The following is a 72,089-nucleotide window of genomic DNA, read 5'->3' as shown; positions in this document are numbered from 1 at the left end:
TGATCCGGAGTTGAACGCCCAAAACACGTCATAACTCAGAGTTCAACGCCAAGATATGCCTTAGCACGTGAATTCATCAAGCTCAGCCCAAGCACACACCAAGTGGGCCCCGGAAGTGGATTTATGCATCAATTACTTACTCATGTAAACCCTAGTAGCTAGTCTAGTATATATAGGACATTTATCTATTGTATTAGACATCTTTGATCTCATCTTTGGTCTCAGTTTTGTTTTATTCTTCATCTTAGGGGATCATTGATCACGTTAGAGAGGGGCTGGCCATTCGGCCATGCCTGAACTCTTTGCTTATGTATTTTCAACGGTGGAGTTTCTGCACACCATAGATTAAGGGTGTGGAGCTCTGCTGTACCTCAAGTATTAATGAAATTCTATCTTCTTTTATTCAAATCTCTCTTATTCTTATTCCAAGATATTCATTCGTACCCAAGAACATGATGAATGTTATGAGTCAGATTACCCTCATTATCATTCTCACTTATGAACGCGCGTGATTGACAACCATGTCCGTTCTACATGCAACAGAGTTTGAATGTATATCTCTTAGATTCCCCAACAGAATCTTCGTGGTATAAGTTAGATAGTTGGCGGCATTCATCTGGATCCGGAAAGTCCAACCTTGTCTGTGGTGTTCCGAGTAGGATCCTGGGAGTCCGGAAAGTCCAACCTTGTCTGTGGTGTTCCGAGTAGGATTCCGATCATGAGTGACCGTGACGTGCTTCAAACTTTAACCTGCTGGGCGTTGGTGACAGACGCAAAAGAGGGATTCTATTCCAGTAGGAGCGGGAACCAACCGGTGATTAGCCGTACTGTGACAGAGTGCGTTAGCATAGTTTTCACTGCGAGGATGGGATGTAGCCATCAGCCATGGGTGATGCCTCCAGACTGGTTAGCTGTGCGAGTGACAGCCGCACAGGTTATTTCCCCGTGAGGAATGAAAGTAGCCACAGTTGATGGTGAACCCCTATACAAAGCTTGCCATGGAAAGGAGTAAGAAGGATTGAGTAGAAGGAGTAGGAGAGCAGGCGTCCAAGAGCTCTACAGCATCTCCATTCGCTTATCTGAAATTCCCACCAATGAATCTGCATAAGTGTTCTATCCCTTTTATTATTTATTTCTTTTTATTATTCCTATCCTCAAACCCATAAATAATGTTTAATTTGCCTGACTGAGATTTACAAGGTGACCATAGCTTGCTTCATACCAACAATCTCTGTGGATTCGACCCTTACTCACGTAAGGTTATTACTTGGACGACCCAGTACACTTGCTGGTTAGTTGAACGAGATTGTGAAGACAATAAACAATGCCTTCAGAGTATACATCCTTTATAAATACATAACAAGTGATCACAATTTCGTCCACCAGAAACCCATAAACCAATTTAATCTGCCTGACTGAGATTTACAAGGTGACCATAGCTTGCTTCATACCAGCAATCTCTGTGGGATCGACCCTTACTCACGTAAGGTTTATTACTTGGACGACCCAGTACACTTGCTGGTTAGTTGAATGGAGTTGTGAATTCAACCAGTGCCATAATAAAGCTTTCATCTCAAAATAGTTAGAACATGGATCACAATTTCGTCCACCACCTCCTAATACAAAAGAATCCTTCCTCTAGCTCCTCAACCCTCAGGGATGAACCCAAAGAGCTGAGGGGAGTCTTCTCAAAAATATCAAGAAACTTGGTGCACACCCCTGCCGCCCAGATACTCTCCTGAGCCAGAATAGTAAGGTGGTTTCGAAGAGAAACATCATCCATACTTATAGGAGTATAAGGATAGATATGCCCCCGGATAAATTGAGGTGCATCCACCTTGGCCTCACCTTCAAAAGGAGAGCCAGATTCTAAAGCCTTACGCTTCTTCTTTTCTGGCTCAGGAGAAGGTCGGGAAGAAGGGGGCGAAAGAGAAGAGGCCGATGAAGAAATAACAATAGGTCGAGCAGGCTTCCCAAGCTATGAGAAGAAGGGGGAGGGGAAGGACCAGCTGCCCTTGCACCACCGACCCTGGCGCGGGATCTCGCTTTGGCCTCCTGAACCCTCTGGTAAGACTCCCTCGAATTCTTCTTCACCATCTCTGCAAAAGCCATTAGGTAAAAAAGTCAACAAAACAAATCAGAGAAAACAACTCGGAAAGTCGAAAAACCCAACAAATCTATATGACACTACCTAATTGGGCCTGCACAAAGGTCGGAGACTCCTGGAGGAACTTCTTGGTATCCAGATAAGGGGCTCTCCCCCAAACTTCTCGGAGGAACCCAACGATGGCCGCCTCCACCTCGTCCAAATCATCCAAACTATATTTCTCACAAGGAGAGGCCTCTAACCAGTACAGGGGAAAGCGAGGAGAAGAATTTTGATCCAGAAAAAAGGGGTGGTGACCCCTCTACAGCTTGCACTTTGAAAAAGAAGTTTTTAAAATCATGAAAGGATTCATCAAAAAGGGTAAAAACTCTCCGGCCTTGTATGGCCCGGAAAGAAACCCATTGTTGCTTGTTATTTTGCCTACTAAAGGGCTTGATCATGTGAAAAAGAAAAAAGAAAATCCTCAAAGAAGTCGAGAAATCCAGGGCATGGCTGATAAATTGATAAATTTTCAAAAAATCCCAAGAGTTGGGGTGAAGCTGGGTAGGAGCTTTCTGGCAATGAGATAAAATGGCTATCTCAAAGTCAGAAAAAGGAAGAAGAACACCCAAACGGGTGAAAAAACTCTCATACATAAAAATAAAATGAGGGTCTTCCTCAGAAGCTCTTCCAAAACAAACCCGGTCTTTTGGACCCGGGGCTATCAGTTCATATCTCGACTCATCCCCATCAGAAGCACAAATTCTATGGTGCGTACGAAGGTTGGTAACGTAATCTGTATCTATAAGGGGTTCTTCCCCAAGAATTGTAACATCTACCCACCGAGCGAGGGATTCTATAGAAGACATCTTTTTTCTAAAACAGAAAAGGATCTCGAAACCTACAAAGGAAAAAAAAAAGAAAAAAAGATAAAAAAATAGGGTCTCTAAGGGGCCTGGGGTTAGATCCTTGACAAAACAGAATCACTAAAGTCTACGACCAACACTCCTCTCAAAATAAAATACATGCAAAAGAGAAGGAGAAGAAAGAAAACTGACCTTTACCTTTGAAGGTCGAAGGTGCTACAGTAGTTGATCAAAGAAAAAGGAAGCTTTCTTTTCAGAACAGAGTGTGTAAGTGAGAAAGTTTTCAGAAACGAAACAAGGAAAGAGAGGGAAAAGTATTTATAAGCACGTTAGCGGCATAAAGGTAAAACGACGCAACCATTTAAGAAGTTGCACCGTTACCAAGGTAACCGCCCCCGCGTATGAATGCTCAAACCTCTAAGAGACGCGACGTTTGATTTGACGCGACTGTTGAAAGCTTTCAAAAACACGTTGGTTCTTAAAAATCACGTCGGTTCCCTATCAGGTCAGCTACAGTCCCGAGATATAATACTCGACCCCAACTCTTAAAAGAAATTGGGTTCAAGTAGGGGCACTGTTCATACCCTGGCCCAACGCTAAGGCCCAGGTCCAAACGACAGATCCAACCCACAAGGTTGGGCACCTCAGTACACCGACCTTCTCTTAAGAATTCGGTGCTCCCCACGACTTGATCCAACGAAGTCGGAAGCAGAGATTAGTTGGAAGATAATAACTACCCCTAAAATCTCTCAATCCACTTCCAGGATCCATATCGTAACCTCCCTAAGATAAAGGGACAGTTATCCACCCTAAAAGGTGGAACTACTCCAACGGTGGTTATTGGTTCACCACTATAAATACACTGACACCCTTCAGGTATTTCTAAGTCCCAATACTCTCTAGACCTGCTCACATCCTTGCTGACTTAGGCATCGGAGTGTCTTTGCAGGTACTACCCCCCATTCTCTCACACATACAAGTCGGACGGAGGCGCTAAAGGCGCAAACCCGCTCGAAGGCTTCATTCCCCAGACGATTGGGTCAACCCAATGAGTCCAGCCCATTAATCTCCGGTTATCCAACGTTTACATATATATATACATATATATATATATATATATATATATATATATATATATATATATATGTATTGTACAATTTCATCAATAATGCAACTTTATGTTCCATCATATACATGATATAGATTGCACAAATATATGAAATCTAATTACAGTTATATTACAAAACTCTGATATAGAGAGAAAGCTCTGATACCATATAGGTATCAGGCCAGAGAGAGAGAAAGAGAGAGAATAGGAAAAGAGTAAAATTCTGAAAGTATGTTAGAAATGAATTACTAATAAATTGAATTGGAGTAATTATATGTGTATATCATATTATATAGTTATAGGGAATGCTGACTAGTACAGTAACAAATAAATTTTTTAAATAATATTTTTATTTTTGTAAAAAAAAAATTATCGGCCTTTTAACAGGCTTCAGGCCAGGCCAGGCTGAATAACCAGCCAGTGTTAGTACTTTAAAAAAAGTCTATAGCCGGCTGCAGGCCAGGCTCAGGCCAATTGATTACGTGACAGGCTAGTCTTATTGACCTGGCCTGACCTGTTTCCACCCCTAAACCATGCATTCTCACTGTTCCTAAATTTAAGAATATTTTCGGACGTTACTAAACAATGTGTATATTATTGTGTACCTTACTTGGCAACAAATAATTGATTGAGAAGGGAAAAAAATTTCACGTACAATAATTGATTGTAACACTTCTTGTTACCCTTTAATTATTAGCATGCTGATATTCAGTGATGAAGAATTCTCCACGTTGCCCAAGAATGAGAGGGAAAAAAATTCCACGTCGTTGGGATGAGATTGAATGTAGATGTAGGTCATCCCTTAATAAATTAGTAGACAAGTTCAAACGCCACAGATTAATTTCTAGCCACTACGTATCAGATTTAATTAATAACTATCTTAACTGCGGGACTGACATATCTATGATCGATCTATGATCGATAGATCCTGTTCCATACAAAGGATTTACCATGTCTGTGCTCTCCTTGAAATATGCACACACCGAGCCGAATAATTTGACATTTCCAAACCTTTATTATTGTTAGAATTTAGCTTAAAAGTACGCTTTAATAAAATAATAATAAAACAGAAATAAGTTTTTTTAATGCTTTTTGTTAATATTTTTAATAAAATTTTATTCAAATCTATTTTTACAATTTTTAAAAAGACAAATCTAACAGACTAACACTCTATTATTATATATATATACGTTACAAAAAAATATTTTAAATTAAATTAAATATTTATATTTAAAATACTAAATATAATTTTGGACTATTGATATTATGATTTTTTTAATTAAATTAATAAATTAAAATATAAATCTTTAAAAAAATTATTAAAACAATTATACAAATTATATAAAAAACATTCTAACTCGTAAAATTTGAATGATTCTATACAAGTGTTACTAATAACATACGTTTTCACATTATTTTGATAAAAACATTAATTATTTAAAAAAAATTTAATTTTAATATGTACGGTAAGTGTCAAGCAATTTTACATGTATATCTAATTACGTAACGCCACATTATTAAAAGTAATTATTGTTTTCATTGACGGCGATACTGTGTGAATGATCATTCAAAGGATATATGTAATTGTACGACAGTGTAAAATTTTATATACTGTCAATGTAAAACCGTTTTACATGTGCATCCAATCACATAATATTAAATTAGCAAAAATAACTATCAAATTGACTGCGTGAATAGTCATCCAAAAAAATGAATGTGATGATAGAACTGTGTAAAACACCTTACACCGTGCATCAAAATTAAATTCAAAATTTAAAATAAAAAAATCCACCTGACCCAAAGAAAAAAAAATCTCTCAAACGCCCAGAGTAAACCACACAGGCACACTACAATAACTCTCAGGTTTGACTAAAGTTTCATACACTCATTGAATACATTGACCATTCCATAAGTATCATATGACTATTGGACGGTCAAATATAAGCCATCCTTAGCCATCTATCTCCATGCCACCACACACACACACACAAACACACATATTGTACAATTTTAACAATAATGCAACTTTATGTTCCATCATATACATGATATAGATTGCACAAATATATATAATCTAATTACAGTTACATTACAAAGTTCTGATATAGAGAGAAAGCTCTGATACCATATAGGTATCAGGCCGGAGAGAGAGAAAGAGAGAGAATAGAAAAAGAGTAAAGTTCTCAAAGTTTGTTAGAAATGAATTAATAACAAATTGAATTGGAGTAATTACATGTGTATCTCATATTATATAGTTATAGGGAATGCTGACTAGTACAGTAACAAATAATTTTTTTAAATAATATTTTTATTTTTATAAAAAAAATTATCGACCTTTTAACAGGCTTCAGGTCAGGCAAGGCTGAATAACAGGCCAGGATTAGTACTATAAAAAAAGCCTATAGCAGGCTGTAGGTCAGACTCAGGCCAATTGATTACGTGACAGGCTAGTCCTATTGACTTGGCCTGGCCTGTTTTCACCCCTAAACCATACATTCACACTGTTCCTAAATTTAAGAATATTTTCAGACGTTACTAAACAATGTGTACATTATTGTGTACCTTACTTGGCAACAAATAGTTGATTGAGAGGAAAAAAAAATCCCACGTACAATAATTGATTGTAACACTTGTTACCCGTTAATTATTAGCATGCTGATATTCAGGGTCGTACATGGACAATACATTATTAACATGCTGTTCAGTGATGAAGAATTTTCCACGTTGCCCAAGAATGAGAGGGAAAAAAATCCCACGTCGTTGGGATGAGATTGAATGTAGATGTAGGTCATCACTTAATAAATTAGTTGATAAGTTCAAACGCCACAAATTAATTTTTAACCACTACGTATCAGATTTAATTAATAACTATCTTAATTACGGAACTGACATATCTATGATCGATAGATCCTGTTCCCTGCAAAGAATTTATCATGTCTGTGGTCTCCTTGAAATATGCACACACCAAACTGAATAATTTGATATTTCCAAACATTTATTATTATTAGGATTTAGCTTAAAAGTACGCTTTAATAAAATAATAATAAAACTGAAATAAGTTTTTTTTAATGCTTTTTATTAATATTTTTAATAAATTTTTATTCAAATATATTTTTATAATTTTTAAAAAGAGAAATCTAACAGATTAACACTCTATTATTATATATATACACACACGCTACAAAAATTATTTTAAATTAAATTAAATATTTATATTTAAAATACTAAATATAATTTTGGACTATTGATATTATGATCTTCTTAACTAAAACATTTAGAATATGCATTTTCGTTATATTATAAAATTAAACAATTAATTATTTAAAATTGTGGGAACGTACACACTCAACTATTTTGAAAAAAAAAAGCTCACCAACTGGCTTATTATTTCAAGACGTTATTTATCACTGCATTGTAAAGGGGTCAACTATCCCGTCTTTAGATGCTAATTAATTACGTATGTTTAGGTTGTTCTATAATAAAAGAGAATTGGGTCACAAAGGTCGGTGAGTTGAAGCTTGATATTAGGTGCAGTGGTGCACTGAGTAGGTTTCACATAATGCTAATTAATTAGGTCTAATGAAAAAAGGTTGATGTTAACTAAGAGAAAAAAAAAGGAAAATCCATTGTTAAAATGGTGTTTTTTTTTTCGTTTGTTGACCAAGAAAAAAAAAATTGCTTCAGTTTGATAGGACAATGAAGTTGGAATGCCGTTATTACAAATGGAGTATTTATATATTGCCAATTCAATATAGAGCATCTAAAATCGTAAGACTGTTAAATTAGCGCTAAGAATGCAAGATTATTAGATTACAGATGTAGTGTTTGAATCACATAAGTTAAAAACATTTTCAAAATACACTACACTCCACTTGTAGTGTTATACTGGAAAAAGTATATTAATTAAATACATCATTATATTAAAAGAAAGACATTAAAGATATTAAATTTCTTGTATAAATAATTCTTATTTATTGTATTTTTATGTTATTTTTTAATGTATAATTCTTTAATCAACTTTTATAAATAAAATATCTCGTTTTTAATATATTTTTGCATAAAAGGACATTCTATATTGATCATTAAAATCCTTTTTGATAATAATAATATAATATATAATGGTTGGATATATTTATCATAATTTAAAATATTTAATAATATTTTTAATTTTCACAAATTAAAAAAAAAACTTTTCTCAAAGATTTAATAGTTTAGAATAATTTTGATAATTTAGCCTCTTTAATTGTGGAGAAAATATTAAATATTAATATATTATTTTTAAATGATCACAAAGAATTGTGTTCTGCCCATTTTTTTTTTGTATAAAATAGGGGCCTATCAAAAGTTCAACTAGTCCAATCCAAAAGTCATGGCCCAATGACAAAACAACTGTGTCCTGCCCAACCTAATCTTTAATATAAAGACTTTATTAATCCTAATTAATAAACATGCAACAAAGCAAACGGAGCAATCCAACCCTCCGTAATAGACTAAATAGTCACCCTACAAAGTACAAACACAGTCCCTTTGACAAATACATACATGCACGCGTCACATTCCAACGGCACCACATACTGTCCGCATGACATGATGATTATAGCAGTCAGCACCATAGACTTACCATATTCAAGATTGCTATATAAGACTAAGACTAAGTGACTTATGTGTGTTTCTTCCTTTCTCTTTCAACTTCTTCTTCCTTCTTCATTCCTAAGGTTTCTGATACCTTCACACCCCCACTACAACCGTTTGATTCATAATAATGGCATCAAGCTTGATTATTATTCCACCACCCCTTCAAGGCCACATAACACCTATGCTTCAATTAGCCACCATCGTTCACTCCAATGACTTCTCTATTATCGTGGTACACACCAAATTTAATTTTCCTGACCCAAACCACCTTAATTTTACTTTTGTACCTTTTCATGACGGTTTATCCAATACATATACCGTTTCTTCTAAAAACTTTATTTACATTACTTCACACCTCAACACATATTGTGTCACACCACTTAAGGAGGTTTTGAATAGGATCATCAAAGAAAAAAAAATTTCGTGTATTATCTACGATGGTTTAATGCATGTTGTTGATTCTCTGGCTAGAGAACTCAATCTTCGTACAATGCTCTTTAGAACCACATGTTGCACAACTTTTCTGTCATACCATTGGTTTCCTACCTTACAAAGAAAGGGATATCTTTCCTTACAAGGTATTCAATTTATATATTATGTGCATGCATGCTTCAATCATGATTAAATTAAAGCTAGGGTTCATTTATGTGTGTTCTAATTAATTGTGTTAAGAGTATATATATTTCAGAAAATGTTTGATAACCAAATAAAAGTTAGCCAAAAAAACCAAAAGAACACAGAACAACAGAAAGAACACAGAACAACAGAAAGAACAAAAACAGGACTAAAATAAATCAACTAATCAGTAATCATTCAATCCCCACAGCTTTATACATTGCTATGTTGCAAACCCTGTTTTATTGCTCAACTGTGCAAAGCAACACATTCATCACCCATTGCATTTTCATCTTCGCTTCCTTCACATTTATATCTATAATTCCTCTTAAGAACCCACTGTTTCCAGAAACTTATGCCCCGTTGTTCAATCTTTGTTTATATTTTCCCAACAAAGAAAAGGACTTTATTTTCATACTATATTCTCCAACAAAAATACCCAGGTCCCAACAACCAATCAAGCCCTAACTAAGCAACAGCAAATCAGATAAGAAAAACACTTGCCACATATGACAACCCACAAACCGCCGATGCAGTGAAGCAGCGAAGCACAACCCAGTGAAGCAGAAGCAGCGAAGCAGAACAGGGGAGAAGCAGCGAAGCAGAAGACGCAAGGACGCCGCGGAGAATGGAGAAGCACTGAAGCCGCGGAGAGGGGATAAGCAGCGACGCCGCCGAGAGAAGAGACTCAGCGACGCCGGGAAGGAGGAGGCAGCGACGATTTCGGGAAGGACACAGCGACGATGATGTGCGACGATGGTGAGTTGCGATTTAGGGCTTCCTGGTGACTTGCGATGATGGTGCCAATTTGGGCTTCCTGGTGAGCTGCGGTTCGATAACGTCTCGGATTCTGAAGGCGTGGGTTAGGGTTGATGGTACGGTGGAGGGAAGAAGAGCGTTCTTCGCCCTTTGGTTTTGAAGAGAAGAGTTTTTTTTTTTGTAACTTTCATAAATCTTTTGGTGACTTTCGAAGAGAAGAGTTGCTATGCTATTAGTGACAAATAATTAATAAACAATAGATAATTAGATATATGATATATTTATTCTAAAATTGTTTTAATTTTATTTTTTTATATTAATATTTGTTATATATTTATAATAAAAATAAATAATATTTATTATAAATTTATTTTAACTTTATGTTTTTAGAATATAATATTTTTTATATATTTATAATAATAATATATAATATTTATTATAAGTTTATTTTAATTTTATTTTTTTTAAATAATATTTGTTATTTATTTATAACAATAGGTTTTGAGCATTTTATAAATTCAGTATTTATAAAAAAAATAGTTTAAATTTATATAATTATCTGAAATTATTTCTATTGGTATTGTTTAATTTGTATAATTATTTAAATAATATTAGATAATAGTTATTTCATAAATAATTGTTGTAATGGTTGTAAAATCGTTCTTTAAAATAGTTAAAGAAAACAGTTTTATTTTGTTACTATAGCGTAATGAAAAAATGAACTTCAACAGCAACACTGTAAAAACCGTTATTTGAGACAATCTAATAGAACGGTTTTAAAGTGTAGCATTTTGGCAGTGGTTTTAATGCGTTTCTTTTGTACAATACTTTAACCAACAAAAAAAACCGTTGACTAAAAATAAATTATTGTAACGATTATAAAATCATTCTTTAAAATAGTCATATGACAAAGTTAATATTATACAACCGAAAGTAGAAAGTATCAGGCTACAGCTATTCACACGAAGTGCTAGTTACCGAAAAGGAAAACAAAATAGAAATATGTATCTATTTTTAGAGTGATAATATATGCATAATTTTAAAAATATATATAATATAATTACTTTTTTAATGTAGTTTTTAAATAATAAAATATAATCACTTGTAAATATTTTTGAAATATTTATTAGCAATGAAATTATAAGCAACTAGTAATAAGTGTATATTTATGAATTAAACATGTTTATATAAATGTGTTGATTTCAAGTGGAACAAAAATTTTTAACTGGCTGAAAATTTTGTTGGCAGATTCTAGTAGTGTGTATGGAGATAGTAGAAGAACTTGAACCTCTTCGATATAAAGATCTACCATTTTTTAATTTGAGAGAATCTGCAATTGAGCTCATGGTACAACAAACAGCTGAATCACTCTCAGTGAAGCCATCATTAGGCATCATCTTTAATACCATTAAATTTATGAAGTCTTCGTCACTCCAAAAACTCCGAAATCTCTACAAAATTGGTGTATTTTTCATAGAACCCTTACACATGTACATGACGTCTTCAGAAACGCAAGCAACAAGTCTCATGAAAGAAGACTATAATTGCATAACATGGCTGAACGAACAAGAGCCGTGTTCAGTCGTGTACGTCAGTTTAGGAAGCATAGCAAGCTGAAAAGAGAAAGAACTAATCGAAGTGGCGTACGGCTTAGCAAACAGCGAACAGAAGTTTCTATGGGTGATAAGACCAGAAACTATCAATTCAATTCCGGAAGAAGTAAAGAGTGCGGTGAGAGAAGGGTAGAATAGTACAATGGGCACCGTAGAGGGAAGTTCTGGCGCATAGAGCGGTGGGAGGGTGCCCATTTTATTATTCTACCTTTCTCTCTCGTCGCACTTTTCACTTCTTCCGAAATTGACTTTATTGTTTCTATTCTTATCGCCCATTGTTAAGCCGTATACCACTTCAATTAGTTTCTTCTCTTCTCAGCTTGTTATGCTTCCTTCTCTTCCTCAGCTTGAGAAAATTTGGAGGGTTAAGTTGGATTGGGGTCACTGGAAAGCTTCCTATGAAACACATAGAAGGAGACGGCGCACCATGGTGGAGGAGATGGAGTGATTGAACTCCAAAACCTTAATCAGAATTTTTCGATTCCAATGGAAGAGAAATAAACTTAAAGATTTCTACAAGTTATTGAACAATATCAAAGTAAGAATACAGTATACTCGATTTATTTTTTATTGTTTAAACTAGTGCGATAGTGTTTTCTTATTCCATATTTTACTTTTTAGGAAAAAAATTTAGTTGAAGGTATTATGATAGACTTGTCTAAAATTGGAGTCACCGTGATGATTAGCTTTATGATATAGCATAACCTTGTCTAACATTTAGTGATTTGATTTGGATAATGGTCATAGGACCACAATTTCAATAATTGTGAATGAATATCACAACATCTGTGGTATTGAAGCCAAACTCCAATGTTGATCTTTTGTATTGTATATTGACACTGCTGCTCCTCTCGTGACTTTCTTTTTTATAGGGAGTATCTCAACTTGATACCACACAGTAAAGAGAAAAAACTCTGATACTATATAGGTATTAGGCCAGAGAGAGAGAGAAAGAGAGAGAATAGAAAAAGAGTAAAATTTTGAAAGTATGTTAGAAATGAATTAATAACAAACTGAATTGAAGTAATTATATGTGTATCTCATATTATATAGTTATAGGGAATGTTAACAAGTACAGTAATAAATAAATTTTTTTAAATAATATTTTTATTTTTGTAAAAAAAAATTATCAAGCCTTTTAATAGGTTTCAGGCCAGGCCAGGATTAGTACTTTAAAAAAAGCCTATAGCAGACTGCAGGCCAGGCTCAGGCCAATTGATTACGTGACAGGCTAGTCCTGTTGGCCTGGCCTGGCCTGTTTCCACTCCTAAACCATGCATTCACACTGTTCTTAAATTTAAGAACATTTTCAGACATTAATAAACAAAGTGTACATTATTGTGTACCTTACTTGGCAACAAATTAAATAATTAAAAGGCCTTATATATATATATATATATATATATATATATAGTAAAATTTTATCAATAATGCAACTTTATATTCCATCATATACATGATACAGATTGCATAAATATATGTAATCTAATTACAGTTACATTATAAAGCTCTGATATAGAGAGAAAGTTCTGATATCATATAGGTATCAGGCCAGAGAGAGAGAGAGAGAAAGAGGGAGAATAGAAAAAGAGTAAAGTTCTGAAAGTATGTTAGAAATGAATTAATAACAAACTGAATTGGAGTAATTATATGTGTATCTCATATTATATAGTTATAGGGAATGCTGACTAGTACAGTAACAAATAATTTTTTTAAATAATATTTTTATTTTTGTAAAAAAAATTATCAAGCCTTTTAACAAGTTTCAAGCCAGGCCAGACTGAATAACAGGCCAGGGTTAGTACTTTAAAAAAAGCTTATAGCAGGCCACAGGTCAGGCTCAGGCCAATTGATTACGTGACAGTGATTGAACTCTAAAACCCTAATCAAAATTTTTTGATTCCAATGGAGGAGAAATAAACTTGAAGATTTCTACAAGTTATTGAACAATATCAAAGTAAGAATACAGTATACTCGATTTATTTTTTATTGTTTAAACTAGTGCGATAGTGTTTTCTTATTCCATATTTTGCTTTTTAGGGAAAAAATTTAGTTGAAGGTATTATGATAGATTAAATTGGAGTCACCGTGATAATTAGCTTTATGATATAGCGTAACCTTGCCTAACATTTAGTGATTTGATTTAGATAATGGTCATAGGACTGCAATTTCAATAATTGTGAATGAATATCACAACATCTGTGGTATTGAAGCTAAACTCCAATGTTGATCTTTTGTATTGTATATTGACACTGCTATTCCTCTCGTGACTTTCTTTCTTATAGGGAGTATCTCAACTTGATACCACATAGTAAAGAGAGAAAACTCTGATACCATATAGGTATTAGGCCAAAGAGAGAAAGAGAATAGAAAAAGAGTAAAGTTTTGAAAGTATGTTAGAAATGAATTAATAACAAACTGAATTGAAGTAATTATATGTGTATCTCATATTATATAGTTATAGGAAATGTTGACTAGTACAGTAACAAATAATTTTTTTAAATAATATTTTTATTTTTGTAAAAAAACTTATCAGGCCTTTTAATAGGCTTCAGGCCAGGCCAGGCTGATTAACAAGTCAGGATTAATACTTTAAAAAAAGTCTATAGCAGGCTGCAGGCCAGGCTCAGGCCAATTGATTACGTGACAGGCTAGTCTTGTTGGCCTAGCCTAACCTGTTTCCACTCCTAAACCATGCATTCACACTGTTCCTAAATTTAAGAACATTTTCAGACATTAATAAACAATGTGTACATTATTGTGTACCTTACTTGGCAACAAATTAAATAATTAAAAGACCTTATATATATATATATATATATATTGTAAAATTTTATCAATAATGCAGCTTTATGTTCCATCATATACATGATATAGATTGCACAAATATATGTAATCTAATTACAGTTACATTACAAAGCTCCAATATAGAGAGAAAGCTCTGATATCATATAGGTATCAGGCCAGAGAGAGAAAAAGAGAGAGAATAGAAAAAGAGTAAAGTTCTGAAAGTATGTTAAAAATGAATTAATAACAAACTGAATTGGAGTAATTATATGTGTATCTCATATTATATAGTTATAGGGAATGCTGACTAGTACAGTAACAAATAATTTTTTTAAATAATATTTTTATTTTTGTAAAAGAAAAATTATCAAGCCTTTTAACAAGCTTTAAGCCAGGTCAGACTGAATAATAGGTCAGGATTAGTACTTTAAAAAAAAACCTATAGCAGGCTGCAGGCCAGACTCAGGCCAATTAATTACGTGACAGACTAGTCCTATATGTAATCTAATTATATTACAGTTACATTACAAAGCTCTGATACCATATAGTATCAGGCCAAAGAGAGAGAAAGAGAGAGAATAAGAAAAGAGTAAACTTGAAGTAAGTCTACGTTCCCTAGTATTAAGGCAAGTACCTAATTAGGTGCCCTTAATATAGACACAAACTAAGACCTTATATTGATGAGCATTGCCTAATTGTACAATACACTTGATCATTACTATTATGTACATTTAAAATTTGAAAGGCTACGTGGACCATACACTTTAATAAAGATAACAACGAAACAAAAATGGCCATACATAATCTTAATTCGAATCGAGCATCACTTATATTAATTCATAATTTCATGGTCAACACTAATGAACAGTACAACGTAGTACACCAATCATTTTGTTACGTGTCGATACCCCTTTTATGTATGGATATTGAATTCTTAGTACGTGTCGATACTATAATTTTTTCTTTTTCTTTTTCAGGTGTGTGTCTTTCTTATTTGTTTCCAAACCAACACTATTATCAATCATGTATGCATTTGTTTTGGGAAGATAAATAAATAAACGAATCCAAATTAATATATTTCAAATGAAAGAAACCTACGAAATATACACACTTTGTTGAATTGTTGTATTTATATATTAGATATATTTTAAATATTGTAAGACCCCTAGTTTTTAAAGGTTATTGAATAAATTATTTATGATCTATTATATTTATTTAAGAATATATTTTTTCGGAATTTTTATATGTAAGTTGAGTGAATTCTTATTTATTATTTAGAGTTCTTATAATTGAAAAATAGTGAATATTTTATATGCCTTAATTTTAAATATTTAGATTTTTAACCTTATTTTATAAATAAAAGAGAATTAATCTAATTATCATCAAATCTTCAATTGAATTAGCATTTATTCGAAAATAAAATTCAAGTTGATAATAAAACAGTATTTCAAAGTTGATTATTATATATTTAATTTGAATTTGGATTATTACTCTATACTTTTATTTTTATTAAAAACTACCATCTTATCTTAATTCCTAAAATTTCCAATTTCATTACATAACACAAATCCTAATTTACCTTCATTAACTTAAACCCTAACCCATTCACTTCACTCACCCACACCCTCAGCACACACACAAACTAAACACACGCACCCACACTCACTGAAGAAAGAAAGAAAGAAAGAAAAGAAAGAAGGGAAACAGGGGAAAAAGATCGCGGAGAAGGGAAGAGGGAAGGACGAGCTCGCCGGCCAGTCGTGCCAGCTCCTCGCCGCCGTGTTGCATCGCCGTCCAAGGGAGGAGGAAGGCCGCTGCTACTGTCCGTAAAAGCCATCGCCATCGCGGGTCAGATCTGAGGTGAGATAGATGACCACGATGGAGGAAGGAACCGTGCCGCCCATTCGCTTCTGGCGTTGTCACGAGAAGGAGAGAGCTGCGTCGGGGGAGGAGAGCCGTCGCGAAGCTGCCTCTGCCACCGCGCCCAACCGCGGTCGCGAGCCTCGTCGTCGCTGCTGGAGGTGCGCCGCCAAGCTCTTGCCACCGGAGAATATTGCTGCGTTGCCGGGATCCACTACCGGTAAGGGTCTTGTTATTAGATTTTGCCCTTTTTGAATTCTGGGAACATTATAGTCACTGCATGTTGCTACAGCCACTGTCAGGGTTCCGTGGAAGGAGGATGAGTTGGGTGTCGTCGCGCCTTGCCTCTGCTGCCGGAGAGCGCCGCTGAATCCTCTGGCTTGGTAAGCATTTTTGGTTCAAGAAGCCTCTTTGTCGCTGTTCTGTTAACTCATGCTGAGATGTTGCAACATTGTCCATCATAGGGTTGAGTATCGGTGCTTGCATGTCATCTTCGGAGTTTTCAGCTACTTCGTTTTGCTATTTCAGTAAGTAATTAAGTTTTGGAAACCCTTGCTATTTCAGTAAGTAATTAAGTTTTGGAAACACGTGCGTTAGTTTTCTGTTGTGTTTGGTTATAGACTTTGAGGTTTGGTAACGTAGGTTCGAGTTCTGAATATTGCATGTTGCATAAATATTGTTGTGGTTGCTGCAAGAATGATTGAGCTGAGATTTGCGGCTTCTATTGATCGCGGGCCGAGAGAAAGGACTTTTCTGTGATGCGTTGTGTTATGGGACTCAACTTATCGAGGTAGGGGCACTTTTATAAAACTTGTTTTACTTTTCAGAGTTGTTATGAGTCGATATTAATGCGCAAAGTGTATTTTTGTGATTTCGCGAGTCTTATGAATTGAGTTGAGTTGTGTTAAAAGAGAGATTGTTTGTTTGATTGATTGGTCGATCAATTGAGAAGGTTAAATATTCTGATTAGTTGGCTGGTGATGTCAAAGTGGTTTTTCTTGAATTACTAGAAGATATTTAATATTGGTAATTAGTTTAATTTTGGAAGTGTTTTGATTTTAAAAAAGATTTAATATTAATATTTGATTTGATATTGAACCCGATTTGATATCAGAATTTGATTTAAAAATAATTTGGAAATGACTTGATATTTGGTAACGGTTTGTTCATTGAGAATAATTTGCTATTTTGGTAATGATTCGAAAGGGGTTGAGGAATTGATTGGTTTGATTTTGGAAAGGATTTGATGTTGTAAATAAACTAGTTGAGAATGGGCTGAAAAATGTGGTTTTGATGGGACTCGCAAGGGTGGTGTAGTCCGAATTTTAGAGGAGATGCTGCCCAAAATGTTTATAAAAATTGGAGACTTTGTTTAAAAAATGGTTATTTAGAAAGACTTAGATTTTCAAGGATTCTATGATTTGATTTTTGGGATGACTGTATGTGGCCAGAATGGTCGAGATGTATATGTGGCCGAAAAGGTCGAGATGGCAAGGTCTGGGTGTGATCCCGCTTGCGTATTAATTTGAAAATGTGTTTGGGTGGCAAGTTGAGGATGGCAGTTCTCTCTCTTGTCATGATGTGGATGTGGGGAAGGTGGAAAGGCACTCTCCTTTGTATTGTATCCCCACGTTCTTCTCTGGTTGCAAGGTGGAAAGGCACACTCCTTCGATGTGGAAAGGCACTCTCCTTCGTGAAACCTCCAGGAGAAGGTGGAGAGGCACACTCCTTTGATGTGGAAAGGAACTCTCATTCGTTTATGATCCTCCTGGAGATGCGTAACCTAGAGACTAATGTCTGGGTTAGCTACCAGATGTGTCGGGTTCTGGCAAAATAGTCGACACGTGAGCTCACGGCCAGTAGGATAGACATTTATCATATGCATTTGTATGTTTTGTTTGGGTTTGAATTTGTTTTGGTTTGCCTAATTGCTAAACTGTTATTAACTGCTATATGATCTATTTACGGTAACTGTTATCTATACATGTGTTTTTCCTTATTTGTTTTGCCTGTGTTTGTTTCTGATGTGGTACTCTTGAGATCAAGTATTGATGATGAGATGATGATTGTGTTGATTGATTATGTGATGGCTAAAGGCCGTAATCGGTTTCTGATTTGATTAGTTTCTAATTGAGAGATTAGTAAGGTATAAAAAATCAAGCTGGTTCAGCATAGACTTAATGAACCTATGCCTGGAACAGGTTGGTTATTCATACCGCCTAGAAAACTGATTAAGATTTCCTTATAAGAAAAGAAAGGTTTTGGATTTCTGAAAAGTTAAATTTTGTTTCCTTGAAGAGGTTTTGAGTGATTAGCCGTTGGTTATTAAAAGATTCATAAGACAACGTTAATCACTGAATTTGGAAATAGTTTTCTCACTAAATATCTTCTTATAACAAATTCTGAAAATCTGTGGTGAGACCATGTGGTTAGGTTCTCACCTCCCTACAGACTTTTCTTTTCATGAAACGGACGAAGAATCTTATGAAGAGTAGTTGAGTTTAGCCTATGTGATAGAAGATGTTTTAGTTTAGTTATCAGTATTCTCCCCTCACCATTAATGTTATAACCTTTGCAAGAGGGATAGGAGTTTTGATATGTGAAGTTTATATATTGGTATAATGTATATATATATTATTTGTAAGTATTGTAAATTGTATTGAAAAGTATGGATGTATGTTTTGAAAATTCGGTTTAAGATTTAAACAGGCTCATATTTTAGTATTAAATATTTTAAGAGTTGTAATATCTGAGCAATTAGAATGGCAAAGCCGAAAGCGTGACATTTTGATAGTTACGGTGTTACGTTATGGTATCAGAGCAGTCTTTCCTGTAAAGCCTGAGGAATGTACTGACTATGCTTCATTGCATACTCTGAGTGTCTGTCATGTTATAGGTCTTATTCTGGTAACGAGAGTTAGAGCTTTATACACATGACGGTCTATTGATTAATCCCGTTAGTCTTGCATTGCATAATTTCTGGTATTAAGTTTGGCCGGCTTAACACTAGTGAATTATGTATATGGAAGCACTAATGGGTTATCATAAATAATATATGAGTAATAGGTAACGCATATCGTGGTTTTGGGAGCATTAGAAATTAACTTTGAAGTTAATTTCGTTTCGGTGTATAATCCTTTATTCGTGCTTAGTTTTATCTCTTTCTCTATCAATTGCATTGGAATTCCTTATTTATTATTTCCTTCATGAAATGTGATTGATTCAATTGCCAACTTTATCTTACCATTCATACATTGTCTTGCTTAGTTCTGTATTCGGTTGTTACCTAAAACTTTTGGGATATTTACCCTTATCAATGTTAATAGCCATCTTTATGAATTTTATACTCATTGACTTGAATCTGGAATTTGTTCTGGTGCCATAAATGATTTACAGATCTCTAGAAACATTAACCATTGATTTTAGTTACTCTCATTTATGAGCTCTGTGTTCCTTTTTAACTGTTATTAATGAATGCGCTATGAATCGTGCCACATTATGTGACGTATCATTAGTCTTTCTTTTCTTCATCTTGAAATCACTTGCTTCACTACTTTTTCAAAAGCAATCTGAATTTTCTTACGCATAACCTAGTTGAGAGTGTTCTTAGTTTCCCCTTTTGATTCTTACAATGTGGTCATTGATTTCGCATTCCTCTACATAAACTAAGAAACCCTTGAAGTGAGTTGAACCTGCACCACTGCGATGCACAACAATTTGTTTAATCCTTTCAAAATTTGTCTTAGACTTTTCTAAAGAAGTTTTGATTTGATTTGCTTTCTACTTGATCGTGTTCCTTACCGTTTGCTTGAATCTTTTGGAATATCCCTCTTAAGAAACACACGCATAATCCTTTAATCTTAAGTGGCTTGTACCTTAAGGGTTACTATTCGTAGTTACCTAATTATACGGTTTAATTCTTCTGCTCCATGTTTTGTACCTTATTTGCATCTTGCTCTGTTGTGACGTTTTGTGACTTATAGTATTCTTTTTGAACTCCTACTTAGGATCTTTTAAAGAAATTTTATTTTTATCGTTCTCTACCCGATTATGCCACAACTAATCTTTGAAAGTCTCAAAAAGATTGCTTTTACTTTTGCATTTACTTATAGGGATTTTGAAACAAAAAAAACTTTTATGTGGTTTGAATACAACTTAAAATTTTTCCAATCACACTACAGTTTTTTATGTATATTCTTATTTGATTATGTACTTGATTATCTCCCAAGGTTCTCAAAGAAAGATTTTGCAATTATCCTAGTTAATGTTCGTTTTACAAGCTTTTTATATTTTATTTTAACTTAAATTTGTCTTGGCATAATGCAACTTCTTTTGGAAAAAGTTTGTCTGATATCATTCTTTGAGAAGGTGAAATGATTTTCTTAGTTTTGTCCATTGTTAAAGGATGCCCTATTCAAGTGTGTACCATACCATCCTTTTAAAATCTTGTGAACATTGTCTTGATTTCAGTTATCTTCTCTTTGCGAACTTTGTATGTCCTTTATTCATCTTAAACTCGTTTTGGCTTAATATGTTAACTCTTCTTATGATTCCTTTCGAAGTTCCTTGATTCAGATTTTCTCGGAAAGATGTGAATTGACATTCTTTCTGGAACATTTCATTGTTATTGCGAATCTCTATTTAATTACAGCTCTACTCATCCTCTCGACTTCATGCGAATGTTATCCTTGTCGTTTGATTTGCTCTTCCGTGTTGTATCCCTCTAAGTAAACTTGAGTTCGTTCGGTGTCATGTGCAACTCCTAGACATGGGTAATAGTATGTTAGTTCGCTAATACACAGCTTGTCGACGCGGGAGGTGAATTTGGCGAGTTTGAAAATATCGCAGGTTATGATGCTTGAATTTGGCAAAGGAATACGACCGAGAAGATGTCTTAGTAGCTTAATGCGTATAGGACGATGACTCACGATAAGTAGTTAAGTGATCGAGTAACGTGAGATAGCGGTATTGCACTGATATATTTGAGCGCGTGTTAGATTGCTTAGTTTTTGAAATAATAAAATTGATTGTTTAGATTACCGCTTGACGATGAATGAGTCTAAAACCTTGATTGAGTTTGTTGAAAGTCAAAGTTAATAGTCAAGTGTGGATAAAGATAAGAGTTCGAAAGGAATGGAAGTTGAAGCTCTGAAATTGGTATGAGGCTTATGCGCAGACATTGTCCTATTTGCTTACGTCAGCCTGTTTTCAAACTTTTGCCACCTAGATACCCCTTTGTTTTTGCAAACACATAAGTAGAACACTTGCACCTTTTTGTGCTTCAAGTTTTGGTAAAATAGTAGCCCCGTGTGATATCTTTGTTTTGAACCATCTTGTAACCTTTGTTTTAGACCACACTTTTTCTTTACATCCAAGTTTTTAGAGATTTTCGATATTTGGAAAATTATATACATATATATGCTAAGACCCTTGTTTTCTAAGGTATACGAAAGTAAAGTATTCAAAACTATTTTAGTATTTTATGTATCAAGTTAATTTTCGAGGATGAAAATTTTTTATAAGGGGGATAGGATGTAAGACCCCTAATTTTTAAAGGTTATTGAATAAATTATTTATGATCTATTATATTTATTTAAGAATATATTTTAGAGATTTTTATATGTAAGTTGAGTGAATTCTTATTTATTATTTAGAGTTCTTATAATTAAAAAATAGTGAATATTTTATATGTCTTAATTTTAAATATTTAGATTTTAACCTTATTTTATAAATAAAGGAGAATTAATCTAATTATCATCAAATCTTCAATTGAATTAGCATTTATTCGAAAATAAAATTCAAGTTGATAATAAAACAGTATTTCAAAGCTGATTATTATATATTTAATTTGAATTTGAATTATTACTCTATACTTTTATTTTTATTAAAAACTACCATCTTATCTTAATCCCTAAAATTCCCAATTTCATTACACAACACAAATCCTAATTTACCTTCGTTAACTTAAATCCTAACCCATTCACCTCGCCCACCCACACCCTTAGCACACACACAAACTAAACACACGCACCACACTCACTGAAGAAAGAAATAAAGAAAGAAAAGAAAGAAGGGAAACAGGGGGAAAAGGATCGCGAAGAAGGGAAGAGGGAAGGAGGAGCTCACCGGCCAGCCGCGCCAACTCCTCGCCGCCGTGCTGCATCGCCATCCAAGGGAGGAGGAAGGCCGCTGCTACTGTCCATAAAAGCCATCGCCATCGCGGGTCAGATCTGAGGTGAGATAGAGGACCGCGATGGAGGAAGGAACCGTGCCGCCCATTCGCTTCCGTGGGGAGTCGCCGGCGTTATCGCGAGAAGGAGAGAGCTGCGTCGTGGGAGGAGAGCCGTCGCGGAGCTGCCTCTGCCACCGGGCCCAACCGCGGTCGCAAGCCTTGTCGTCGCTGCTAGAGGTGTGCCGCCAAGCTCTTGCCACCGGAGAATATTGCTGCGTCGCCGGGATCCACTACCGGTAAGGGTCTTGTTATTAGATTCTGCCCTTTTTGAATTCTGGGAACATTATAGTCACTGCATGTTGCTACAGCCGCTATCAGGGTTCCGTGGAAAGAGGAGGAGCTGGGTGTTGCCGCACCTTGCCTCTGCTGCCGGAGAGCGCCGCTGAATCCTCTGGCTTGGTAAGCATTTTTGGTTTGAGAAGCCTCTTTGTCGCTGTTTTGTTAACTCATGCTGAGATGTTGCGATGTTGTCCATCATAGGGTTGAGTATCGGTGCTTGCATGTCGTGTTCGGAGTTTTCAGCCACTTCGTTTTGTTATTTCAGTAAGTAATTAAGTTTTGGAAACCCTTGCGTTAGTTTTCTGTTGTGTTTGGTTATAGAATTTGAGGTTTGGTAACATAGGCTCGAGTTCTGAATATTGCATGTTGCATAAATATTGCTGTGGTTGCTGCAAGAATGATTGAGCTGAGATTTGCAGCTTCTGTTGATCGCGGGCTGAGAGAAAGGACTTTTCTGTAATGCGTTGTGTTATGGGACTCAACTTATCGAGGTAGGGGCGCTTTTATAAAACTTGTTATGAGTCGATATTAATGCAAAAGTATATTTTTGTGACTTCGCGAGTCTTATGAATTGATTTGAGTTGTGTTGAAAGAGAGATTGTTTGTTTGATTGATTGGTCGATCGATTGAGAAGGTTAAATATTCTGATTAGTCGGCTGGTGATGTCGAAGTGGTTTTTCTTGAATTACTAGAAGAGATTTAATATTGGTAATTAGTATAATTTTGGAAGTGTTTTGATTTTAGAAAATATTTAATATTAAGATTTGATTTGATATTGAACCCGATTTGATATCGGAATTTGATTTAAAAACAATTTGGAAAAGACTTGATATTTGGTAACGGTTTGTTCATTGAGAATAATTTGCTATTTTGGTAATGATTCGAAAGGGGTTGAGGAATTGATTGGTTTGATTTTGGAAAGGATTTGATGTTGTAAACTAGTTGAGAATGGGCTGAAAAATGTGGTTTTGATGGGACCCGCAAGGGTGGCGTAAATCGAATTTTAGAGGAGATGCTGCCCAAAATTTTTATAAAAATTGGAGACTTTGTTTAAAAATGGTTATTTAGAAAGACTTAGATTTTCAAGGATTCTATGATTTGATTTTTGGGATGACTGTATGTGGCCGGAATGGTCGAAATGTATATGTGGCCGAAAAGGTCGAGATGGCAAGGTTTGGGTGTGATCCCGATTGCGTATTAATTTGAAAATGTGTTTGGGTGGCAAGTTGAGGATGTCAGTTCTCTCTCTTGTCGTGATGTGGATGTGGGGAAGGTGGAAAGGCACTCTCCTTCGTATTGTATCCCCCACGTTCTTCTCTGGTTGCAAGGTAGAAAGGCACACTCCTTCGATATGGAAAGACACTCTCCTTCGTAAAACCTCCAGGAGAAGGTGGAAAGGCACACTCCTTTGATGTGGAAAGGTACTCTCCTTCGTTTATGATCCTCCTAGAGATGCACAACCTAGAGACCAATGTCTGGGTTAGCTACCAGATGTGTCGGGTTCTGGCAAAATAACTGACACGTGAGCTCACGGCCAGTAGGATAGACATTCATCATATGCATTTGTATGTTTTGTTTGGGTTTGAATTTGTTTTGGTTTGCCTAATTGCTTAACTGTTATTAATTGCTATATGATCTATTTGCGGTAATTGTTATCTATACCTGTGTTTTTCCTTGTTTGTTTTGCCTGTGTTTGTTTCTGATGTGGTACTCTTGAGATCAAGTATTGATGATGAGATGATGATTGTGTTGATTGATTATGTGATGGCTAAAGGCCGTAATCGGTTTCTGATTTGATTGGTTTCTAATTGAGAGATTAGTAAGGTATGAAAAATCAAGCTGGTTCAGCATAGACTTAATGAACCTATGTCTGGAACAGGTTGGTTATTCATACCGCCTAGAAAACTGATTAGGATTTCCTTATAAGAAAAGAAAGGTTTTGGATTTCTGAAAAGTTAAATTTTGTTTCCTTGAAGAGGTTTTGAGTGATTAGCCGTTGGTTATTAAAAGATTCATAAGACAACGTTAATCATTGAATTTGAAAATAGTTTTCTTACTAAATATCTTCTTATAACAAATTCTAAAAATCTGTGGTGAGACCATATGGTTAGGTTCTCACCCCCTTACAGACTTTTCTTTTCAGGAAACGGACGAAGAAGCTTATGAAGAGTAGTTGAGTTTAGTCTATGCGATAGAAGATATTTTAGTTTAGTTATCAGTATTTTCCCCTCGCCATTAATGTTATAACCTTTGCAAGAGGGATAGGAGTTTTGATATGTGAAGTTTATATATTAGTATAATGTATATATATATTATTTGTAAGTATTGTAAATTGTATTGAAAAGTATGGATGTATGTTTTGAAAATTCGGTTTAAGATTTAAACAGGCTCATATTTTAGTATTAAATATTTTAAGAGTCGTAATACTCGAGCAATCAGAATGCGCAGTCGGAAGCGTGACATTTTGATAGTTAGGGTGTTACAAATATGATCTCTATTGATACTTATTTAATATGTATTTCTGTTATATTTAACTGTATCTTAATAAAAAATAAAAAATATATTCTAAATATATTTAGATATATTTAAATATAATTATATATCAACATATCAAATTTTATTCTTATCATATATTTTTAAAATAAATTTAGAATTAGTATATATTTTTATTTATTAAAATAAAAAATATTTTAAATATTTATATAATTAGAATAAATTATTAAAAAAATTAATTTATATTTTAATATTAATAAAATTATAAAATATTCTTACAATTTATCTAAAAAATATTTTATATTTTATATATATGTGTATCCCTGTATCTTGTTAAATTTTAAAATTCGTGTGTCGATGTATCCTGTGTTATGTCCCGTATTTGTGTCTGTATTCGTGCATCATAGGAAGAAACAAAAGATTTAAACATTGGGGTGAACTAATTAAAATTGATGTTATATATACAAATATTTTTATAATCAAATTCAATTAAGTTGGTACAAGTTAAGTGAAAAAAATATTGACATATGTTAGACATATGTATTATTTCTCCTCTTTTGGGTTTTCTACAGTACACAATTTTTTATTGGAGGAGATAAAAATTTATTAATATAGCACACAAAATTTTATATTTAATACAAACTTATCAATATAGTACACAAATTTTTATACATAGTTAAATTTTAGTTGCGAATGTATTTTGTTAGTTAGGTAAGTTAATATTCTGAGTATGAAGTTTTTCAAAAATTTATATGCTGTATATCAAAATTTATGTATTATACACCAAGATTTTTGTATTGTATACCAAAATTTATGTATTATTGTGCATATTTCATTGTTATAATATACAAATTTTTGTATATAATATACAAATTTTACTACGAATGTATTTTGTTAGTTGGGTGAGTCAATGTTTTAAATATATAGCTCTTCACAGAATTATGTGCTGTACATCAAAATTTTTGTGCTATGCACTAAAATTTATTTGTGATACATCCAAAATTTTATACCCTCTAATTTAAGAAGATGAAAACGCGAAGACGATAATAATGATAATAAAAGAATGAAAAAGAAGACAGCAGTGACGATGATGATGGTATTAGGGCAACGACAACGATAACGACGTTAAAAGAAGAAGTATGTAAAAAAATTAAAAAAAGAAGAAGAAAAAAAAAGTAAAAGAAGCATGAGAAGAAGAAACGATAATGACATTAAAAGAAGAAGTATGTAAAAAAATTAAAAAAAAAAGAAGAAAAAAAAGTGAAAGAAGCATGAGAAGAAGAAGGAGTGTCTGTGTGTATATAAAGAAAATACACAATTTAGTTAAAAATTTGATTAAAAAAATATTTAAATGTCTAGTATTCTTTTGTATTTAATTATATTGGATTAAATTATATTTCAAGTTGTTTAATTTTAGTTTAGGCAATTTAGTTTAATAAAATTAGAATTTTTTTTTCTAAAAAGATAAAAGTATCGGACTAATATATTTTCTTGTTGAGAACTACTGAGATAAAGATGTCTAAAATATCTTTTTTATAGATGTTTTTAATAATTAAAATTTAACATATATAATTGATTAAACCGTGTTATTTTTGTCAAAATTAGATCAGATAAATTAATTTGATCGAAAAAAATGATAAATTAAACCTTAAACTGGTCTAAGTTAATGTTATTTTTTTAAAAAAATAACTACAATATCTCTATTATATAAAATAATTAAAATGCTCCTATCATATATATTAATTTTAAAAATCTTAAATTCTACCACTTTTTTTCTGTAGTCATATAATTGGGATTTAAAATTTTTAAAACCAATATATATATATCTATACCAATATATAATGGGGATACGGAATTTTGGTATCCAATTCTTTCTTCCTATTTTACCCCTATTCTCTCTTTATTAGAAACTGGCTTTATCCCACGACACGATACGACAGAACTTAAAAACTGATTTCAATAAAAAAAACTGTTACTACGTACTCAATTTTTTTTATTTTATTCACTTTCAATAAAAAAAACCATTAATACGTACTCAATTTTAATACCGATTCATTCTCAATAACAAAATAACAAACGTCATAGTAACATAATTAATTGGTATTCTTTAACAAAATTAATTAAATTAATATACACTCTTATGCTTATTATTTAACTTAAAAAAATTACATATTACAGAGCACTCCTTAATAAAAAAAATACAAAAAGTTACTAGAATTTGGTGTCCAATTTTTTTTAGACTTCGTATATCCTTATACAATCTATTTCATAAAATAAATTTAGTGGACAAAATAATAATTTTTTTAATATTCCATCTTTATCATATAATATATAAATAATTAAAAAATAAAATAAACAATATATTCATAAAACCAATAATAACAAATAGAATAAAGAGATATAAATTAACATATTACTTATTTTTTACCATGTATATTTTTAAATTTGAGTGATTAAATATATTTTACAAAATAATAATTTTGAAATGAAAATAAATTTACTGTTATAAATTATAAAAAGAAGTATTGAGTACTCTTTAACTAAAACTTTTATTATAAAAATTTATTACAAAAAAAATATGTTTATGTTTTAAATTAATGTAGATGCTTGAGATAAAATATTAAAAATAAAAAAATATGCATTTGCATTCTTATATTAAAAAAAATGAAGTCATTTTATATATAAAAATACTACGTTATAAGATAATTATAAAAAGTTGTCAAACATAATCATTTTATTATCAAAATAGTATTTATATATTGTGTTAAATTAATGTAACATAATAATTTTTAATATACTAAATATTTTGTATAGTTTTTTGTATATTTTTTATTGATAATAAACTATTTATTAAAAATATTGATAAATTAAATTAAATTATATATTGATAATCATTTTTTATTTTAATAATTATATATTGATAATCATTTTCCACATTAACTATTTAGTTACAAAGTAACAGAAATCTATAACAATATATAATGTGCTTTCTAATGTTGCCCTTAACGATAGAGATTCTCCCGTACATGCGTCTTTTACTTTAAATAAAAGAACTTTCACCATTAACAGCAACACATGTTATTCTATCTTATTTTTATTCTGTTTCACTAATAGTTGTAGGAACCGAAATAGTTATAAATAGTTTTTTTAATATTAATTATTTTTTACATATTGCTTATTAATTTTTATCAAAAAGAGAACATATAATTATAAAATTATTTATTGTACTAAATATGAGTACACAACTATTAGTAAAAGACATATAAAAGAACATAATAAAAATAATAGATAATATTATTAATTCATATTATCATAAGCTTGTCTCCTTTTTTCTCTTTATAAAATATGAATTAACAAAAATGGTATAATATGTTCTCTTTTAATATTTTTGCAATATTAATTTTGTTTTTATTATCATAAGCATATATGATAATAAAAGACGTATATAATTTTATAACATAATAATTATTTATTTCTTTAATACCTTTTTTTAGTTATTATTTAGTTTTAAAATACGATATAATTTTTAATATATTTTTAATAATCAATAAAAAATATACATTATTGGAAATTATACAAAAAAGGGTCTGCAATATACGATGAATAAACTATTTTTTAAAAATATTTTCGCAATTTTAGCAGACAAAATCCTCATCATATCGTTATTTTGTTATAATAAATTTAAAAAATTAAGTTAAAAATATTATAAATTAATAGACGACATTCAAAACTTTTAAAGAAATACAATAGAAGCATTATCATTCTGAAAATACATTTTGTATATTTTAGAATAGTTGAGAATAAAAATTTACTCTATCGAATATTTCACCTCATATATTACCTAGAATTTTAAACTATGACCATTTTATATTACCTCTCTGTTGTGTGGTTTTATAATTTAACATTTTAAAGTGTATTATAGTAATTTTAGTTTCAACAAAATATGATATAAATAAGATCACGTCAATATTAAAATAAAAAAATCTAATAAATTTGAAAAGTAAATAATATATTAACAAAAAAATAAAATTAATTTCTTAAAAATAATAGAAAAGCGGCTGAACAGGCACGTTAGTGCCTGTTGAGCCGCTAGTTGGTATAAATTTAATTAATGAGTACACTTTTATCTGTAAATTTTGTTTAAAAAATAAATATTAGACATAAAAAAATATATAAACCATGTGTTGTAGATTTAATTATTTCGATACTTTAAATACTATTGTCCTATTGAAATAACTATTAATAAAATAAATATATTTTATATACTATCAGTTATTGTACTATAATGATATATTGATCACTTATATACTATTGTATTATGGACTATTATGTATAAAAAATACTTATTAAAAAATTATAAATAAAAAATCAAAAATAGTTAATATTTTGTTGACGTAATTTATTTATTTATATTATTATTATGATTGTAGTATAATGTTATTTATATTAATTATTTATTTTTTAAAAGGCATTGGTTTGTTTCTGCTATATTACCAGTATATTTGATTCAACAGCAAGATTTATGAATTCGTAAAACAGCAATATATTTGATTCCACAAAGCAAGATTTATGAATGTACTGATATATTTTGTAATCTTTATTCAACAATCAAGATTTATCCAATATCTTTAGAAGAGCAGAGAAATCAATAATAGTTAATATATATAATATCAACCATTACCTTTTTTCGGGTTTGTGATAACTGTAGTTAATGAGTACACTTTTATCTGTAAATTTTGTTTAAAAAATAAATATTGGACATAAAAAAATATGTAAACCATGTGTTGTAGATTTAATTATTTCGATACTTTAAATACTATTGTCCCATTGAAATAACTATTAATAAAATAAATATATTTTATATACTATTAGTTATTGTACTATAATGATATATTGATCACTTATATACTATTGTATTATGGACTATTATGTATAAAAAATATTTATTAAAAAATTATAAATAAAAAATCAAAAATAGTTAATATTTTGTTGACGTAATTTATTTATTTATATTATTATTATGATTGTAGTATAATGTTATTTATATTAATTATTTATTTTTTAAAAGGCATTGGTTTGTTTCTGCTGTATTACCAGTATATTTGATTCAACAGCAAGATTTATGAATTCGTAAAACAGCAATATATTTGATTCCACAAAGTAAGATTTATGAATGTACCGATATATTTTGTAATCTTTATTCAACAATCAAGATTTATCCAATATCTTTAGAAGAGCAGAGAAATCAATAATATAATGTTATTTATATTAATTATTTATCTTTTAATAATTTTTAAAAATTATCATAAATAAATAAAATAATTATAGATAAAAATACATTTAATAAATTTAATTTCAAAATATTATGTCTTTTAAGTACGTGGTGTCAGTTTCATCCATTAGAAATAGTTCAGTTTTTAAGTTTTGTCATGAATCAAGTCATTTTGGTTTAAAAAAGACGATAATATATTGGAAAATGATTATCAATTCTTTTTATTGGAAAATGATTATCAATATATAATTATATACTTGGTAACTATATATTGCGAGTGAAATAAGAGTTATTTTCCTCCGTTAACGTCCAAGAATTAGATCTACTTCACCATACATCGTGCTAATTTTTAACATTCATGCATGTATGAAAATTTTTCGAAAATATTGTGAACTTCATGATTGAGGCTATTCACATTGTAAAGTATAGTTCAGTTCAACATTATTGGTAATGTTAAATTGAGACATTCGCTCAGAAGTTTCTGACTCAGAACCATACTTTGGAGCGCCAAAGATCTTGTCATTTAGTTACCCTAAAAAATCTAATACGCGCTAATCCAAAAAAAAGAAGAAGAAGTTCTATACGCGGTGGAATGATATCATCATTATACTATACTAGCGGCTCAACAGGCACGACGTGTCTGTTCAGCCGCTTTTCTATTGTTCTGAAGAATTTAATTTTATTTTTAAAATATATTATTCATTCTTTAAATTTATCAGATTATATTTGTTAAATTTTAAAAGACGTTAGTACAATAAATAAACAATCATAAGCAATATGTAAATAAAAATTATGTCTTTTATATTTTTTAATTACAAAAATTCATCCAAATAATTGTTACATACAGAGAAACACATTCAGACTTGGAAAGAGAGGTAAGAAAAATTGAAAACGGATAAAATTAATTAAATGGATAAATTATTGGAATGAAGAATTGAAGAAGAGGTTACGGTTCCTACAACTATTAGTGAAATAGAATGAAAATAAGATAGAATAACATGTGTTGCTGTTAACGGTGAAAGTTCTTTTATTTAAAGTAAAAGACGCATGTACGGGAGAATCTCTATCGTTAAGGGTAACATTAGAAAGCACATTATATATTGTTATAGATTTCTGTTACTTGGTAACTAAATAGTTAATGTAGAAAATGATTATCAATATATAATTATTAAAATAAAAAATGATTATCAATATCTATACCAATATATAATGGGGATACGGAATTTTGGTATCCCCATTATATATCAAAATATTACAAGTGTGTTCTAATTTTTTAAAAAATGTGTTCTAATTTTTTAAAAAATATCAAAATACTATATTAAATATTACAAGTCAATAGGTAACTAAATTAAAAATTCTCAAATTAAAAACATAGATAACATTGTATGTATTTTTATGAGTTACCAGATAAATTTTTATTAAATAACTAATTTAAGTACAAACTAAAAAAATGCTACTACAAATATTATTTAATGACAATAACTGTAATACACATAACATCATTTAGTGATGAAAAATAAATTTTAATTAAATTAAAGTAACTAAATAATAAGCCCTTGATTATAAAAAAAACTTATCAAATTGAAATTTAATAATGTATGGAATATAACATAAACACAAAAAAAAACAAAATAAAGTACGATGAATAAACTATTTTTTAAAAATATTTTCGCAATTTTAGCAGACAAAATTCTCGTCATATCGTTATTTTGTTATAATAAATTTAAAAAATTAAGTTAAAAACATTATAAATTAATAGACGACATTCAAAACTTTTAAAGAAATACAATAGAAGCATTATCATTCTGAAAATACTTTTTGTATATTTTAGAATAGTTGAGAATAAAGATTTACTCTATCGAATATTTCACCTCATATATTACCTATAATTTTAAACTATGACCATTTTATATTACCTCTCTGTTGTGTGGTTTTATAATTTAATATTTTAAAATGTTTTATAGTAATTTTAGTTTCAACAAAATATGATATAAATAAGATCACGTCAATATTAAAATAAAAAATCTAATAAATTTAAAAAGTAAATAATATATTAACAAAAAAAATAAAATTAATTTCTTAAAAATAATAGAAAAGCGGCTGAACAGCACGTTAGTGCCTGTTGAGCCGCTAGTACGTATAAAGGCATCATTATATTCTCTCTACTCTCTCTATGTACGCGTGTTGCATGAATAGGAATCGAATTAGCAACAATAGAATGGAGTAACAAATCCTTAAGATTTGGAAAATGATCACACAAAAAAGGTGGCCAAAAGCACACAATAGTATTCATTCAAAGTTACACAGAGGAGGGACAAAGATTTTGAAAGATGAAATAGGTGTTCTCTTTCGTCAACATGAGATCTCTTAGTTTAACTCTTTCAAGCTTCTTTAGATCTACACAGTTGTCCATTTCTTCTCATCTTTTTTATTTTCAAAGTTCTTCGTTCTTCCCGTCCATCGTTGGGGAATTCACCTTTTGCTAATATATTTATGATTTTTATTAATTCACTCTCAAAAAAATATGAAATTGAAATTCCCCTTAAGATGTCTTATGGTCACTTGTTAATGACTATATGAAAAACAAAAATATTGTTTGTCCGTTAAAATCAACCATTAAAATTAATTGCTATGTATTTATATGTATTCATATATAATTTAACTTATTTTTAATATATATTTTATATTTTAATTTATATTTTATACTGGTGATTGATTTTAATATATACTTAATATGATTGTATTAAAAATTACTAATCATTATGTGAAAAAATTATTTGAACTTTTTTATTAAAATATTAATTATGATTTTTCCAATTTTTTTGCTATTAATGATTTTTCCACTTAATGCCTCATGGCTAAACCTTCATGTTCCGTTCAATAATGTCGTGGCCCAAAAAACAATTGATAAAAATGGATGTAAACATATTATCAAAGACAATAAGATATTCCGACAAAAAAAAAAACACTAAGTGTTGGAGCTTGTTAATGATTAATTGGCTATCCATTATAGCAACTCTATTAGCATGACTAAGATGTATATAGTTAGATCATTTATTTACCATTTATTTGCCATAGTTAGATCATTCATTTTATATCTTTACTCTAGTTAAAATAACAATTTTATTAGCTTCTTATATATAAGGTTATTCTTTGTACAGTATAGGGTGTGATTTGCCACACTAATGAAAAATCTTCAGCTCTATCTTCCATATTCTCCCCTATCCTTATTCTTCTTTTGTCCAGCCTCGCCAGCTCACTCCTCAGATGCTAAGTTTTAACATTAAGATATCATAAAACTGACAAAAGATAAGTATTACTCAAATTGATCAATCTAATTAACTTACATGATTTGTTGATTAAAGTATTTCCCATGGAAAAAACAAATTAAAGAAAAGAAAAACTATATATATAAATAGGTAGCCTTATTAAAGCATTCTCACAACAAAAAAATAAATATGATTACAAGAACTATACATCGTATATTTTTAACTTTAGGGTACCCAAAACCACTCTAATGCACAGTCAATGCAGTCAATAGTTAATGTTATTAGAAAAAACTACTGGTGCAGTTGAATAGTTTTTTGATGACTAAGTAACTGAACTTTTCTTTATGGCACGTGCTCGGCTCACTGACAAACCAAATGCTGCAACAGCTGCTCCAACTGTAAATTCAAGAAAGAGTGCTATTTAAAAGTTAAGTTGGATAATAAAAAACTTGGATGCTGTAAGCTTTTGGTGCTTGTGTCAAACCTTGTAAACAAGGATTACTAAGGGTATCAAATCCTTAAAGTTTTAAACTATTTCCAGGTTTAAGTCACAAATTCGAGTTTATGATTTGAGTAAGTTTGATAACCTTATTTCCAAATTCTGGTTAGAGGAAGTGAGTAACGCACCTAAGGCAAACATAAGAGATTGATAGAAAAATTGCTGCTGTTGTTTTCTTTTCTTTGCAGTCTCACTCTCTGGAATGTTCAAATGAGGGTGTTCTGCAGCCTTGACAATCTTCTGGTACACATAACTTGAGTCATCCAATTTCATACTTACATGAATAGGTACCTCTATTCCCAATTGTTGAGCAACCTATACATAATGATAAAATACTGAATTCAAAGGTAAAAGTATATCAAATCATAGAAAATCATCATGTTCGCAAACTATTTGGTGCTTACAATCTGAAAGCAAATTACCTTTACTGAATCCAGTAACGCCCTCGGATGGGGAGTTAAATCATCCTTAGCAGCAATGAGGAGGCAAGGAACTCTATAGCCAGTTAGTTCTCCTTTTCTAACAACCCTCTCAAGTAAATCTCTGGATTTCCTCCATGAATGTTCATCTGAGCTGGAAAATAGGGAACATAGATCTTAAACAACGAAATTGGAATAAAATCCAAAAATTAAGCCAGATTACTTCAATTGAAAAATTTATTCCACTAGTGACCTTAAAACCACAAAATTTGGTGTACTAATAGTCTAATACTAGTAAGTGAACTCAGAAATCAGAATTGCATTTGTATTTTAATTTAACAGGAGTGTATAGCTGTGCCTAGAAATAACAAACACGAGTAGCAAAATATATATATTGTTATGTATGTCTTTGACTTATAAATCCTAGGTCCTTCTTAATCGACAAATCCATTGAGTATTGTATGTCTATGCCATGAAAATCAATTCTAGCGATACTCGAGGAAGGAAAGGAAACATGAATGCTTAGCCAAATTAAACTTCAATGACTTTTAGAATAACCCATCCATAGGTCGGAGATTCAAGATATCCAAGATTGAGTGACTTGGTTTCTAGTTCAACAAAGTTCGTCAACATTCAAATAATTATTCCTTTCATGTGGAACACAGCATATTTTAAGCTAACATACACACTTCTAGAAGATCTCATTTCAATATCAATAATGCAACCCGGCAGTCCTACAACTATGATGCAGCAAAAGCATTAAGCCATGAAAATTTTGCACCACACCTGTCATACACAAAAAGAGCTACATCACATGCAGCCAAACAATTCTGATTTGACAAAAACTTTGATACGCCATCCTCTGGTATCTCACACAATATGAGAGTTTTCCTAGTTCCCTATATGGTAAATATTAGGGTTAGAAGTAGGAGTTTGTATATACTTATCACCAAGAGTGAATTAGATTCAGGAAAAATCAAAATCACTTAATTGATTATCACATTTTCTCATCATAATACTCACCCCAATTAGTTCAACTACATTTGCTGCATACTGTTCAACGGTTGTAGGAGTATAACTATCTGAGAAAGGCCTGCACAATCAACAGAGGAAGTTGTTGATTTGAAGCAAAACAGCAATAAACAGTATAAGCATATTAAATTTTACTTGGTTATAGACTCAAATTTAGAATACAAGGAAGCAGCATATAATTGGGGAATTGGACTATGATGATCGGTTCAAAATCACACCTTTCCAAGAATGAATTCAGCAAAGCAGATTTCCCTGCATTTTTAGAACCAAGAACATAGCATTGAAACACATTTCTTTCTGTTGTTTGCTTCTTGCGGTCTGCTGATCTTCTACGAGTAACTTGCAAAGCTGTAGCAGGATTACCACTATATCCAATGTAAATCAAATTAGCCAAGCTAAGTGTTGGATCAAGTAATGTCATGAGGGCCCACTGCAACATACAATTATTCAAAAATAAAAATAAAAATAAAAATAAAAAAAATCAAACTCACTCAACTTCCAGCTAAATGTAGACAAGATAGTAAAGAAGCATTCTTTTCAATTTACCAACAATAGAAATGTACAAGAAGTAAAATGATGCAACTGGAGAATTGGATGATGTCCTATCCAACAGATCCGGCAAAGCAAGAAGTAGAAAGGGATAGTTGAATAAAATGCACGAGGCTCCCACATGGGAACAACGGAATTAAAATGCTCAATCTAATAATCATAGTAACACTAACACGTAACCTACTTCAACAACTATTCCAACATGGTGGACTACTAATCAATACAAATCTTCCCTGATAGAGATAGGCATATCAATTCCACAATTTAAACCCAAAAAATTATGATTGTGTCTGTCCTGATTCTGGTTACAATCTTTGTTAAATTTTCCATCAGAGCTAGTTAAATTATGATATGGATCTACCTCACAAGATATCTACTGCAGTAGCAAGTGAAAGGCCATTTACACCATGGAACCAGTATTGCTAAAATCAGGAAGGATAAAAATCCTTTCAGATATTTCTCCAACAGCAACCGGTTGGACAATAAAAGACAGAGAAAGTGATTGATAAATCACCTGAGACAGAAATCCCTTCAGAGATGCATAACCCATGCTAGTTTTCTCGGTTGCATCCTTGTATGGAGCATCATTCCATGGACTAAAATTCAAAAGCAAGTGGTAATCTGAGACTTATAATTCCAGGCAAAATGAAGAGATAGCTATATCACTGTTTCAAGACATGTATGACGAATCACTAGGGGGAAAAAGGAAGCAATGAACATCTTTTTAAGATATAAAATTTTTGAAAAAATAGAAGGATTAAAATGTTTAAAATTAATACCATTATCAAATCCAGGAGAAAAAGCTTATACGTGGAATTACAAGGGTAAAAAACAGAAAAGAGAGGCATTTTTAAGAGGCAAGACAATGTAATCCTTCAACATAAACATAAGAACTGTTAATACCTTTTTCAAGTATCTTATAACGGCAATTTTGTCTGAGATATGTTATTGACTGTTGGACCTAGTAACTATCTCAAAGCTCTACTGTTGATACTTAATCAATAGCTGAGCTATTAGAGGCCATCAAACAATTTAAGTGTACTTCCTCAATGTCACAAAAGAGTAATTTAACTATGCAGATTAATATAACACCCCCCTCTCCTCCCCCCCTCTCCAACAAAAAAAAAAGTGCAGATTAATATGATAGTAGTGGAAAATTAATTACTTATTTGGGAAAAGAAAAAGGGACAAATAAAGGGAATGTTCACCTCTCTGGAGCAGTATTAAAAAGCTTATCAACTTCTGCAGGGCATAGGGATCGATCCTAGAAAGTGTCAAGTTTTGAAACATCAAAGAACAGAAAGTATAAATTAAAATGCGCATGGAAGCTAACTAAATGGAGGTGCATATTGGAGTGGATAAAAAATGTTGTGACATACTTTATCTGTATCCAACAATCGAAAGGTACCATTCAAAAACTCTATAGCTTCACTTGTTAGCTCCACACTCTGCAATATTATGTCAAATAAACCAATTTTCTTACATATATTTGCAAGTTAAATAGAAATTGCAGAACTCCTTATTCATCAAGAATATTTGTCAGAATTGACGGCTTAAATCAAAGATAAATGTGATATTTGGTAGAAAATGCAAACCATTTCTCATGTTTTGAAAATGATCATTTGACTAAACAATCATGCATCATAAAAACAATGCAATCAAATATTTGCATCTCTTTGGCTTTAGGCAATCATCAACATTGAGAAAACCTCAAATTAGTAGTTTTACAGCTCAATTTGCTAGTATAATCCATGTATATAACATTTTTGCATTCTACTTTAGCAATTAGATACATTTTTTGTTATGAAGTTATGAACCAAATAACAATTAAACGGCAATACCACACAGAAGAAAACTTAGAACTTCAAGATAGTAAAAAGATGAAAATATGACCTGATCAGGAGCCTTCTTAGATGGAACTGGAAGGCAATCATCCCGGAGTTTTAAATTATTATCATACCCAAACTTTCTTAGAACTGTCCAAAATGTCTCTGTACTTCCTTTCTTTAGATACATATTATGGATATAAATAAAGCCTGGAAAAGTAAGACCAGTATAGTTTACTCCTTCAGGTACTTTCTGCTCTATAAGTCTTTTGACTCTTGCTATTTCAGATGGCTGCAATGGTGCATTGAAGCATCTAACCTGTCGATATATGAATTCCAATACTAAAGACAGCAAAAGAAACTGTACATTCATAGTATGCAAAATTTGAAAGCCAAAAAAGAAAGGAGGGAGGGACTCCATCAAAAACCTGATATTCATTTAGTTCTTCATCATTTAGGGCACCATCCATGTCTTGATCACAGATTACAAATATTCTTCTTAATGCCCTTACACATCTATCTGTTAAAGCATTTCTTTCATAATCAAACAATGGATCGACTGGATGCAGTACTGATTTTTGTGCAAAATAGAAAACTTCAGGGACCTAGAAGCAATCAAAGTTACACATTAAATATATGGCACTTTTAGTTTTGGAACATAGGAAGTCAAACGTTACACCAATATAATAAGTAACAATCTGTATATATGCATTTCTTGCAATTTTTATAATTCACACTTGGTTGCTGAAGGAAAACCAAATGACCAAGTAATTTTAAAAACAAAAATACAAGTCTGTGTATCTTCATCTTATGTTCTGATACATAATGGACAAACTACAAAAGTTTCTATTTGCAAGATTAAACAATATATAAGTATAAACGATTAATAATAATCTCATAAAACAACAAACCTGATACATCGTAGCTGCAGAACATTCAATACAGGTAACAACTTCCTTGAATTGTTGCATGATCTGTGAAGTGAAACTCTCTAAGCTCACTAGCCGACTATCATCCCGCAGATCTAGCTTACAACCAACCACAACCACCGGTGCCTTCACCTGCATCATGACCAGGTAAATTCCAACAGAAGGTTATTTGCTTGCCGTTCATATTTCCTCAGTTCCTTCAAAAAAACTAATCCAAACACCAACCTCTAACCGGCGTAGCTCGGGAAGCCAGTAACTACTCAAACGCTCAAAGGTTGCACGTTCCTCACAATCATACGTTAAAACCACTGCATCAGCTTGCTTCAATTCCTCATTGCGCGTGCCTTGTTTGTCCAAACTAAACAAAGCAAGCCACATTTGCTCACATCACATTAACATAATAAAACATCCAAAAGTATGTATACAACATTCATCTATCATAATAATTACAACAATTAACACACGAAAAATGTTAATCCAATCAAGATACTGGCATACAATTTTTCATACAAAACATTAACCCAAAAGAAAATGTTAATCCAATCAAGACAGTTGCTATGCAAATGTTATATCATAATAATGACAGTAAAGTTCAAGACTTTAACAGTTGATGAGATAATAATAAATTTAGAATTTTGTGAAAAACATATAAACACAAACATAACAGATTATAACACCTATATAAGTGCTGAAGATTCAGCAAATGGCATGCACCTTCCAGATTATAACACTAAAGAAGATAAAATTTGAAAGCAAAAACAGAATCATAGTTCATTCAGTTAATTACTTAAATCTAGGGTATATCTAAAATTAACACAATTAAACAGTTTTTCCATTAATGGTTGTGTTTCATGATAGAGGACCTTGAAGGAGTGTCAATAAGGATGAGGGGAACGGAATCATTGAACAAATTATGAGGCAACCGCGTGGGAGGGAGCAGCGGTGGAACCGATTCGGAGTAAGAGCCGGAAGCCATGGCGGCAATGAGGGTGGATTTTCCGGTGGATGCGTCGCCAGCTACGGCGATTCTGAGCTCCCTGATCCGGCGACGTCCGCCGGAGAAGAAGGTGGAGGGACCTAACAGCAAAACCATTGAATTGAATCGAAAGCGCGAACGTCGATAACAATTAGTGAGAACGTGAATCGTTTTGCCGTGCAGAGATCACAATCGAACGAGGAATCCGTATCATTATATGCAATATAGAATTTAATTTATTAACATGTACTTATTAAATTTCTTATCTTTTAAGTTAAAAAAATAATAATACGTAAACAACTATTTTTGAATATTTGTTGATCACCCATGGTATATTAGATTATTAGTACATCATAAATTAACTAGACACCCAAAAAAACCATAAATTAACTACTAATAAGTAAATATATATTATTTAATATTAAAAAAATACTTCATTACAATGGACATGACTTTTAAGTTTTAATATTTATATAATATAAATTATTTTAATTTGTCAAAAAGAGTATAGTCATAGTCAATTTTTTTTATGTTACGATTTTAAACAAATAAAGAGTCAATCAATTTTAAAATAATTTTATTAAATTATATAATTTTACGATTTAAATTTTATTATAATTTTATATTTTAAGTATAAATTTATTTTTTAAATTTTGAGTAAAATCTCATTTTTTATTTTATTGCAACAATTAGATAAACTCAAATTTATATTGTCTATCACATTTTAATTAATTAATAAAAAATAAAAAATTCATTTCCAACATATTAATCATTTTTTTTGCCATATAATTTTAAGGTTTTTAATATATAATTTTTTTAATAAAGAATTACTATATTATTATTTTTTTCGCACGTAAATACGGGAAAATGCTTGAAATTGAGAAATGCTATTTCAAATTTTCAATTTTAAAAAAAAGTAAATAAAAATAGCATTTAGGGTTTAAGGAGATAATTTCAGTTTCATTTCATTAGGGTTTAAGCATCAATGTTGATTTCGGCAAAACGGAAAATGTTCCTCCGCTCCATCAGAACATCCTACCTCGCTTCCACACGCCACCTTTCCACGGCGCCGCCGCCACGAACACCCTCATCTTCCTCCCCATCCGGCGGCGGCGGCGGTAGAGACACGCTGGGGCGGAGGCTGCTGAGCCTTGTGTTCCCGAAACGCAGCGCGGTGGTTGCGATCAACAAGTGGAAGGAAGAAGGTCACCCTCCGCCACGCAAGTACGAGCTAAATCGAATTGTTCGCGAGCTACGTAAGAACAAGAGCTTCAAACACGCGCTTGAGGTTGATTTCTTCTATTCTCTTCTCTTCCTTCATTAGCTTGCAATATAAACTTATAATAAATATTAGTAACCTTTTGGGTTTATTCCTTCGGATTTGAAGTTTCGATAGTTATGCATATGTGATTTCTAGTTTCATCTTCGCCATGTTTTTCGCAATGAAGAAAAAGTTTCCGTGGCTTATTTGGATGAACTTTCTCAATCAAAGCTGAAGCACAAAAGGAAAATGTTTATCTTCAAAAATTGAATATTGTGAAGTTCTGAAGGATTTGCTTATTGTCATATATGCTTTTGAGAATTAGAACCAAAGTACCAAACTGATTATAGCACATGATTAGCTGAGATTTTAATGAACTATCCAGTTGGTTATACTTAGTCGCACTCACATCATTAGTTGGTTGGTTAGTAACTGTAGTTGTATGAATTACATTGCTAATGTAGCTTATGTGGAAAATAAGAATTTGTGTTTTTTGAGTTCGACTGAACTTTGTTTATTGTAGAGTTGAATCTGCTCAGCAGTAAAGGAACATCATTATGTGCTTTGAATGGCAGGTTAGTTATGAAGAGGAATACATAGGTTAGATTAAGGTATTGTAACTGTAAAGTATATTGATAGATGAGTAAAACTATCGAGTCAATGTTGATCGAGTGAAGCTGCTGTAAATATAGGCTCATGAAGGGACATGCCAATGTAGCGAGTTGGGCAAGTTGCCTTTCTTCGTCTGTTGGACCCTGGTGATCGTAGTATGTAACCTATTAATGGCATAATTACCAAGATGCCTGCTTACTTTTCTTAAAAGTTTTAGATGTTAGGTATATTATCGTACATTAATTGGAGAGACTTTTATTGGGGCTAGAATTGAACAATTTCATATTTATTGCAAATTTAGGTCTGTGAATGGATGACCTTGCAGCAACATATCAAGCTAGTGCAAGGAGACTATGCTGTCCACTTGGACTTGATAGCTAAAGTTCGGGGTTTAAACAGTGCAGAAAAATTCTTTGAGGATCTTCCTGATCAAATGAGAGGCAGACAGACCTGCACTGCTCTTCTTCATGTCTATGTCCAAAACAATTTGGCAGACAAAGCTGAAGCCCTCATGTCAAAAATGTCAGAATGTGATTTATTGGGATGCCCACTTCCTTTCAACCACATGATATCTCTCTACATTGCAAATGGGAAGCTAGAAAAGGTCCCGCAAATTATTCGGGAATTGAAGATGAACACATGTCCTGATGTTGTTACTTTCAATTTGTGGTTAACTGCATGTGCTCTGCAAAGTGATGTTGAAACTGCAGAAAGAGTAATGCTCGAGTTAAAGAAGGCAAAAATAGATCCAGACTGGGTAACATATAGTACATTGACTAATTTGTACATTAAAAACGATTGCCTTGAAAAAGCAAGATCTACTTTGAAGGAGATGGAGAATAGAACCTCGCGGAACACTCGGGTTGCATATTCCTCTCTCATTAGCCTGCATATGAACATGGGGAATAAAGATGAAGTTATCCGAGTATGGAAGAAAATGAAGGCTTCCTTTCGCAAAATGAATGATAATGAGTATCTTTGCATGTTATCATCGCTTGTGAAGCTTGGAGACTTTGCTGCAGCTGAGAACCTCTATAGTGAGTGGGAATCTGTTTCCGGGACACATGATGTCAGACTTTCAAATATACTTCTTGCTTCATACGTTAACCAAGACCAGATGGAAATGGCGGAAAATTTTTATCATCGGATAGTAAGAAATGGCGTAAGTCCTTCTTACACTACATGGGAGCTATTAACATGGGGCTATTTGAAAAATAAGGATGTGGAGAAATTTCTAGATTATTTTGAGAAAGCCATTTCTAGTGTGAAAAAATGGAACCCTGATCAGAAGTTAGTGAGAGAGGCATTCAAAATCCTTGAGGAGCTGGCTCATATTGAAGGGGCAGAAAAATTGTTGGTTACCCTTCGCAATACTGGCCATGTGAATACTGATGTATATAACCTATTTCTCAACATTTACGCAAAAGCTGGTAAAATGCCTCTTATTGTTGCTGAGAGGATGAAAAAGGACAATGTTCAGTTGGATGAAGAGACTCATAGGCTCTTGGATCTGACCAGTAAAATGTGTGTGAGTGATGCTTCACTGATTCTGTCGAAAGCACCAATTGACGGAGTATTAGAATAAACTATGATTTGGTTGATCCTCACCTCCAATTGTTTATATTCATACTCAAATATGTGAATCAGTGACGGGATTGTTGATGCTTGTGAATATAAGGTAACAGCACTGATATCAAATTTTCAGAGGCAGAATCAGAAGATTTCCGCTGTTCAATTCTGTAATCTATTCATGAGGTATGTTAGCAACATGTTAAAATGTTTTTGTACAGGTAAATAATGGGGCCTAACCCTAATTTGTCACAATTTTACTAACTCATTTTTTGTAGTGTATGCCAATTCTGATTTTTGTTTCACATATTCTGATCTATGTTTCACACTTTCACTTACCTATATGGAGACTTCTAAAATTTATGGAAATTGGTTAAGTGTGCCAATGTTGGTAAAGTTGTTTCTTCTGATTTTCTAACAAGCGGTGGATGGATATTGGAAGTGCAACAAAGATGGAAGTCTTGTTGACCTAAATCTTTGTCCTGTGTATGGTTCCATCATATCCTGGTTTGGTACGTTTAATGTGTCTGTTTCTTTTGGACACAAGTACCCAAGAAACTCAACCTTTATTGAGTTTCACCAACCATTATCCTCAGCGTATTGGCATTATTATTAATCTTCAATTTTTCTGAGTTATGTATTAACTCTTCTGATGACTTTGACCTCATTAGACCTGCTTCATAAAATTTTGGTGGTTCCTGAATCAAGAGTTGACTTGTAATTCTGAATCAAGAGGTTACTGAATAAGTATTAATATTATACACTAGTTTGTGACACATGATCATATCTATGTATTATAATCACTTCATCATCTCCTAATCTAACTCGCCTAAACCATAATAAAGTTTATCATTTAACTTATTGCATAATACATGAGTAATAAGTAGCTAATATTTAGCATAATAGTATATCCTCTATTTTGTGAAAATAATGTCTCCTTTAGTTATTAGTGATTATTATTTAATCACAAATATAAATAGTAAAAGCAGAAAATAAAAACTGTAAATATTAAAGAATGAATTTGTGACAAGTATCAGTATGAAGTTAACTTTAAATGAAAACATTTAATTTGTAATGAACATAGGTTTTTGGAAGAATTGTTCCAATAAGAATTAATGCTGGTGTAGAATATCTTATACGGTTTCTAGTTTAATGTGATATCCCCAATGTGAGGGTACATTTCAGGGTTCTATAATACGAAGAAGAATAGTAGGTAGAGGATTGCAACCTTGGTAATGCAGTTAAGACAAATGTTTCATGTTTCAAATATTTATGGAGGATTTGGTATGGTGGTTTAAAAGTTTGCTACAACTTTCCTCATACGTACATAAGACCTAGTTTAACTTAACATCTACCTCCTCCTCCTTCAATTATTTTTTATATTTAATTTTTATAAGGCAAGTTGGGGGGTGTTTACCTGCATCTTATAAGATTGCTCACCAACATAAATAATAAGTTTGACATTGAAAATTGAATTATTTAAACATCCTAAGTGATATGATTTGACCAAAAGGATAAATGACATAAGAGAAGGTTCATGTGGAGCAAGCAGAGGAGGGCTATGAGAATTAAGAGGAAATATATGCAACAACCATAAATAAGAGGGGTTTACCGAACCCAACCCACATACATAAATACATGCCCACGTCCCCAACCATAGCTACCAGTGTTTCTAACTTACATATAATACAGAACATAAGGTTGTAGTGTAATGAGTAACATCATCCTATTTATGGGGCTGAATTATTTTCAACAATATGAATTATTATTATCATTATTATACACATGTAGACCAATTTTAGCTCAATAATATCTTATATATGTATTCATAACCTATAGCTCTAGTCAAAATGAAAAAAAAAATCATTAATCAAACTCAAATGATTCTAATGTTGATTAAGTAAACCAACCCTTACAACATAATATAATCATATTAATAAGAAAGAAAAGGAAGCACTTAACTATATCTAGAAAATATCACTATTTTGTACAATATGCTTTCTTTCTTTCTTTTTCTTTTTTTTTTTGGAAAAAAAAAAGATCTAGTTTGTTTTGTGTTGTCCCTACCACTATACCCCACAAAAGTTTATTTAGTTAAGTTGCAGGTCAGAAGTTGGAGCCTTTAAAAGCCTCCATTTCTCTCTTCCTTTACAGAACATCAGGAGACAGAAACTTCAACTGTCATCAACATCAAAGACATTAACACCAACAACAGCAACTACAAAAAACAATTTAGATTCTTCTTTTTCTATGGCTGCCATAGATGATGGTATTGTTCATCATCATGATGATGCTGCTGAAGTTGGTTTTGAAGAAGGAATGCTCTGGCTACCCTCTCATGTTTTGGACGAGGCGTGCGGCACTAAGGTCCCTTTTTTTGGCTATATTATTTATTTCATCATTATTATTCCTTCTTCTCTCATTATCTTTCTTTGTTTTCCAATTAAACAAATTAATTTAACATTGTTTTTCATGATTGAATACTATAATTTGGACATAGTTATTTTTATGGATGTTAGACATATATATTATTAAGCATGTTAGATTGTTAAAAATGAGCACAGTTCTCTTATTTCTAGATATTCTTTCTACTTTTTCTTTTCTTTGATGGTCATGAATCTCAACATCGTATTAAAATTTTAATAATGGAGAAGATTACTTGCAAAGGAATGAACAATTCACCATGATCATCTTGTCACAATAAGTGAATAATTATCCATTTTTCATTTAACATTAATTTCGTATATCAGTATACAATTATACATACCCAAATAGCTATATGTTCAATTAACACTTTGATTTCTGAAGTGTTTTTGTGTCGTCTTATTAATATTGAAATTGCTTACATTATCTGGTTCAATTTATCTTCAGGTTCATACTAGGAACCGAATCCATAAGGTCCAAAACCAGCATCAATTGCATCATCATCAACAGCATAATAACAAATCATGTGAAAAACAATCACAGGTAGCTATTATATCTCATATGTTGGGGATTGGAGAGACACTAGGAGCATACTTTAATTTGTGAAGTTAGGCAGGGGAACTGGGGTATGAAATTGATAATTTGGGTTTGATTGTTTCGGATTTACTTCTGTACTTTCAAAAAATACATGCCAACTTTAATTTTGTACTTTCCAAAAAATGCATGCCAACTCATATATATTCAATTACTATTAAATCTTCATGTGAAAACGATAAGTGAAAACTGTTAGATGGTTTGATATAATTAACTAAATTGTCATCTAATAGTTCTCAATTATCATATCTTCGCATAAAGACAATTACATGTGAGTAGTCATCACCAATGAAGTAATAGACCCATTTAAGTGAGATCGTATTTCATCTATTGATAGAGATAAGTCCATCTAAGTTAATATAATGTCTTATATTAGATTATTTAAATTTTCACACACGAAAAGTATTATTCTTACAATGATAATATTCTAGCTAATAAGTTCAAGTGAAATTTTGATTAATTAAACATCATTCTTGATTTTCTAAGCATTTTTTAAACTATGATTTGAACACTATAGCATCATGTTTCCTTTTTTCAAGTACACATAGCATTATAAACTATTTAATTACCCCCACTTAGTATGAGGTAGGGGATGCAAGATATCTCTCAAGTGTTAGTGGGAATTGGGAACAGAGAATATGCTTTTGCATTTTGCTTTATACCCAAATATAGTATTATTTTAATAAGAGATAACTGAAAGGTTGCATATAAAGATGAACATTACACAAAAAAAATAACAATAGTGGCTTTTCCAGGAAGAATATGAAGCATATATTACCAACATTCAATTAGAAATGTCATATTGATGCTTGCCTTGTTGGTCACATGCATACTCAATCTATTAGTAGGGTTGAAATTTTGGAGACTTTATGGTTTCATTGGTGAAAAGGTGGATCTCGGTTGCAATCACATATTTTACTATTTCTTTAAATTAAAGAGTAGGAAAAATTCATTTGCTTATTATTAATCCATAAGCTAGTTGAGATTAGCTTAATTGCACTACGAAAAATTGGCCAATTAGCTATCACAAAAATATAACTAATTCGTTGTAAATAATAAACTGTCGCAAATTAGCTGTTATTTAGCAGTTGATTGATCCCTCGCTAATTTCAAGTTGCTAATCTTTAAGAAAAAAAGGTTTTATTCGCTAATCCGTCACAAATTTTGCAGTACTCAAAATCTAGCACAAGATCATCATTGCATCAATGGCCAAATAGTAAAGTTATTGTTAATGGTGGACCTGGAATGCAAGCTATTTTCTTAGGATCAAGTCAAAGGTCTTGTGGCACTGGTGTCTTCTTACCACATCGAGCAGGCACAAATAATTTCCAACCAACCAAAAAGCCAGGTCAGCAGCACTTACCTTGTTTTTTCCCTTAACAATTAATAGGAAATTAAAATTCTTTTTCCTCAATGCATTGTCACAAATAAAATATATATAACTATATTTTCTTTGTTATATATATCATTATTGTAGAATTTAATTTTCATATATTATCAATATAAAAAAATTTTATATAGATATCCAATCGTATTTTATCAAATCAATAAAAATAACTAATTTAACTTATTATTTAAAAATTCTTTATACTTTCACTAGTACATCAACTATTGTTGAATAATGATATAATTTTTTTTATAATTTCAGTATATCAAAATTAAATTATTATTATTATTATTTGTCACAATTTATTAACTCACATTTCATTTATCTTAAATACTTATTAGTGACTTAAACTAAATTTCTTCAGCAACTATTTGCACGTGCTAATGTAAAATACTTTATCAATCCTCCTTTTTGTTTGATGGAATTATCTGCTATCTATAATAACTATATTAAAATATCCACCTTGTTATAGTTCTTTTAAATATTATTATTGCACGAAATTCTGAATATAGTGTTTTATTTGCAGCTTGTTCTCCGGTTCTTCTTCCAGCAAGAGTTGTTCATGCTCTGAATCTTAATGTTCAAGCATTAGGAGTTCACATTTCACCCCCTCAAGGTCTCTTATATATCCAAGTAGTTTCAAAACTATTAAAATTTTGAAATACTATTATTTTTAATAATAGTGATAAGTATGCTAATAATTAATTATCATGGCCTTTAATTATTATTTCTTGTTGCATGCAGTTCATAAATCTAACACAAGATGTGAAGGGATGGACAATAATTATTCTAATAATAATAGTTCAACAAAAAAGAAAAGTGATCAGAAAGAAGTCTCTAAGCAATGTAGTGTTATTTCTCAGAATCAAAGTTCTTCTTCAGAGATATTTCTTCCAAAGGAATGGACTTATTAATTAGCAAGCTAATCATATTTCAATAATATTGAAGATCAGTTATAATTCTGATGTGCACACAAATTAAAAGGGGTTAATATTATGTATTTACGTTATAAAATAAATAGAAAAAAAAATCATGCATCATATGGGATTGGCTATATATTCATTAAATATTGTGCTATGTTAGATTTCTATATGATCTTGTAAATGTGTAAATTTTAAATAAGAATAGCACAAGGGTCGTCCCATTTAATTTGTATTTGCATGCTTCAGTAAAATCAGTATATTATATTATATTACTTTATTATTAGAATTGGCATGTCATAATCATATCTCACTGCTCCTTGTTATATATACTTTAATTTTTATTCATCCAAAAAAATTGAAAAAAGGGGTGCTGTATTGTAAATAAATCATTCACGTTCCTTTTCTTTTTTTTTTTTTTCTCATCATTTGATCTAAGAAAATTTCAATATAATAATAAATGGCCCATAAATTTAAGGTCTTAAACATCAACTTATATATAACACCTAGCTAGTAATTCACATTAAGGAAAAAATCATCCTAATAATCTTGATTTAATTTAAAACCTAATTAATCACCAGTATGGGGTATAACCTGATTTAATGCCCTCTTGACTTCCACAATGCTAACCTTCTTCCCACAATTATTGTCCTTAACCTTGGCCCTCAATTCAGCCACAAAAACTCCATTGTTGAGTGAGGATTGAACCCCAATAACCTCAATCTTCATCTCTCTTAACACCAACATCACATCAAGTAGTAACCCTTCCCTATGACTACACTCCAACTCCAACAATGCATCACTCTCTATAATCGAAACCTGCACCGATGCCTCTGTGGCCGCCGCCGCCACCACCTTGGTTGCGGTCTTCGTCCCCTCCACAATCCTCACCTATGTTGTGGAAATAAAAATATCAAATACAATATGGCATGATACATAAATACCAAGGCTAAATAAAAAGAGAAACTGATAAATATTAAATTATTTTTAATAAATAAATTTTATTAATTTATATATACAAATTTTAAAAAATATAAATATAAATTATATTGATTTATATGTATAAATTTTGATAAATATAATTATAAATTATATATTTTTTGTGTGTAAAATTTTTATAAATATAAGTATAAATTATTGTTGACTAAATACTGATAAAAAATAATAATATTTATTGACCATATAGTATTGTTGAAATAAAAATATCAAAGGTTAAATAATTTCTTTAGTCTTTGTAATAAATTGTGAATCTTGAATTATTGACTCTAGCTTTTCTCTTTTTTTTTACTTTCTATAAAATTTAAAATGTTTTATTTTGATTTGTGTTTTAAATATGAATTTAATCCAATTATGTATCTATTGATACATCAAAGTAATTAATTTTTAAATTAATTATTGAAAATTATTTAAATGCATGAATATAAATAAACTAACGTGTTAAATTCTTTATATAGTTTATTAAAAGTAAACTGTCTAAATATTGATGTGACAAGACAAAATAAGATATTTTCTAATAATCTGTTATACTAACATTTAATGAAGAAAAACTAATAAAAAAAATATTGAAATCAATTTTTTTTAAGGAGGAAGAAAATAAGTGAAACCAAACAAATATTCTCTAAAATTTTATGTTGACTAAAAATTTATTTAATTATAAATTAATCATAAATTTAAAATGGTAGTATTTAATGCAAATACACATATTATAATATGCATACAACATAGATAAGCAACTAAAGTAAAAATGAAGTGCTTATGCCATTGTAGTAGATCGATGATTATTACCTTCCTCTTCTCATGCCCTACCACAACCGTGTGTTGTTGTTGCTCCTTGTTGGAGGAGCCACCATGGTGAACTTCAATTGTTGTTGATGGTGTCCTCGAACGTTGTTGTTCAGCTTCCATTTGTCGGATATGTGCCTCTAAGTCTTGGATCTTCCTTCTAAGTTGTTTCACATATTCAATTGTGTCACCTAAAATTGAAGCTTTGTCCATTTTGGTAACAAATGGGACAAGTGATCTTAGGATGATGAATCTCTCATTTAGCTTCTTGGTTTGCACTCAGCTCGTCTTGCGGAGTGCCACTGCCTTTTCCCCCTCCGCGCAGCCGGTCTGACGGACCGGCTGAGCTGGTAGGGTTTGTGTTATTTGGAGAACTATTGTTTTCTTCATTGTTTTTGTTGGAGTGTAAGTAGGGCACGGTAAATAAGATGTATTTTAGGAGCCATTGGGAGGAGCCGTCGGCCGTGGTGGCGTGGAGATGTTCGTCGGCGACGAGGGATGTCCACTTGGCGAATGCTGATTGGTTGGAGCAAGTGACGTAGCATGCTATTGAAGGAGAGTCAGCCCAACGGGTTGATTGGTTTTGGAGGATGCTTGATACAGTTTGAGAATAGTGATCATCTTCTTGTGTCAATATTTGATCTTCTATAGGTGAAAAGACTGCAAAACCCTTATGCAAGTTAAGCAACTAATAATAATAATAAATAAGTTTAATTTTGATATATTGGTGATCATTTAATCAAATTTATGTGTTTACATAATTTTTTAAATAATAAATTTAAAAATAATTTATTTTTATTTGGAATAATTAAAGTAGGTTCTAGAAATATCCCATATTTATTAGGTGTTGAAATTAATATCATAATTAATATCTCCAGATAACATTCCTATTATAACTATAGGAAACATATCATATTCGACATTTATGTATGCATAATTTCACCTAGGTTGTTTGACAGTAAAATGCATGAAAGATCATGGATGTTCCTTCTTCATCGATCAATCATATTCGAAGCATGGGATATAGTTCATCAGATTTATGCAGAAGAGAGTGGGGGCCCCTCATCACAAAGGGCCAAACCAAAGGAATTTATTATGATGGTCCACAATAATATAGTATTCAATGGTGTTTTCTATAGTTATATATAATATAACTAACTACAATAATTATTAGACTCTACTCTATATAATGTGGTCCTTCAAATGTACTTGGATATGTATACTATAGTAGATTTCATTATCAAAATTTAATGACTCTCACCTTACTATCATGCTTTTCTTTCTAGGTGTTGAATGTTGGATGCGTGCGTTTATGAAAAGTCTTGCTCTAGTTGCTATAATGTTATGTGATGCTTATGCTACTCGATGACTATGATTTATATGACATATATAAGTTTTCTTTTCTATATTTGTATTATATATTGATCTGATTTTAATTTTAATAAAAAATAAACTACTATTTCTAACATAAAAATTGAAAATCCTGACATATCTACTCATAGAAAATGAAAATTATCATTTATATTCATAAAAAATGATTTTTGCAAGTAAAATTATCTAACTTCTAAAAAATTAAATAAAAATTTTAAACTGTCCTTCTCTGCAAAGACAAACTATCTCTTTGTAATTTAGAAATTTTTAATCAATATGTAATAATTTAAGTAAGGTTTAATTACTCTGTTGGTCTCTATAATTTTGTGAAATTTTCAATTTGATCCCTATACTTTTTTTTTTAATTAGGTTCCTGTACTAATTTTTTTTTCAATTAGGTCCATCTTAGTAGTAATTGACTTAATTGTATAGGAACCTAACTAAAAAAAATTGGTGTAGGGACTCAAATAAAAAAAAAAAGTGTAAGAACTCAATTGAAAAAAAAAATTAGTGTAAGGACCCAATTAAAAAAAATATATAAAAATTTAATTAAAAATTTTATAAAACTGTAAGACAAAGAAATTAAACCTTTAAGTAATTGGTCTAAGCAATTTTTGTTATTGGTCTAAACATCTCCTTATACATTAGTAGGTCACTGCTTTCAAAAACTGTTCGAATCAATTACTTAAATAGTTAAAAATTAATTAAAAATTTTCGAATTATAAAAAATATTTTGTTCTTTGAACAAATAATCATAAATCAAAAAATGTATTTGCTCTAAAAATTATTTATTTTAGTTCTCATGGTTAAATATTGTTGTGATCGGTTAAATATTTAAATAATGCATATATCTTGATACATGAATATTTTGGCAAACAAACAAATTATTTGATAGATGCTAATTAAATATTAAAATGGTATTTGCATGCTTCTTGACGTATCAACATTTTTGCATAATTTTATAACAAGTAAATTAAATAAATAATTTATCATTTTACCTGGTAGTTGAACTTGGAGCTGATCCAAAGGGCTTTGAATTGGATCCCATCTTTGGGTCGGGTCAACTCGATAAGAGTCGACTTGACCCGACTGATTATCTGCTTCGGTAACGGCTAGTAAATGAAAATTGGAATCAAGATTATTTGATCCGTCATTAGGTGATCCAACTCTAATATCTTCAGACATTTCTAATTGCATCAACTCACTTGGTTCTGTAATTCCACCTGAAACAGTATTATTATTTCGTCTCTTTTCATCTTCAGAGTTCAATATGGGTTCTTCTTCTTCATCATCCTCATCCTCCTCTTCCTCTTCTTCTTCTTCATTGTCTTGGTCTTCTTCCATATTGTCTTCATTGGTAAGGTTAGGCGGAGGAAATGGTGGGTCCGTTACGGTATAAATGAGGCAGTCAGATGAGGATGCAGGATTGGAGGTGGAGTGCTCTGAGAGGGCTGGCTTTGGCGGCGGCGGAGGGACGGAGGCGTGGTGGTGTTCTATGAAAAAACTCTTCACGTGTTGGATAAACTTAATATCTTCTTGAACCTAATAATAAAAAAATTATATATATATATTAAAATATAAAATAGACAAATAACTATATCTTCCAAAAAATTTAAATTGTGCACTCGAAAGAGTGAAAATAAAAACATTATTTTTACGTAAAGATAATAACTAAAATACTACACATTATTTTGAATTATTTAGTCAAAATATATAAGTTATTTATCAAATTTTAAGAGAAATACCAGAAAACTAATAAAAATTATTATTTTTGACCATCAATATTTAAAAGTATAAAATAAAATATGTTATTGGATTATTAAATTAAAAAAATTGAATTAATGACTAAATAATAACCAAAATAATAAATTTTAATAGTTTTTTAGCTTTTTTTATTCTTAATTGTTATTTTTATACAAAAATATTTTCATATAAGTATTAGATACTTTTTTTTTACATAGTTTCGAAACACAAACTATTTTATTAAACATATATAGTACAGACTAAAGTTTGTATTGAAAATATTGTTAAAATGAATGATAAATGAAATCTAAAAAACTCATGATCAGATGTTACTAGACATATATAAAAAACAAGATAAATTTACCTTATCTATTGTGCCAAACTCAACGACACCGTCCAATAGAGGAATGCACACCACGGTCTGTAATTTGCATGGCACAAATCATTTTTGTAAAATTAGTATTATTTTTCTCATTTTTCTATTAATTCGTATTATTTGCTTGAATAATATATTACGCATAGTAAAAATATAGAATGGCATAAATGCAGGACTTGGAAGAACTAGTACCTGTATACGAGCACTCTAGCGGTGGAAAAATTTCAAATAATAAGAAAAAAGATGAAATGGAAGAGAAAAATATGTTAGTAAGTTACATATATATACAGTTATATAACTACTAACTATACATCGATAAATTAGTAATTCAAATTTCAAATCATGAAATTGTCATAGATTTTACATTTTAAAACTTGAATTAAAAAGAGGGATAAGTTGATACAAATTATTTTCAAAATCTAGCTCTAGCTAGCTCATCAAAAAAATAATTAAATTAAATTGTGAGTAAAAAAAATCTCATACATATTACGATAATGTTGCTAATTTTCTCAGTTAATTATTGTAAGTGACGAAGAACTTGCAATAAATCAAGAAAGTGATAACTTTTGTACTTTGCATTTTTCTTGATGTTGAAAATTGTAAACACAATTAGATGGCCAATTCCATGGTATTTTAAAAAATTTGAAAATTATAAAATTCATTTCTGACAAATTTACTTTTTTTTTTCAAAAATAAAAATAGAATTAGCACCCACGAATTATTAATTTAAAAAACACTCTTGGCATTGTTTTCTTCCATATTCTCGTAAATACGCCATAATTTTCATTGTTGGAAATTACATCTATATATCAATTAATCATTTTAAAATTATTTCTCGAATTAATTTTAGTTTATTTTAATTTTTAAATTAATTTTTTATTTTTTATTGATTTAATTATTTTATTGGTCTTTATAGTTTTATCAAATTTTTAGTTAGGTCGATACATTTTTTAAATTGAATTTTTACATCGTTTTTTATTTTATAATTAGATTATTTTTAAATACATATTTCAAAAATCTAATTATATTTTTAATTATAAATATATTTAATTTACAAATAAATATTTAATTAATTTTAAAATTTTTTATATTAAAAATTATCTAATTATAAAATTAAAAATAATATAAAAATTTAATTAAAATATATAAAATATAATTATAAATTTAATAAAATTATAAAAACTAATAGAATAATTAATTTTTTCTATCAGAAGGTCAAGTATTTCGGTATATATATATATATATATATATATATATAAAAAGAAATTGAGGACCTTGGCTAGAATAGCTCTGGTAAAGGTTTTGCTGTCCACCTCGTTTGCACCTGTGAGCCATACATGCTGCCTCCTAGCATATGCCTTTCCTGGCAACCTTTTATATATATAGTGCATAATTCAATAATTAACTCAACCACAAAAATAAGTACATAAGTTCTATAGTTAATATCTTTTTAAAAAATATTACTCATTTTATGTGCAGTTATTAAAAACTCACCACTTTATCATTATTTACGGAATAAAAGTGAACCTTAAATTAAATGAGATATATATTTTATCTTATGATAATGAAATAATAAATATAATTCTAAAAGGATACATAGAGAAAGATCATTCAATCGCTACAAGAACATTGAATTCCGATTACTTTACCTAGCTGGAAGATTGGTAATCAGTTTTACTGATGGTCTCACTGTCGGTAAAAATACGTGGGTAAAATTCTCGTTAAAAATTTTCGACAAATATTACTAAAATACAATGTTATAAATTAATTGATTTTTTATTAGTTTTTAAAAGTATAAGGTAATACATTGTGTTTGATAACTCAAAAAAATTTAGGTGGTTAAATTTTTTACTTTTAAAACTAAAAGCATTTATAGAGATATTTCTAAAAATTAATTTGTTCTTTTTCTTTTTAATGAAAAAAAAAGTCTATTTTTACCTTATATATTAAAAATAAAAATATTAAAATTAATAATAATTTTTTTAATATAACCAATAAGCGGTTTATGAGGTCAGCTTTTCCAAACATGCTCTAAGCTAAATTTAAGATAAACAAGGCCCTCTTTTTTAGGGGAGATAAATTGTATTAAACTATTAATTATTCTTTATAAGTGAAACATCAGCAGAGTCCAATCAGTACACATCACAAATTCACAATGGAATTATATGCATTAATTATTTCACTCAAAGTCACAAGTGACAATACAACTTAACAAATCAAGGGGGAAAAAACCAACAAAATATGATTGATAAAACTTAAAAGAGTATATATGCTTATTTACATTAATAACTAAACAGAATCTAAGCAATAGTAACACATTAATAGAACTTAACACATTAATATGATTGAAATTAAAACCTAATCTAATACTAATACTACAAGTTCTAATTAAAACACTCAGTTAGGTCAAGTTAAACCCTAACCTAACCAAATCAAATTAATGCATTGTAATTAGTGCATTATAACATTGTATGTTAATTTGAACCACCCTAAAATAGAATTTTAATTTATTTATTTTTTACTCAATTCTAAGTCTATTACTTCTAATAATACCATATTATAAAATCACTTATCTTAAAAGTTTAAACTGATAGAAGAAAATAACATTAATAATTATATTTCTAACGGGTATCAAATAAAATTGCCCACACTTATTTTTAACTTCCCTACCTAGAATCTAGTTTATTAGTATCTTCATTATTTTTCCTCATATTATAATTACTAACTTGCCTATTAATTCATTATTTTATTTACTATATATAAAAATAATAAAAATAAAATTAGTCAAAATAACAAGTATTTATAATTTAATTAAGAGGTCTTAGATTTAAGTGTTGCATTGACAAAAAAATATTATTCTATAGATTATATATGATGACACGTATTTAAGAAAATAAAGTTGTGAATTAATCCTTTTTATACCTCTATCTACTATATATATCGACTGATTTGATGATTAAATTAAATTCTTTAGAAATTGATTTGAGATATCATTTTTTTATAAATTTTTTTAGCAATAATTATTATAAAAAATTACTTATATGTTAAAAATAGAAAATATTAATTATTAATTATAAAGATAAAAATATTGGAGTAAGATACCCTACTAGACTAATGCATTTAATGTATTAACTAAAGTTTCAAAAACTTCTATTAGAACTACTATAAAACACTTCCTAATCTCGCTATTAATAATTTGTACTTCTTAGCTAGCTAATTATTTCAGCCATATTAATGAACACGCTTTAACCAGCTCATCATATTCTTGTTTCGTGCATATATATGCTTCGAATATATTCACACAACAAAACTATTCTAACCCTAATAACTCTTAATATCACATATAAAAATATTGACATATATACAATTTATGTAATCTATCTGTTCTTCATTTAATTACTCCCCACAATAAGAAGAATCTGACTGACACAACCTCTCGAATCTATGATGAAGAAGAATAAAGGCCCTTACCTACCTCTTTGGCGGTGAAAAAATCATACTTTATATGAAAAAACTTCCAATCCAAAAGTTAAAAGAAGTTCAAATATATATTGCCCCCCAAGAAATAAAATCTATCCTCTGTTTATTATTATTATTATTATTATTATTATTATTATAGGTCAACCTAGCTATTTTTAGTTGTATTTTCTTAATATACTTAAAACTTAAAAGTATATTTGGTGTCTAAAAAAAAGTTCAGTTTTACTTATTATCATAAAATAACTATACGCTATATATGATTTTTGAAATTTTTTTATTGACCGAGAAAGTTAAATAATAGAAAATTTTAAACGGGTAGAATTTTATAAGTGTTAAATTTATGGGAGAATAGCAGAATATATGAGAAGATAATATTATGTGTGAAGTCGTGTTAAAATTATTATTACATGATACAAGAATTATTTTATTTATAAGAATATTACTAATTAATTTCATAAATATCGATCTATTGACTATTAGCTATTACTAACTTAACTCTCAATTATGGGAATGAATTCTCTCAATTGTTAAAAAAATTAAAAATGTAAAATGTGATCTTTTATTTTTTATTATTCTCTCTCATATTTATTTTTAGTCCCACTTATAAAATTAATAGTGAAAAATCACACTTTACTTCCTCAATTGTTAAAAAAAATTGAGAGAATCCATTCCCCTCAATTACTACCAACTCTACTAATATTTTAATATAAAGTATTAAAAGCTCCATAAAAGAGCTCTCTATAATTTGAATCTCCTAATAACCTTATACTTAAAATTCTTCTAATAAGATTCAGCACAATTATTCTGTTCATTTTTTCTAAACTATTGACAGATTGCATAGCAAAATCTCTTTCATGAGAAAATGTTTTAAAACGTTTTCAACGTTCTCCAACAAAAGAAATATTTTACTTACTTAATAATAATAATAATAATAATAATAATAATAATAATAATAATAATAATAATAATAATATGTTCTTTACTTTGCACCTACTTATATTATTATTATATTTAGCCTCACAGAAATATCTACCCTCATCTAACCCTTTGTCTTCTCACTTTAGGGAGTAAAAATTTAAAATGTATTCAACCTTTATTAAAGCTATCTCTCTTCCTATCTACAAATGGAACTTTCCAATTCATGCAGTGATCGCTATATTTATAAAGAAAATGACCTATCCTATGATACAGTCATCATTACATACACTTGTACATCCATAGATTTATGAGAAATCAATCATGACTCAAAGTTTTGAAACACAATATATAAATAAACATCCACATTGATTTTCATAACCTTTTTTGAGTGATTATTTTAATATTTGTTTATTAGTTGTTAATCTCTTAATTTTTAAATTGTGAAACATATCAAACACTTTTTTTTTTGGTAAGTTTTAATGATTTAGGTCAGAAATATAGTTTAATTAATTTTTAATTAAATTTTCAAAAGAAGTAGTTTTATGATATTATATTAGAATTTTTATAATTAAAAATGATAGAATTTAATTTTTATTATTTCCAAAAAAAAATAGAATAAGTCAATTAAAAAAATAGAAAAAATTTACACAAATCCAAAAAAAAATTATATGAAAAAACGTGTATAGAACATAATTATTTACGTGTCTCCTCTTATCATAAATTTAGAATGAAAACTAAAGCGTTTTTTTACAAGTTTAGAAACTGATTTATCTCATAATTTAAAAAAATAAAGATTAACAAATAATTAATAAAATGGTTATTGATAAAGTTTAGAGACTAATTTAGATTATTCTTTAAAATTTAAAAAAAAAGTGTGTTAATTGATTAATGCAAAGGGAACTCTAGATAAAATTTTCTAATTTAGAGTAATTAAATTTGAAAGAGAGAGATAAACATGTAGTAACTGCTTATTAAGTAATAGTTAGAGGAATTATTATTAAAGTTGAGTACTTACCCAACAGCAGGAGGAAATGAGAATGAGACACACATCAAATAGAACCATTCGGATTCCGTTAGGTCCTCCGGCGACAAGGCGGCGCAAGGGCGGCGAGTAGGCGGGTTGGTCTCTCCGGCGGACAAGGAGTCATAGAGTTCCCTGAGCTGTTGGCTTCTTTGGAGAGATGCCTCCTCAGCACTAACCTCCATTGGTTGCACTGTCTTCCTTGTCTTAATTGCTCCATTGTAGTAACCATCGCCCCAAACCAAAATCCTAAATTAATAAAAATTAAAAATTATATAAACAGATAATTTTTTATATTTTACTTTTCAAAAAAATTTGTTGCTGAATGTAATAGCTAATTCAATTCTCATGAATCACCTTCTTAAGAACAAAGGTGCAAGATGCTTATTATATAGAATTGCAACATCATTAAATCATTTTAGTAACTAAATTTAACTAAGTTGATGTAATAACTTATTAATACAATAAAAATCATTTAAAAAATAAAAAAAAAACTTAATCAAATTTAATTATAAAAATAATTTATTCATCTAATATACTATATTTAATTTTCAATATTTTCTAGAAGCATGTTATAACTTTTGTTTAAAGTTTACATTTCAAAATAGGTTTTTGAAATTTGAATGTGTTTTAGTTTATGCTTCATCTATCTGAGATTTAAGTATTTCTTATACTAGATGAATATACACCATAATATGTTATTTATATAAAATATTTATTGAAATATAAAATATATTGATAACTGATTTCTTTTATAAAAAAATATTTATGTTTCTCAATTATATATGTATACCAAATACTCACATTTATGTCTTATTAGAGACTAACCTTTTTATTAAAGAACTTAATTATTTGGACTATAAAAAGAAAATTAAAAAAGCAGAAAATCAAAGGTTATATGGGAATTGAATCAATAAATTAGATAAAATTAAATGAAATACATACATTTGTTGTGGACAAAGTTGCCAGAAGAGGCTGTAGGTCCATTGAACAGATTGAACTGCAGCTTGCAACATGCTTTGAAGCCTACTTCCACCCACTGACGCAGCCATTTATAAATAACTCTTAATTCCCAACAAAGATTTTGCACCCTACCACCCTTTCTGAAACAACAACAACAATAATAATAATAATAATAAATATATATCAAATATCTTATAAATAGATATTGTCTATTAAATATATCAAAATTTCAATATTAATTACAAAACTAGAACTCCACCATTTTTAATATTAGAACTAGAAGAACTAAGAATCAAAGAAGAAGATGTAGATAAATGAAAGTATGATTATGATTATATTGAAATAATTGAAAAATATATTGAATATGATAATGAATCAAGAACTAAGAACATAATTCCCTTAGCTTTACCTTCAAGTAAAAGAAAAAAAAAAGAATTCAATCCTTTATGAACCAAGATTCACCAAATTTTATTATTTATTTATTTTCTTTCTTACAATAGTATATAATCTCTTATTCATATTATTATTAATATTATTCTCAATTTCTCATCACTGATACACACTGCTATTACCCAAATAACTAATCATTACTCCCTACTTACCATTGTTCTATCAAATATCTTCTCCTCGTCAAAACAACCTTGCTCTCAAAATTATAAGGATTAAAAAGACACTGATGATCTCTTGTAATTCAGAATTCGATGTGTCAAAAGCATCTTAATTAATTCTATTATAAAAACAACACATTTATCTCTTCAAAACTAACACTAATCACTATATATCTCTATATATCCTTTCAAACTAAAACACATGCCCAAAAATGGAAAAGAACGAAAATTGAATCCTAGGTAATTTTCATGGAGGAGTAAATTAAACAGGGACATAAAAAATGGTTGGTGATAAATGTATGTTGTGTTTAATGATCTGAAAAAAAATTGAAAAACAAAAAATATATCATCACTATTTAACTCTCCTCTCAAGTCTCACCAACAACAAATTAAATGAATAATAATAATAATAATAATAATAATAATAATAATAATAATAATAATAATAATAATAATAGAAAAGAAAAGAAAAGAAAAGAAAAAAGAAGAAATAAAGAAAGATAAAGAGGAAGTTCCAAGATAGAGGGAGAGAAGAGAAGATAGTTACATGAAGTAAAGTAGAGGCATGAAGATATATGTGTGAGTGGTGATGAGATGAAGAAAGAGAGAATATGTTTAAAAAAGGTGTATGACTTTGAGGTGGATACGGAAACTGTTCAAGAATTAGCATGTTTGTGAGATGAGATGATAATAATAATGATCTGAGAAAGAAGAAGGTTTGTTGGTTAAGTAAAGAAGAAAAAGAAAAAGAAGAAGAAGAATCAAACAATCTAGAAAGAAAGAATAAGACAGTGTTATGAAAATTAAAAAGAGAGTTTTTGACTGGTTGGTCTACCTGACACTCAGTACATAATAATCATAATAATGCATGTGTGCTTTTGAGGCTAACAAATAAGTGTGTGCTTTGTGCAATTTTTTGTTAGTTGTGTGTGTCATTTTCTAGACCATGTGTGTGGTTCTGTTTTTTTTTTTTAAATAATTTTGATGTGGATTTGATTAATTATGGGAGGATTAGGTGGGATCTATGGTTAGTTAATTAACAAGGAGTAATATAATTAATGATTGACTGTCTTCTTTTTTCTAAAAGCAAAATATTTAGATAGATTATTAGACACCAATGATCTTAGAGTACAGTTTGATCTAAAGTTATTTTATTTATTGTGTATATATTTGTAGATTTTTTTTTTTGAAATTTAATTACAGAATTGAAAAGAAATTAATATATAATGCTCAAACGAAAGAAGAATGTATACGTCATCATCCCAAACTCTTTGGACAACAGTGTACTTATTAGTTTTTGAACTTTCTTTAGGGTTTATTCTTTTGTTTTTTTAATTAGTTTTTAGTTCGTTTTAGATAATGATGTAGCAATGATACTATATGACCAAGTTATTTTAATAATTAAACTTAATTAAATTGGTCAAATAATTTATTGTTATAATAAAAATTAGTTAAAGAAAAAATAGTCATAAAAAAATAAATTGAATTTGATTATAAAAATAAATTGTTAATTCAATATGTTTTTTTTTTTGTCTATAATATCTTTCGATCCGAAAGGTTAAAAATTAATCTGTTGAGGATTTAAAGTACTTTATTTAAGAGTCTGTCATTGACAAATAAATTGCTACATGCATAAGACGAAATTCGAACTTCTAACACTTATTTAAATAAACGAATTAATAAATTGGCTATTCGACCAACTCAAATTGATTCAATATGTTTCTTTATTACGAAACGTTTTGATTCATTCCGATACCATATCATTTAATTGTGGTTATTTTCCTTTTGCAGTGAGATTGAATTGGGAAGACAGAGTAGGTGGGATCGGATAATACTTTCTTGTTAAGCAATAATGGATTAATATTCTTTTTGAGCGAAAAAGTTAACTGGATTAGGAGCTAATCATCCCAAAGTCATCACTAGGGTTCAGTTAATTGGGTATGTTTTTTTTGGTGACTAGTTAATTGGGTATGTGATTCACAGATTATGTAGCTGGTTCTAGAAATGAGAGAAGCATAAACCTAGCTTTTCAGTTTTTTTTTTCTTATCTTAAATCTGACCTTTTTAAAAAAATTACAATTTGTTAGTTATCATCTCTAGTTTTAAATAAATATTTATTTTAAAAATCTTATTTGGTTTATTTTAAGTACGCTTATTTTTTTAAGAAAAATAGACCATATTTTTTTTTACTAATAACTATATTAAATGAAAAAGAAAATAAGTATAAGAAAGGAAGAGTTAATAAAGTTAATTTTGTACAATCAGATTAATTTATCTAAAATTTAGCATATTTTTAATTAGGATAAAAAGTGTATTTTTTATCTTTAAAGTTTGTTCAAAAATTTAAAAATAATCCTAAATTTTATTTTGTTTCACTTTTGTCTCATAAATTTTTAATTTGCATCAAAATATATATTCTTTACAGCTAATTTTTCAACAAACTTAGAACTAATTTAACAACAATTTTACAAGAATAATCATCAACAAAAATAAATTAGAGATAATTATCATATATTATTGTCAAATTAATCTTAAATTTTTTAAAAATTTAACTGTCATAAGTATATTTAATGTAAATAAAAAATTTTTAAAATAAAATAAAACTAAAAAATATTTTACAAATTTTTAACTTCAAATATAAAAAATATACTTCACCTTTCTAATTATTTATTTATTTACTAGATTTTGAACATATTATTGAGACTACAGTGCTAGAAGTCTAGAGAACTATGATTTGCAACTACTAAATGCTCATAATAAGCAACTTCATTAATTATATTGGTTGTCCACATCAGTTTTCATACTAAAAAACAACCACAATTTCTCTTGAACAAAAGACGGTGGAAGAAAAATTACAAGATGTGTATGTTGGTGTGAAAATCAATCATTTTTTCTCTTCATTTTATTATTGGAAATAACATTTTTTTTCAGTGGCATTAGCTGTTAAAAATATATTGTTGTAACAAAAATTATTATGGTATACTGTCACAAAAAATGTTGCTCCTAAAAGTTTTCAGCAAAGAAATATATTATTATGACAGTTTTAGATCATGGTAAAATTTTTTATTGTGACAGTTTTGGTGTATTAAAAATCCTTTAATGGTGTCTAATGTATTAATAAATACCAACGTATTTATTAATTCACTTTTATTTATTAAATGCATATTGAATGGTCACAAAAAAAAAGCATATTGAATTAATAATTTGTGTTCTTTAGCAGAAATATCCCAGGACCTATTTAAAAATCGAAATCACTTAGTTAATATTCTCCTAGTGTCTCATGTAGGGAATCAGAACAAGTATTTGGGACTCCCAGAGGTGATTCAGAGGTAAAAAAGAATTACTTTTAACTATATCAAAGACAAGGTAAATCAAAAATTCCAACAATAGAAGAGGTCTCTTTTATCTTCTTCTGGCAGGGAAATCCTAATTAAAGCTGTCGCAACGGCAATTACAATTTATACCATAAGCTGCTTTAAGTTATCAGACACTCTACTAGAAGAGATTCAACGAGCTATTATGCAGTTTTTGTGGGATAAAAAAGGTAATGAACTGAGGATGCATTAGGTGGGGTGGAAGATAACGTGTAGACAAATCATAAGGTGGACTCAATTTTAAAGAGATGAAAACTTTTAACCTTGCAATGCTTGCAAAGTAAGGGGCAGAGGATTTTAACAATACCTCATTTGTTAATCTACAAAGTCCTAAAAAGTAAATACTTTAGATTTTTAATATTTATGAGTGCTGAGACAGGAACAAATCCCTCTTGGGATTGACGTAGCATCATAGAAAGCAAAAAGGTGTTAGAAAAAGGTATCCTTTGAGAAGTTGGGAATGGTCAATCAATCAAAATTAAGAAGGATTCTTGGGTCATGAACTTTATGGCTATTACTCCTAATTCTATCCCAACTTTAGATCAGGTTTTAAAATGGATGTCTGAACTAATTCAATCAAATGGCCATCTGGAATCAACAAAAAATAACAGAGACATTCAGCCCAACAATAGCAACGGTTATCTTACAAACAAATATCTAGGAAGGATAAGATAAAATTACCTGGATGATGAACCAAATTGGTGCTTATTCGGTTGCGTTTGGATACAGAGTTGCCTTTCAATTCAATCATCTGCCGCTTGAGTTTCTTCCAGAACATTGCCACTTGAAACCCCTTTGGTCTAGCATCTGGATGTTGAAAAACCAACAAAAAATTAGAAGTTTTCTTTGGAAATTACTGCACAATACCAATGAAGTTCAAAATTAACGCCAGAATTAAAGCAGTGAACTCGGCCTGTCCCAAGTGTGGTTCAACAGAAGAGTCAGTCCACCATTGTCTGTAGTATTACACTGATTTGTTGGAAGCTTGGCACTTAGTAGACTTTTCTATTACAAAACCAGATGAACATCCTTGGCGATGTTGGAAAGAAGTTACAGAAAAAATGGAAGCTTTCAATAACAAATCAGATCAGGTAAAGCTAGCGGCAAACTTTCTATGGCAGCTTTGGAAGGTCAGGAATAGCTTCATCTTCGACGGGTCCAGAAACCTCCATCCCTTTGTGTTGAAAAAGCCCGTGCTATATATGCTACAAGAACGGAAGGGAATGAGCTAACTTTACCAATTTTTCTTACTTCTTCAATGTAATGAGTTTTAATTAAATCCTATTTGGTGAAACTTTTCCTTATTTACCCCTTGTGCATGATGTAAGTCCTTAGTGAATTTTTTTCTAGTAATGAAATCACTATCTTAGATAAAAATAAAGGACCTAAAATTAATTCATCTTTTTTTTATAACCATTACATATAATGAAACAACAAAGTATCTTATGTTCTTTTCCACATTTAGAGAAAATAATTATTTGTACTTATAAATTTTGTGAACGCTGACAAAAGTACCTATTAAATAAGGAAGTTAACGTTATACCCATGAAAAGGTAGGTTACATGTGATAAAAGTACTTATATCCTAATTTTTTTTATTGACTTTTTAATAAATTCTAAAATTACCTTTACCCTTTATCTTTAATCTCAACTCCACACTATTGGTTCTGAGCAGTGATGTCTCCTCTGTCTACTATCATCTTTTTCTCCCACTAACCCACATTCAGAGTTCAAACTTCAGCAACAGTGCTTTAAAAAACCCCATTAAGCCAAATCCCAACATGTGATCACTGAATCCTCATCCAGAGGATGCCCTCGCTGCCAGCAATCGTTGGCCCTAATAGTCGTCCTCTAAAAGTTCTGCTCAACCTCTTTTCCTCCATCCTCTTATCTTCTATGTCGTCGCGTCTAGCCCTCTTCTCTCTCGCACAAGCTCTTCTCTTTTATGGTTGCTCGATGCTCGATCCTCTTCTCCTCTTCTCTATCTCCAAGCTACTCAGCTATTGAATGGCCTCACTCTCATTCTCGATCCACATCAACACAATCATAACCATATCAATCTTCATTATTGTTGGGAAGAAGAAACACTAGAAAATCAATACGATCCACGAGTTTGGATTAACGCTCAGATTTATGAGGCCAAATAATAACAATAATAACAATCCACAAAGGCTTATGCCTCCATCGCTGCAGTCGCAACCGCAAGCCAACAATAACAACAATTCCAATTGATGAATTCATTCAAAATTTGGTCGAGAATAATAACAACTGATATTATAAAAAAACATTGAGTGTCATCGAATTTACCGACGGATTTTGCATAAGATTTTGCAATTAATGCATGAAAATAAGTGTTTGGTTACCGTCGAAATTTTTTACGATAACTTTGGCGCCATATTATGTTTTGTAGCGCTCAATTACCGTCAGATTATTCCACTGATAAATCCAACGGTATATTTTTTTGTTGTACAATTAACACACAATAATTAGTAGTCAAATTAAATTTTTTGTTTACAAAATTAGAGTAAAAATTTAAAATTACTAGAAATCAACTATGATTTTATTACATATCAATGGTCTAAATATAATAAAAAGTTAAAGAAATAAAACACAATGAAATAAAGATAAATAAATTAAATTCCCAGACACTACGGATCCTGGTAATCGTCGTCATTGTCGCCGTCTTTCTCTTGTTGAGGCGGCGGACCAAGTACTGATATCGGTGTCCCACCAGCAGTGTCGCTGCCTCCAACGCGTATTTGGTCGTTGTACACCGCCATCTGGTCTAACAAAAGCTCCAGCTTCTCCATCAGCTCCGACCTGATGACAACAGTGTCTCCCACACGTGCAAGAAGCTCGGTATACCTCTGCTCATACTACTGAGCTTGTTGGTGAAGCTCATGTGTAAGCTTCTACAACTCTTCCCTCAAGTCGATAACTTTCTCGGAATCGGCAGGGCTGGTAGCAGAGGCAAAAGCAGATGAAGCCGCCAATGTGAAGGTGTAGGGGTTACTGGCAAAAAATGACCCTAACCCGTAGACTTGATTCTTGTAGAGTTCAGAGGCGGTCTCACGCCAAACCCTATCAGGATCTACAACTGAGGCATCGGAGCCGGGGTATTCCCCACTAGGCTGAAATTGCTGGGTCACGTCCTCTAATCTCTGCATGTAGTTCTCCTGTGTAAGACACGTTGTGATTAGGATGATAGTTAATTAACTTTAAACCGAATATATTTCAAACTTAGATTTAACTGAAACTCACGTAATGAGCCACAGACCGCTCATCAGCAAATCTCTCATTTTTTGCCTTCAACATATGGGTATACTTGAAGATTTCTGTCAATGTCGTCTCACGCTCCAACGACTTTGACTACATATTGAAACCAACTAATAAAATAAATCAAATAACAATTAATTCAAGTAATAAGTAACAAAGATTAGCAAATTACATACCAGCCTATTCTTAGTCTTCATGAAAGTTGTTGACCCACCGGTATACTTTGACAACCTCGGTGAAGCCTTATTAGTTTTGTTCGTCAGACGGTAACGCTTTAACCCCTCATCAGTACTAAAATGAATGTTCAGTTCCTTCTTAATATCTAGACGGAGCCAAATCGTGAGGTTGTCGCTCCCATAACGAATGTCTTGCCTCAATTGCTGAAGTTGCCTAGCTATCCGGTGGTCATAGATCTTCCTGATCAAAATATCATATTCATTATCCCATATAAATTTTTTCTACACAAATCGAAATAAAATACAGCTAAAATACAATTCAGCAATATTGGGTTCTTACCGCCCACTTCTGAAACCATTGCTCTCTAGTCTCAACAAGGATATTCGTGTAGTTCGGTCATGGATTGTCGTACATGAACTTAATCACATTGGAGATCTCCTGTGTATATGCATTATTGTTTGGTGCAAACATTTCAATGAAAAACTTAAGATTACCAAACACATAAAAATACATGAAACTTGACAAATTCAAAATTGATTGTGGATAAAAGACATTAAAATATTATGTACTCATGCTTGCATGCTATCAGGCCAAATCCTCATCCGTATGACAGGCGGTGGTGAAGGAGCATCTAACTGGGATGCATTAGAGGAATCACCCACCGCAGACTCTGTCGCTAGAGCTGTAAGGGGCAGAGGGACGTAGAAGAAGGAGCCACGTAGTTAGGATTTGGGACCATGATGAATTACTGATCTAGTGGACCCGCCTGTGATATCACAGGGGTCGACGGGATAGTCGAGGTAGAGGGCGATTACTAAGAAGTTCCTGGGATACCGGTGAAAACCCTCCCTCTACCATGACCACGAGACTCACTTGTGACACCTCTACTACATGTCGTCATGTCTACAAAAAGAATACCAATTAACATTAATTAGCATATATATAACACAAATCTTTCAACATTTATATTATTTAAAAAAAATATTGATATAACCTTCCTTAAAATTGGACATATATCCATCTTTACGATTTTCACAAATTAAACCAACTTCAATCCACAATATCAGTCAAAACTCAATTAAATTCACAACATTTTCAGCAGAATATATTAACTTATTTATACTATTGTAGATATTTATAAGGACATCATATATAATAACATTTATAAAAAAATTCTTAATTAATTTATACACATATGTAGGTTTCAAAAATCTGAATCTATAATGTTTAATTTTTTCAAGCTACTTTTGGTAAACCCAATTTTAGAGGTGGAATCTTAGAGGTAGAGATACTAGAATTGTTTCCAAAACAGAACTTACAATGAGTAATAGACCTAAGTTGGAAGTAAAAAATTTTCGGTTTGATGAATTTTCATCCCTACTTCACAAGTTATGTTGTCTGATAAGATTGTTTAATGTGGACATTAAATTAAAAAGACACCATTTTTATTTGAGTTATGCTAAAAAATTTCAGCAAATAATTGTTATATATGTTCATCCAATCATCATGAAATTTATTTTGTAATAATAACTTCATAATATATTAATTTATATTTATTTATAATAGTTTCATATTTTCTATGTATTAGATTAACATAATAAATACTCAATTAGAACTAATCTTTTAGGTTATCATTAATTCATAAAGGTTATTATATTGCATAAATTGCAAGACATAAGTACTAGCAGAGACAATATATGATAATTTAGGTATAATATATAATTAAATACAATTTTTATAATATTAATTTTATATCTTCAAATATTATAATCAAGTAACTTAAATTTAATAGCTGAAATAATATTTAATATAGTCATATAGAAAATGCTAATTATTAATTATTTAGGTTTTAATAAGAGAATTTATCTTCAATAGCCTAAATCCATGATGAAAATTTGTTTACAATATTTTCTCAATGTTAAACATGAAGTCTCCACTCATTAACATTTCATTCTTCTAAGGCATGCAATTCGCATATGATAACCAATTTCATTTTTCAACTACAAATTAACATATAACTAAATCCTAAATTAATTTAAACAAAGAAAAAGAATGATCATAAAACCTGAGCTTCGAATAGAAGAAGAAGAAGAAATCAGAAGAGGGAGATACAATGGCAACAACAGCCGTTGAACGACGAGACATGAACAGAGAGGGAGAGAAGGAGTCACGGCTGACCAAGGGAGAGGAGGAAGAGGCTGGTTTTGGTGAAGGGGAGAGGAGGCGGCAAAAGGAGGCACCGGTGCTGGCGGAGCTGATGGAGTGGCAGAGAGAGGAGAGGGTTAGAGAGAGAAAGAGCGAGGTTAGAGAAAGAGGGATTTTGAAATCAAAGGGAGAGGGTTAACGCTTTGAATTTTAGGGCTTGTTACCATTAGATTTACTAGCAATAATGCATTGCGGGTCACCAAAACGTAGTATTTCACTTATTGGGTTTACGATAGAAAAATCCACTGGTAAATTTCATGTTACATTTTGCACCTATTTTTTTTTCGTTTTTTCTCCAATTATTATTGGCGAATTTATTACTGTCGAAAGCGTAAATTCAACGATAAAACTGACGTTAAATCCGACGATATTCAGTGTTTTTCTTATAATGTGGCCAAGGCTGCCTCCGACTTCGTCTTCGGCCATTGCAACATTGCTGGGGTGAGGTTTCTACGAGAACAATTGGCTAATGATTCATATATATGGTTAAGATGGTGTTAATGGAAGGTTGTGAAAATTTGGGATTTAGAGAAAAAGAGATAATATATCATTGAGGTTAAAAATAAAGAGTATGGATAATTTAAAAAATTTATTTAAAAAAAAAAGAATTTAAGTACATTTGTTATAAGAAACTCATTTTTTATAAGTGTAATATTAAATTTTTTTATTTGATGAATATTTTTGTTCACAAAATTCATGAACACAAATAAATGTTTTTTTTTTTACACTTAATGATTGGAGAACATAGATCACAAAAAATGTCACACCGTGTGTACCATTAATGAATGGCCAAAAGTGTATGGCCGAAAGTGTCTTCATAATACGTTAAAATTGGTAAAATTGTTAGGTTCATCTTGTACGCTAAAAGTTCATCAAAAAAAAAAAAAAAATCATTTACACTCTAAATTAAGGCTGGTGAAAAAATATTGTCAATTTCTTTTCTGTTATTTTTTTCTTTTTTTCAAATCTGATCATTGCTAATTATTTGCTTTCCGAAAATTTACCAAAATAAGTATAGGCACTTCTGTTCTATATAGGGTCCATCTTTTATTTATATGTAGTTTCGATAACGTTGGTCAAATATAGTGTGATTAGATAAAACTTTTTTAAAGAGTATAATTTTTGTATGATAAATATTTATATGCAGTTATTTTTATATAAATTAGTATTTAAAAATAATTAAATAATTAAATAAATTTAATTAAATTATTATCTAATAGTTTTTAACTATCAATTTTAAATAAAAATAATTACGCGTAAATTTTTACATTTTTTCAGATATCCTTTTCGGTGAAAGCACATTTCAAATTAAATGGAAATTCGGTGACTCCATAATCCATATATAGCCTTCTGTACTTATATGCACAATTGCACACACATATTTTATATATACGCGAGATATGTCACACCCAATAGTTAGAAAAATATAAATTAGATTCACCAACTAGTCATGCTCTAGGGAGGTCCTTTTATTTGTCTGTAGTGCTAGATAGTTATCGTATTAAAATGTTTTATATAATTATTCAATCACATCTATTTTTTTAAATTATTATTTATATTATTAATATAAAAAATAATTATTTTTATTAATATAATATTCTGTAATTATTATATGTATAAAATCATTTTATATATATTAATAATATATTAAAATTAAACTCATATATATATATATATATATATATATATATAATCCAAATAGATTAATTTTTGAACTAATTTTACGTGTAATAAGATCAAAACTTTGAATCCTAAAATAAAAAAGCGAAAATTAAAAAACACAACATCTTCAAGTAATTAATTATGTGATGTGGAAGAGATCGATAATTGCTTTAATTACTAGCTGTTACTTTCAACAACAACAAAAAATGAATTGATTTAATTATATATAGGGACGGAAAATTATAATCCATTCATCAAAACCT

General features: G+C 30.5%; 5 protein-coding genes and 2 pseudogenes across 22 annotated transcripts; 5 read left to right on the top strand and 2 right to left on the bottom strand.

Moving 5' to 3' along the window:
- The first annotated feature begins 8,711 nt into the window (after positions 1-8,711).
- LOC140177489 (UDP-glucose iridoid glucosyltransferase-like) lies at positions 8,712-11,930 on the top strand (annotated as a pseudogene).
- Positions 11,931-16,118: 4,188 nt separating this feature from the next.
- LOC140172832 (uncharacterized) lies at positions 16,119-19,061 on the top strand. Of its 2 annotated transcripts, none has more exons than XM_072221577.1 (5): positions 16,119-16,549; positions 16,622-16,712; positions 16,794-16,856; positions 17,025-17,119; positions 18,781-18,919. In XM_072221577.1, exons 1-4 carry the CDS (start codon positions 16,339-16,341, stop codon positions 17,086-17,088), a joined length of 429 nt encoding a protein of 142 aa, XP_072077678.1. In that variant the 5' UTR covers positions 16,119-16,338; the 3' UTR covers positions 17,089-17,119; positions 18,781-18,919. The 2 variants fall into 2 exon arrangements, with proteins under 2 accessions (XP_072077678.1, XP_072077679.1); XM_072221578.1 differs by having other exon boundaries at positions 16,163-16,549; positions 16,972-17,119; positions 18,781-19,061.
- Positions 19,062-22,261: 3,200 nt separating this feature from the next.
- LOC112754996 (uncharacterized) lies at positions 22,262-25,206 on the top strand. Of its 16 annotated transcripts, none has more exons than XR_011874687.1 (6): positions 22,317-22,797; positions 22,870-22,960; positions 23,042-23,104; positions 23,260-23,331; positions 24,067-24,261; positions 24,970-25,206. XR_011874687.1 is itself a non-coding variant. In XM_025802878.3 (5 exons), exons 1-4 carry the CDS (start codon positions 22,583-22,585, stop codon positions 23,298-23,300), a joined length of 423 nt encoding a protein of 140 aa, XP_025658663.1. In that variant the 5' UTR covers positions 22,325-22,582; the 3' UTR covers positions 23,301-23,331; positions 24,984-25,206. The 16 variants fall into 16 exon arrangements, 4 of the variants coding, with proteins under 4 accessions (XP_025658669.1, XP_025658663.1, XP_025658639.1 ...); XR_011874685.1 differs by having other exon boundaries at positions 22,321-22,797; positions 22,880-22,960; XR_011874690.1 differs by having other exon boundaries at positions 22,321-22,797; positions 23,184-23,331.
- Positions 25,207-33,901: 8,695 nt separating this feature from the next.
- Positions 33,902-40,344, bottom strand: LOC112754981 (mitochondrial Rho GTPase 2). Its single transcript, XM_025802829.3, has 14 exons — positions 39,992-40,344; positions 39,354-39,486; positions 39,111-39,260; positions 38,628-38,804; positions 38,267-38,518; positions 37,753-37,821; positions 37,582-37,637; positions 36,888-36,969; positions 36,043-36,254; positions 35,816-35,885; positions 35,579-35,691; positions 34,796-34,946; positions 34,502-34,688; positions 33,902-34,270 (listed from the first exon to the last, which is right to left on the bottom strand). Exons 1-14 carry the CDS (start codon positions 40,219-40,221, stop codon positions 34,197-34,199), a joined length of 1,956 nt encoding a protein of 651 aa, XP_025658614.1. The 5' UTR covers positions 40,222-40,344; the 3' UTR covers positions 33,902-34,196.
- A 685-nt stretch (positions 40,345-41,029) lies between these two features.
- Positions 41,030-43,942, top strand: LOC112754972 (pentatricopeptide repeat-containing protein At4g02820, mitochondrial). Its single transcript, XM_029293262.2, has 2 exons — positions 41,030-41,392; positions 42,279-43,942. The coding sequence occupies exons 1-2, from the start codon at positions 41,090-41,092 to the stop codon at positions 43,560-43,562; spliced, it is 1,587 nt and encodes a 528-aa protein (XP_029149095.1). The 5' UTR covers positions 41,030-41,089; the 3' UTR covers positions 43,563-43,942.
- LOC114925415 (uncharacterized) lies at positions 43,591-49,177 on the top strand. Of its 2 annotated transcripts, none has more exons than XM_072221574.1 (6): positions 43,591-43,732; positions 45,701-45,913; positions 46,418-46,513; positions 47,735-47,912; positions 48,478-48,567; positions 48,696-49,177. In XM_072221574.1, exons 2-6 carry the CDS (start codon positions 45,797-45,799, stop codon positions 48,863-48,865), a joined length of 651 nt encoding a protein of 216 aa, XP_072077675.1. In that variant the 5' UTR covers positions 43,591-43,732; positions 45,701-45,796; the 3' UTR covers positions 48,866-49,177. The 2 variants fall into 2 exon arrangements, with proteins under 2 accessions (XP_072077675.1, XP_029149096.1); XM_029293263.2 differs by having other exon boundaries at positions 43,606-43,732; positions 45,652-45,913.
- A 129-nt stretch (positions 49,178-49,306) lies between these two features.
- Positions 49,307-61,268, bottom strand: LOC112754964 (basic helix-loop-helix protein A-like; annotated as a pseudogene).
- Positions 61,269-72,089: the final 10,821 nt, after the last annotated feature.

The sequence above is a fragment of the Arachis hypogaea genome, chromosome 2, assembly GCF_003086295.3.
Source record: "Arachis hypogaea cultivar Tifrunner chromosome 2, arahy.Tifrunner.gnm2.J5K5, whole genome shotgun sequence".
NCBI classification, from domain to species: Eukaryota; Viridiplantae; Streptophyta; class Magnoliopsida; order Fabales; family Fabaceae; genus Arachis; species Arachis hypogaea.
The sequence above is the reverse complement of the archived record's forward strand: the minus strand, read 5'-3'. Positions and strand labels throughout refer to the sequence as shown.

Coding starts and splice junctions, on each gene's coding strand:
- LOC112754981 (XM_025802829.3), bottom strand. CDS start 40,221: ATGGTTTTGCTGTTAGGTCCCTCCACCTTCTTCTCCGGCGGACGTCGC. Junction 38,519..38,627: donor AAGAACTAAATGAATATCAG/GTTTTTGATGGA, acceptor ATATATCGACAG/GTTAGATGCTTCAATGCACC. Junction 34,947..35,578: donor GCTCTTTTTGTGTATGACAG/GTGTGGTGCAAA, acceptor CCTATTTTCCAG/CTCAGATGAACATTCATGGA.
- LOC112754996 (XM_025802878.3), top strand. CDS start 22,583: ATGGAGGAAGGAACCGTGCCGCCCATTCGCTTCCGTGGGGAGTCGCCG. Junction 22,798..22,879: donor GTCGCCGGGATCCACTACCG/GTAAGGGTCTTG, acceptor AGCCGCTATCAG/GGTTCCGTGGAAAGAGGAGG. Junction 23,105..23,236: donor CACTTCGTTTTGTTATTTCA/GTAAGTAATTAA, acceptor GGTTGCTGCAAG/AATGATTGAGCTGAGATTTG.
- LOC112754972 (XM_029293262.2), top strand. CDS start 41,090: ATGTTGATTTCGGCAAAACGGAAAATGTTCCTCCGCTCCATCAGAACA. Junction 41,393..42,278: donor GCTTCAAACACGCGCTTGAG/GTTGATTTCTTC, acceptor TTGCAAATTTAG/GTCTGTGAATGGATGACCTT.
- LOC114925415 (XM_029293263.2), top strand. Junction 45,914..46,417: donor ACGAGGCGTGCGGCACTAAG/GTCCCTTTTTTT, acceptor ATTTATCTTCAG/GTTCATACTAGGAACCGAAT. Junction 48,568..48,695: donor TCACATTTCACCCCCTCAAG/GTCTCTTATATA, acceptor TGTTGCATGCAG/TTCATAAATCTAACACAAGA.
- LOC140172832 (XM_072221577.1), top strand. CDS start 16,339: ATGACCACGATGGAGGAAGGAACCGTGCCGCCCATTCGCTTCTGGCGT. Junction 16,550..16,621: donor GTTGCCGGGATCCACTACCG/GTAAGGGTCTTG, acceptor ATGTTGCTACAG/CCACTGTCAGGGTTCCGTGG. Junction 16,857..17,024: donor TACTTCGTTTTGCTATTTCA/GTAAGTAATTAA, acceptor GGTTGCTGCAAG/AATGATTGAGCTGAGATTTG.